Here is a 72,089-nt window from a genome sequence, read left to right as displayed (position 1 = left end):
TACCTGGGCATCCTCCACACCATCGAGTTGTGGGGAGCGTTCTTCTACACCAAACTGGGCACCTCCGGCAAGGAGAAGGCGGCCCAGTGCGGCGTCTTGGTCGCGGTGCACCGTTCGTCTTTGAAGAATGCCTTCCCCTCCATCAAGCTATCACAGTTGGTCAAACTGTGGTAGAAATCATATTTTTACATGAAGAACGTCGACCCGGCTATTGACTTCATCAACCTGCCGCCCTACGAAGCCGGCCCTCCAGCTGAGCCTCTGGCCAACTAGGGCTACAAGCCGAAGCCCATGTCGGCCGACGGCACGGCCGCCATCAACCGGCTCTGGGTGCTGACGGAAGCAGAAGGCCTCAAGGCGTCCGACCTGCTGGTCGCCTTCGTCATGCGCCGGGTTCTCCCGCTCCAAGGCCGGCCTCATCTGATCTCCCGGATGAGCGGGCACCGTGACCCAAGCCGGATGTGCACTAGGGACATGCCTACTGCTAAGGTTGCCCGTGTGGTGAACGAGATCTTCGACCTCAAGTTGTCAGAAGGGTCTTGGCAATTCGGCAAGCGGCCATACTCCCACGCCAACTCGCCGCCGCCTGTAAGCTTCTCTAGTCCTTTCTTTTCAGTACCTCGTCTTGGTCTTGGTCTTGCTGTCTTTGAATGGTTTGTTTTCGGAACGCAGATCTTCATGTCTCCGGCGACGGCCGCCATCGTAGTGCCGGGTGGAGACTACCTGCCGGACCGGGAGGTGAGCGAGGTGGACGACCCCTACTTGGGGGCGGCCGCCCTGGAGGACGACGCCATAGGCGGTGGCGACGGAGCAGGCGGCTCCGAAGAGGTAGGCGGCCTCGAGACCTGGCTTGATGACGATGAGGATGAGGATGAGCCGCGTCATGCGCGAGGTGCCAACAGTGCGGACGTGGGCCCTTCCATCGAGCCGGCTGCTCAAGGCGGCACGTGTAAGCGCAAACAAGGCACCGTCTTGTTTGGCAGTGCGCCGAAGAAGACCAAGAACCCGACCGCCGCGACCAAGCGGAAGGAGGCCGCCGCGAAGGCGATCAAGTTCCAGATGCTTCCGAAGGTGCCTCCTATGGTGTCAGCGTAAGTGTCTTTTTCTTGTGCTTTCCTTTCTTGCCGATTCTATCTGAGCTTCTTCTCTTCTTTCTTTTTCTAGACTTAGGGCCCTGCTCTCTCTTGAGAAGTCGGCCGCCACCTCCGTCATTGGGTCGGCGGAGACCTCCACCACCACCCGACGAATCGACCCTGCAGCCAACCTCCGAGAGACACTGGAACGAAACACGCGGGAGGCGCGGGAGGAGCGGGAAGCCGCCCGTAAGGAGAGGGCGTAGGCGGACAAGGCGGAGGCCGCTGCATTAAAGAAGCTGGCGGAGGCTGAGGCCGATGCCGTGGCGAAGAAGCTGGCGGAGGAAGCCGCGCGTCGTCAGGCACCGCTGTTCGTCGTCCCCCTGAAATCCGCGCCGCCACCACCAGAGTTCACGGCACTGACTGGGGGAGCCGGTGATGAACAGCCGGTCATGGAGAGGGGAAGCGGCGACGTCGTCACGCCGGAGGTAGCCGTGCCTCCGCCATCGCCGTCCGAAGGAGCGCGGGACAAATAGTCGGCTGCCCCGCCGTCGCCGACAGCCGGAAACGAGGTAGTGACGGGTCCGACTCTTGAGGCCCGCACACCATCGCGCCACCGAGGTGTAAAGGCGACTTTGGTGCCACGACCGCTGGAAGTCGGCGCTTCTAGCTCGTCCGTCCCGGATGCCGAAGCAACCAGCACCGCGCCCCCTGAGTTGGTGCGTGGAGGCGGAATGGGTGCTTTAAACCAAGCGATCCTGGACGTCCAGGCCAAACTCCAAGCTGATGCCACCGCTCTTCAGCAGTGCAACAGGGCGTTCTTGGATTCGCGAGCGGCCATCAGGGTAATTTCTTACTTCTTCGTCTTTGGTTCTTGTATTTCTCTATGGGGGCGCGCCAGCGCACCCATTGGGTGTAGCCCCCGAGTTCCGGGCCGGCTGCTAAGCAGGCGGCTCGGAACTTTAATTGGCAAGCTTCGTGTGCTAACTTTTTCTGCTATCTTCATTGTAGGATTATGATAACCTTCGCGCGATCACCTTCAACTCCAACATTCGACATCTAGATCGACGGACCGCTGACTTGTCGGAAAGCCGGAGTAAGTCTTTATTTTCTTTCTCTGCGGGGGCACGATAGCGCACCCGCGGGCTGTAGTCCCCGAGATTCGGGCCGACTGCTGAGCAGTCGGGCTGGATCTCCCCAGCAACCGCACTTCTTCTTTGTTGATTGTTGACGTCTTTTTCTTTCTCTATTCTTGCAGAGGCCAATGCTGCCATGCAGCAGCAGCTGGGTGAAGCCGACACCGCGCTGCACACTAAGGAGGCAGAGTGCAACGAGCTGGCCCAGGAGCGTGGCCGACTGGCCAAGCAACTGGTGGAGCAGGCGGAGCTTCTCGAATGGCCCGGAGGGAGGCCGAGGTGAAAGAGTCTAGTATTCTCGCCGAGTTCGAGACCGAACGCTCCACCTGGTTCGATAAGGAGGCACTGCTGAAATCCGGCTTCGGCAGGATTGAAGACATGGTTGATGGTAAGGTTTCTTCTTTTTCTTTCTTTGGGCTGTTGGCTGCCGATCGAGCCGGCTTCTAGCTTCTGACTTCTGATTTCTTTGCTTTCTGCCTGAGTAGACTTCTTTCCTGGCCATTCTGACGCTGCTAACCAGGCTATTGAGGCTTATCGTGAAGAACAGAGGGTGGAAGGTGTGCAGATCGCTACCGACGCCCCCCGGACCCTTAGCGAACAGCTTCTCAGCATCCAAGCCCGCCTTCGGCCGGCTCATCAGATGTTGTGCCGTCTTCAGCGTGTCGGCGCCCAAGCGATCGCCGCCCTTTGGCCAGACATGCCGGCTCCACGCACTCCCAGTCAGACTGCCGACTGGCTGGAGGTGGCGGCCGGCTGACTCGAGGCTTGGAAGGGCTCCTCGGCCCGAGCTAGAGCGCGTCGGGCCTTGGAGTTCATCAGGGCGTGGTATCCTGGGCTAAATCTAGCCCAGTTGACCATGTTTCTGCAGGAGGCCCAAGACGAGCTGGTGGCGGTGGAGCGCGATCTTGTCAGACGGGCAGTGGCGATTGCCGAGTACACCGACACCACCATCTTCATTTCTGAGCTAGCTGAGAACGGGGCCGAGGGGCCACTGCAGTGGTTCGGGCTGAACCCGGATGACGATGAAGACTCGGCCGAGATGAGCGACTCCAGTGACGAGGGAGAAGATGAGGAGGACGAGGAAGGCGAAGAAGATGTGCCAGAAGTCGGAGCGGACGGCCAGCCTCAGCTTGATCGTGCCTCGAACAACGAGCCGCACTCGAGTGCGTCGACTGCTGCTGGAGGCGACCAAGCGGAGATTGATCAGCCGTCCACTCCACCAACCGGCACTACCGACTCCGCCAACCGGCCGGACCCCTCTGCTGCTCCCTAGGCCGCCGACTTATATTTATTTTTCCTGCTTTATCAGTCTCGACAAACTTTGTTAAATTTGCACAATTCCACCCGCGGGGTGTATTTCAAACTTTTTTGAATGCCAGCCAAGGGCCTTTTGACATGTAAATATTCTTCCACACAAGTTGTGTCTTCGTCGAGTTCTGACTTTTCTTGCTTTCTGCTCCTTGGCTTTTTTCCTTTGCCACCCTCCCTTAGCTGCCTTCTTGCCAGCCAGACAGCCACTCTGCAGACTGTGGCTGAGTCGAGTACTTAGCTACTTTTGGGAGGGCAAGTACTTAGCCGACTAGAGTTTTAGCAAGTTAAGTAGAAGCCAGCAGGCCGGCTGCTCAGCAGCTGGTCGATGAAGCGGGAAGCCGGCTTGAAATATGTGCATGCTTTGGGTCCTTAGCCATTTTTCATGTGGACACCCTTTTCTGTCTTTAACTCCTTCCCACCAGACAATCGCTCTGCAAGCTGTGGCTTGTGGCAGGAGAAGGTTTAGGTGCCAACACACTACTTGTCCGACTGCAGGAAACACCACATAGTACAAGGCGGCGAGCCCCCGGGCCGACTAGTCAAACCCGGTGCCAGGCGGAATAATGAAATAACACATTCATAGGCATAATAATGATCATATAGATAAAAGAGGGTAGCCCCCGAGCTCTTCTCGGGGGACCCGGAGTCTTCGTACTTAATACAAAAGGTAGCGTGGTACATACTGCATCAACTGTAAAATCTTCGGAGGAGGTTGGCATTCCATGGCCGCTTTGTCTCCTTGCCGGAATCGTCTCTCTTGTATGCTCTGGGCTTCTGAGCATCGATCAAGTAGTAGGAGTCATTGCCCAAAACTTTGCTGATGATGAAGGGGCCTTCCCAGGGTGCCGAGAGCTTGTGCTGGCCGGCTGTCCGCTGGATCAGCGGAGCACAAGGTCTCCCTCCTGGAAGGATCTTGGCTTGACCTTCCGATTGTAGTATCAGCGTAGACTATGTTGGTAGATGGTGGACCTGCTGAGTGCCAACAGCCGGCCTTCTTCCAGCAGATCGACGCCGTCTTCTCATGGTTCTTTTGCTTCCTCCTCGATGTACATGGTGACTCGAGGGGAGTCGAATTCTATGTCTGTCGGGATGACGGCTTCGGCACTGTAGACGAGGAAGAAAGGCGTGAAGCCAGTTGACTTGTTTGGAGTTGTGCGCAGGCTCCAGAGGACGGCCAGCAGCTCATCGAGCCAACAGTCGGTCGAACATTCTAAAGGCTCGACCAGTCGAGGCTTGATGCCTGACAAAATGAGGCCATTTGCTCGCTCCACCTGGCCATTTGACTACGGATGGGAAACGAACGCTAAGTCTAGTCAGATGCCTTGCGTCGCGCAGAAACGAGCCAAGGCGCCTTTGGCGAAGTTTGTGTCGTTGTCGGTGATGATGTTGTGTGGTATGCCATACCGAATGGTGATGTCAGCGACGAAAGTCACAGCAGTCGGACCATTCAACTTCTTGATTGGTTTTGCTTCTATCCACTTGGTGAACTTGTCCACGGTGACAAGCAGATGAGTCATGCCGCCGCGTGTTGTCTTGAATGGTCCCACCATGTCCAGCCCCCAAACGGCAAAGGGCCAGGCAATGGGGATGGTCTTAAGTGCATAAGCCGGCAAATGTGGCTTGGAGCGGAACTTCTGGCACCCCTTACATTTCTGGACCAAGTCTTTGGCATCTTCTAGAGCAGTTTGCCAGAAAAAACCATGGCGAAAAGCTTTGGCAACGAGTGATCTTGAAGCCACGTGGTGACCACACTCGCCCTGGTGGATATCTTTGAGGATTTCTTGGCCTTTCTCCAGCTCCACGCAACGTTGGTACACATCAGTGACGCTGCGCCTCACAAGTTCTCTGTTAACAATGGTGTACGCTGCTGCCCAACGTTGCACTTGCCAGGCCGAGATCTCATCAGCCGGCAATTCCTTGTTCACCAGAAAGTTGAGGATGGGCTGCGCCCATGACGGTGCTGCCATTTCTTCGACTATCAGGGTTGCTACTTGTACGAGGGTGGTTGGGCCAGGAAGCGTCGGGTTGGAGTCGGCTGCCTCTTGCTGTGTCGATGAAGTCCCCGGGCTGACTGTTGCAGCCCCCGAGCCACCTGCCGAAGTCCCCGAGCCGGCTGCTGGGGTCCCCATGTCGGATCCGACTGCTTCGGGGGGAGCCAGTACGAAGATGGAGTCTGATTCTGGTGATGGCTTGACAGATGGCTTGAGGAGGCGTTGCAGGGTGACACCGACTGGTATTGCTTGCCGGGTGGAGCCGATTCATGCCAAAGCATCAGCTTGTTCATTGTCGTTTCGTGGCATATGGAGGAACTCGCACCCTTCAAAGTATCCGCTGAGTTGCTAGACGAGGAAGCGGTAGCTTGCCATGTTTGCATCCTTGACGTCCCAGTCGCCTGACGACTGTTGTACCACCAAGTCGGAGTCACCATAGCATAGGATCCGACGAATGTCGAGTTCCTTGGCAAGCCGGAGCCCGTGTATGAGTGCTTCGTATTCAGCTCCGTTGTTGGAGGCAGCAAAATGAATTTGCAACACATATCTGAGCTTGTCGCCTTTGGGAGATGTAAGGATGATGTCGGCTCCCAAACCGGTGCGCATCTTGGAACCATCAAAATGCATCCGCCAATGGGTGGAGTCCGATGCTGGCGGCAGGTACTGGGTCTCGGTCCAGTCAACGAGGAAGTCGGCCAGTGCTTGGGACTTGATGGCGGTGAGAGGCTTGTAGTAGATGGTGTAGGGGGACAAATCTATGGCCCATTTGGCCAACCGGCCTGAAGCATCTCGGCTTCCAATGATCTCGGCAAGTGGAGCACTACAGATAACAGTGATTGGGTGCTCTTGAAAGTATGGCTTCAGCCTCTTGGCGGTGAAGTGCACGCTGTAGCACATCTTTTGATAGTGGGGGTAGTTCTGCTTGGAGGCAGACAACACTTCGCTCAGGTAATACACCGGCCTCTAGACTGGTAGTGCTTTGTCGTCTTCTTTGCGCTCCACAACTATGACTGTGCTGACCACCCGGCTGGTGGCAGCGATGTAGAGAAGCATGGGCTCCTTAGCAGTCGGAGCCGCCAGGACAGGAAGAGTGGTCAACATCTTCTTGAGCTGGAGAAAAGATTCATCCGCCTTGTTATTCCACTCAAAAATAGTGGTCTTTTTCATGAGTTCATACAGGGGAAGAGCCTTCTCACCCAGCCGGCTGATGAAACGGCTGATGGATGCCAAACAACCGGTGAATTTTTGCACATCTAGCAGTCAGGTGGGTACCTCCATCCTCTCGATGGCCTTGATCTTGACAGGGTTGCACTCTATGCCGCGCTCTGAGACCAGAAAGCCAAGAAGCTGGCCGGCTGGTACTCCAAAGACGCATTTCTCCGGGTTGAGCTTGATTTGAAAGTGGCGCAAGTTTTCAAAGGTTTCCTTAACATCTTCTAGCAGAGTGCCACACTTCTCCGTCTTCACCATAATGTCATCTACGTAGACGTGAGCATTTCTACCAAGTTGCTTGAGGAGGCACTTCTGCATGCAACGCTGAAAGGTGGCACCGCATTTCTCAGGCCGAATGTCATGGTTAGGTAGCAGAAGGATCCGAATGGTGTGATGAAGGCGGTCTTCAGGCGGTCTATCGGGTCCAACTTGATCTGGTGGTATCCTAAGTAGGCATCCAAAAAACTCAACAGCTCGCATCCGGCTGTGGAGTCTATCACTTGGTCGATTCTTGGCAAGGCACTCTTTGGGGCAAGCTTTGTTGAGGCTGGTGTAATTGATAAACATGCGCCACTGCTTATTCTTCTTCAGTACAAGGACTCGGTTGGCTAACCACTCTGGGAAGAACATTTCCATAATGAAGCCGCCTGCCAACAGACAGGCGATCTCTTCTCCAACGATTCTTCTCTTCTCTTCCAACAGTCGGCGGAGCGGTTGCTTGACCGTCTTGGCATCTCCTCTGACATGTAGCTTGTGCTCCGCAAAATCCTTCGGGACGCCCGGCATGTCCTTGGGAGACCATGCAAAAATGTCCCGATTCTCACGGAGGAAATCGACGAGCTCACTTTCCTATTTGGTGTCAAGGTTTGCACCTATGACAGCGTACCTCTCCGGGTGCTCTGGGTCCAACGATATCTTCTTTGTCTCCTTGGCCAGCTTGAAGGATCCTTCGGCTTCCGACTCCTTGGGATCGTGGGACATGTCCGGCTGTTTGCCGGCCATGGCCACAACCCAGTTTAGGAGACGCTTCTCGACAGCGATCACAAGGGACGCCGGCTGGCGGCCGTGCAGTCGGGCGACTTCTGATAATCTCCGGAGATGGTAATGATTCCCTTGGCGCTTGGCATATTCATCTTGAGGTAGGCATAGTGTGGTACTACCATGGACTTGGCCAAGGCAGGTCGGCCAAGCAGGGCATGGTACGGGCTCTCCAAGTCAACTACCTCAAACCAGATGGGCTCCCGGCGGAAATGGTCTTTGTCTCCGAAGAGGACATCTATCTTGATCTTGCCGATTGGTTAGTGAGAAAGGCCAGGAACTATGCCATGGAAGACAGTCCGACTGGGCAGAAAGTGCTTGGTTTTGATCTTCAATTTCTCCAAGGTGTCACGATACATCATGTTGATGCTACTGCCGCCATCTATCAAGATTCGGGAGAAACGAGGAGCTCGCCTCTCCATAGAAAAGGTTGCTTCCAAGACCAAAGCATAAGAACCCGGAGAAGGCATTACTTCTGGGTGGTCAGCTCGGCACCAACTGATTGGCTTCTCCGACCAGTGCATTCTGGGGCTTCAATGGCTACAACATTCACTTCTCGGGACTGTTGGCACCAGCTGCTCCTGTCATCAAACACACTGGTGAAAACAACATATGCTCCGTCTTCTTCAGGGAATTTGTCTTGAACAGCGTCGACTGCTGGGCGGGCCACCGGCTACTAAGGAGGTGGGAGAGGCTGGCCAGCTGGCAGCGGGGGTACCAACCCTTCGCCTTTGGAGATTCGCGTGAGCTAGTGACACTTTCGGGTGGTGTGGTTGGACGGCTTCACGCCGCTGTGGAATTTGCAGGGAGCATCGAGGGTCTGCTCATAGGAGAAGGCGGGCAGCCAATTCAACTTGCCGCCTTTATGACGCTTGGGCTGGGGCTGCCCTTCTGGCTGCTGATCTTCAACTGTGGCCACTTGCCGGCTGGTGGAAGCCGGCATCGGGGCTTTGTGCTTGTTGTCGTTCTGCTGTTGGCACCGACTGGTATGACCAGCCGGAGTCCGAGGAGCCTAAGGAGCCACCTTGCCAGATGCGTCAACTTGAATCTCCATCTTCATGGAGGAGTCGGTCGTGGTGTACTTGTCTGCTATGATCAGCAGCTCGTCAAGGGTCGTCGGTTCGTCGCAGAAAAGCATGTGCTTGAGCAGAGTGCCTTCTCTGCACCCGGCTGTAAAGTACTCAATAGCCTGCACCTCGTGCACGCCCTCGCAAGAGTTGCACAGCTCGGCCCAGCGCGTGAGGTAGTCGCGAGTCGACTCGTTGGGACCTTGGACGCACAAGGAGAGCTGGTGAGGCTTGGGCAGCCGCTTGTAAATGCTGGTGAAGTTGCGGACGAAGGCTTCAGTGAAATATACCCAGCTGTTGATGTTGCGGGGCTTCAGGTTGTTCAGCAATGTCCGGGCAGTGCCCTCGAGCATGAGTGGAACATACTTCACGGCAACGCGCTTGTTGTCGTTCGCAATGCTGACGGCGGTGGAGTAGTCAACCAGCCAGTCTTCCGTCTTCACGGAGCCGGTGTACTTCGGCGTATCTCTTGGGAGCGTGAACCCTTTGGGGAAGGACTCGTCACGGATGTGGGGGTCGAAACAGGGCGGGCCCAGCGCGTCTTCTTCTTCTAGCGCCAGGGATCGGTTGAGGCGGTCGATCCGGTGGCAGGCATCATTCTCTCCGGTTCCTTCTCGGGGGCCTAGCCGGTCGCCGAGACTCGGATGATCAACAGGCGGTGGGGAGACGCGTCTTTCTCTGCGCGGGGGTGGCCGGTAGTCGCCTAGTCGTTCCACTGCTCGTGGGCAGCCATCTTGGTCGCGCTCGACGGTGATGTGCGTCCGACTGCGACTGGCAGCCGGGTCCTTGTCTCATCGTCCGCGGTCGCCACCAGTCGGCGTCTGAGACATCGCGCCATGCTCCTGGCAGGGAGGCGGGTCGTTGTTCCGCCGATTGAGTTCCTCGTCGCGGCAGCCGGCTTCTTGCTGCTCGGCAGCCGCATCAATGAGCTGCTGGACGCACTCCGTCATGTGGCGACGCTCGTCGCCTTCGAGGTTGTCCAGCTTGTCTGCTGCCGCTTGGGCAGCTCGTATGTTCTCTCTGGGTATGGCGTAGACGGGGTGATCAGCCCCGAACATGCTGGCAACGGCCGCGCCGCGCTACCGGACCGTGTCGATGCGGCTGGGTCTGCCAGGAGCCGGTGTGCCGCCAACGGCATGGTCCATCTCACGCTGGTAAGCCTCCGAAAGGCGTCTCATGCTGGCTAGCTTCTTGGGCTTCCAGCGTCTCGGCGTCGGCGTCTTCTGCGATGGGTGGAGATAGGTCTTGCAGTGCTGCCTCGAGCGGGTCTCGGGCACCATTACCGGGAACTCCGTCGTGGATGATGACGAGCACCTCCGTGACGGTGCTACCGCCGCTGTCAGCGCGGGGGAGAGGATCATCAATGACCACCACATTGGTAGGGAACGCGTCGAGCGACGCCATGTCGGAGTCGACGAGCATCGGGTCGGTGGAGCCAACCGACTCCAAGTCAACGGCCGGCTCGTTGGCGACGTGGAGCTGGTCGACGAAGCTGACGAGGCCGCTCTTGGGGCTGTCAACGCATGCGTCGGATGCAGGCCCGTCGGAGAGGCGGATTTCACCAACAAGGTCAGCAAGGCAGCTTGCCGCCCAGGCGACCTCCGCGCCAAGCAACGCGTCGGTGCAAATGCCATCCGACGCGCCTGGCTGGCTGTGATGACCCACAAGTATAGGGGATCTATCATAGTCCTTTCGACAAGTAAGAGTGTCGAACCCAACGAGGAGCGGAAGGAAATGATAAACGGTTTTCAGCAAGGTATTCTCTGCAAGTACTGAAATAAGTGGTAACAGATAGTTTTGTGACGGGATAAATTGTAACGAGCAACAAGTAATAAAAGTAAATAAAGTGCAGCAAGGTGGCCCAGTCCTTTTGTAGCAAAGGACAAGCCGGAACAAACTCTTATAATAGGAAAAGCGCTCCCGAGGACACATGGGAATATCGTCAAGCTAGTTTTCATCATGTTCATATGATTCGCGTTCGATACTTTGATAATTTGATATGTGGGTGGACCGGTGCTTGGGTGATGTTCTTACTTGAACAAGCATCCCACTTATGATTAACCTCTATTGCAAGCATCCGCAACTACAACAAAAGTATTAAGGTAAACCTAAGCATAGCATGAAACATATGGATCCAAATCAGCCCCTTACGAAGCAACGCATAAACTAGGGTTTAAGCTTCTGTCACTCTAGCAACCCATCATCTACTTATTACTTCCCAATGCCTTCCTCTAGGCCCAAATAATGGTGAAGTGTTATGTAGTCGATGTTCACATAACACCACTAGAGGCTAGACAACATACATCTTATCAAAATATCAAACGAATACCAAATTCACATGACTACTAATAGCAAGACTTCTCCCTTGTCCTCGGGAACAAACATAATTACTCACAAAGCATATTCATGTTCATAATCAGAGGGGTAATAATATGCATATAGGATCTGAACATATGATCTTCCACCAAATAAACCAACTAGCATCAACTACAAGGAGTAATCAACACTACTAGCAACCTACTAGCACCAATCCCAGACTTTGAGACAAGAATTGGATACAAGAGATGAACTAGGGTTTGAAGATGAGATGGTGCTGGTGAAGATGTTGATGGAGATTGCCCTCTCCCTATGAGAGGAGCGTTGGTGATGACGATGGTGATGATTTCCCCCTTCCGGAGGGAAGTATCCCCGGCAGAACAGCTCTGCCGGAGCTCTAGATTGGATCCGCCAAGGTTGTACCTTGTGGCGGCGGAGTCTCATCCCGAAAAGTTCCCTCTGATTTTTTTCTCATAGAAAGACTTCATATAGGAGAAGATGGACGTCGGAGAGTGAAAATGCGTTATATCGACTAGAGGGGGGTGAATAGGCGATTTTTATGAAAGTCTTCAGAACATGGGAGTTTTGAAGACAAACGATAAAATTAAACTTATTACCATGCAGCGGAAGGTAGGCTACACTAGGCAAACCATAGTCAAGTATTCAGTGAAGTGAAAGCACAAAGACTAATAGCAGCTAGGTAGTAAGGATCAGGTAGGAAGATATTGTGAAGCCAAACAGAACACGCAGTCACTCAGTGAAGACAAATGATAGAGCAAACATACAATGACTTCACAAGGAGTAACAGTAAGTAAAGTGAAGTGAAGATGAAACCAGTGACTCGTTGAAGACAATGATTTGTTGGACCAGTTCCAGTTGCTGTGACAACTGTACGTCTGGTTGGAGCGGCTAGGTATTTAAACCTTAGGACACACAGTCCCGGACACCCAGTCCTGAACACGCAGCTCAGGACACCCAGTCCTCACCGTATTCTCCTTGAGCTAAGGTCACATAGACCTCGCCCAATCACTCTGGTAAGTCTTCAAGGTAGACTCCCAAACCTTCACAGACTTCGTTCACCGGCAATCCACAATGTCTCTTGGATGCTCAGAACGCGACGCCTAACCGGCTGGAGGATGCACAGTCCTCAAGTGTAATAAGTCTTCAGATCACACAGACAAGAAGACTTAAGTGATGCCCAATTCTCTCTGGCTCTGGTGGTTAGGGCTTTATCCTCGCAAGGAATTCTCTCTCAAAGGCTTCGAGGTGGGTTGCTCTCAAACGACAAAAGCCGTACTTTCAATCTGAGCAGCCAACCGTTTATGGTTGTAGGGGGTGGGCTATTTATAGCCACTTGGCAACCCGACCTGATTTGTCCGAAATGACCCTGGGTCACTAAGGAACTGACACGTGTTCCAACGGTCAGATTTCAAACTCACACGGCAACTTTACTTGGGCTACAAGCAAAGCTGACTTGTCCGACTCTGGACAAGATTCGCTCTCATAGTCTTCACTCGAAGACATAGGTTTTTGGTTTAGGCATCACTTCAGTCATTCTGACTGGTTCTCTTGGACCCCACTTAACAGTACGGTGGTTCCTATGACTCAACACAAAAGAAAAAGAACTACGAAAGATCTAAGTCTTCGAGCTCCATAGGCTTCATATCGTGTCTTCTCTTGTCATAGTCTTCAATGTGAATATCTTCATATACCACCTTTGACTTCAATGTCTTCATAAAGTTTTAGGGGTCATCTCTGGTAGTAAAACCGAATCAATGAGGGACTTCTACCTGTGTTATCCTGCAATTCTCACAAACACATTAGTCCCTCAACTAGGTTTGTCGTCAATACTCCAAAACCAACTAGGGGTGGCACTAGATGCACTTACAATCTCCCCCTTTTTGGTGATTGATGACAAACTAGTTGAAGTTTTCAACGGGGAATATAATCTGTGAAATTGTAAAGAATAAGGAATTGTCTTCATAAGTTGCAAGGGCTCCCCCTGAAGATGTGCATATAAGTTAATTTGCTTTTGGAATGCAAATGCACATGGCAGGTGGTACTTGTGGAGATCCACTTCAACTTATGATGACAATCCACTATGCATGTGAAAGTATATGAAGATAATGCCATGCATAATGGAAAATGGACGTCTGCAGAATGAGCTAAGTGCGGAATTTATCGTCGCACATGCGGAATTTATCTTCGCAAAACAAGGTGGCAAATAAGTAGCAGACGACCATCTAGTTTAAGTGTTACAACTCATAAGAACCAAATGTAGCAAAAAACGAGAGTTGTAAGCACGAAGCAAAATATAAGGCACCCGCCCATATGAACCCGCTTGAAGACTATCAATCTCATATGCTTCTCCCCCTTTTGTCAGTAATGACCAAAAAGGTTTGAAGACATAGAGCCTCTACTCGTTCCCATGAGGAGTAGGTGAAGTAGCAGGGTTGTTGGTGTTGTTTGGCGGTGCAGAAGAGCTTGGAGGTGCTGAAGGAGGTGGCGGTGAAGTAGCATCGTCTTCTTCCTCAATAATTCTGGCAGTGACTGTGGCAGCAGAGGAAGAGAACTCAGAGTCTTCAAGGGATGGAGTTCCCAGCAGCACAGCCCTTCGAGGAGGTGTGGAGTCAAACTTGAATCTCTCAGTGAAGCCATCCTCTTGAAGATCAGCTTCAGAAAGCATCATCGTTAGCCCTTTCCATGTGCGGCGACAGGTTTCATGGGCAACGAAAGCATTCTTGGTGGCAAGATTTCGAGTGCGATTAACATCCACCAAGAGGCTTTTCATCTGACGCTTCAGCCAGTCATGATGCCTATCCTGTTTCTGATGTAGAGCCACAAGAAGCTCTCGGTCGTTGAGAACACGAGTGCGCTTCTTGGGTCTTGGAGCAGTGGCACTGTCAGTGGCTTCAGTTGAAGCAGGGTGTGGTGCACGTGTAGTGCCAGCCAAAGGATACACCCGAGAAACTGCTTCAACGCCTTCAACGTTCTGAGTAAAACTCTGATGTTCTGCATTCTGAAGACTTAGAGGTTGCTTGGCAGGCTCAGAATATATGGCTTCAGTAGACATGTCCACGTCAGGCAAGAAGATCCGATGGTTGCGGGCTGAGGGCTGATACGAGATGGCGGAGTGTAGCTTGATCAGCCGCATGACCCAAGGGGCGTAGAACTTCAAACCAAACAGATCAATGCCTGATGCAGCAAGTTGGCGTATGAAGAAGTCCTGTGCATTGAAGCATTTGCCATGAAGTATATAGAAGACCAAAGTCTTCATTGCACCCTGAAGCTTGGCATTTGGAGAGTGCCCTTTGATAGGCCAGAGAGTTCGCCTGATGATGTGATAGATGGTTCTGGGCAGGTACTCAAGGTCTTCAACGAAGAACTCTGTGGGATAAGCAGCATCTTGGGGCAATGGCTTCATCATGCTGAGCATTTGACTCATATTAGGTTCTGGCCGCTGAAAGATGCTCTCAATAGCTTCAGCATGCAGCTGACAGCCTTGCTCGAAGAGATCGCCAGGAGTGGGCAAGCCAGTGAGCTCAATGATGTCAAATGCATTGGCTTCATGATGAACGTTGCCAGTCATCCACTCCAGGACCCAAGTCTTCGGATCTCTGCTATACCCTTTGATGTGAAGTGTGGCATAGAATTGTAGCAGCAGCTCTTCATTCCAATGCTCTTCATCAGTAACAAACTGCAGCAGACCCACTTGCTTGAAGCAATCCAACGCTTCTTCTAGACAGGGCAGACCAGCTATAGCTTCAACATCAAGGCGCTTGTGTGGGAAGATGCGACCTTGGTTGTAAAGAATGCAAGAGTAATAGCTTCGCTGAGGATAGCTCCAGAACCGATCAGATGATATCCTTTCCCTTGAGTAGGGGTTCCTGGAGCTATTGAAGAACGTGTTGTCTGCCCTGAAGCCATTGATGTTGAAGGAGCCAGGTGCTGATGCAGGACCTGGAAACCTTGGCAGTCTTGGGATTGGCTTCTGGACCTGAGGCCTGTGCTCAACATGATAGTTGAATTGGGGACCGGCAGCAGACTCAGGAACAGAAGTGGCGGGATCAGTGGCTTCGCTGTCTTCTGAAGCTTTTGCTGGGGAGGGCTCCACATTAGCTTCATTGTTGGTTGTGGCAGCCTCAAGATTTTCATCCTCCACTTGACTAGCTGGAGGGTCGGTCACAGGCACGTTCTCCTGGAGAACTGCTTCTTGGTGGAACAGGGGAGTGGGATCTTGTGGTACTTCTTCTTCTGCGGCTGATGCAGCCGGAATGTCTTCAGCAGAGACTTGAGGCCTTGGACCTTTGCGAAGCCTGCGGAACGCAGACGACGCCTGTGGAGTTGGAGTGGGCTGGGCCTCATAGTCTTCTTCCTCTTGTGGGCGATCCGCCCATGAAGCATCCTGTGCAATTGGCGTCAGTGGACGACCAATGCTGATGAGTTCGCTGTTTTCAAACTGAGGAAGGACTGCATCATCTTCTACATTGTCATGATGACCAATGTCTTCAGCAGCGATGGGATCAGCTGCTGGAATGTCTTCAGCTTCAGGAGCCTCTGTGGAAGCAGGCTCATGAACTGTCAGTTGACGTTCTGCGTCAGGATGAACCATAGAAATGGGTTCAACTATCAAGGGCTCTGTGGGAGCAGCCCGAGCTTTCTTGGTCTTTCTCTTTTTCTTGGTGGGGGCAGTAGGAGAGGCTTCAGAGTGTTTCCTCTTCCTGGCTTCAGCCTCAGCAGTTCTTGTCTTCTTGAGCTCTGAAGCTGTTGACCGGCTCTTTGGCTTCGAGCCAGTCATTCTTGTTGGGAAGACAATCGGAACTGCTTCTTGCCTTGGTGCATCAGATTCAGCCGTAGCAGGCTTCTTCTTCTTCTTTGCGGCCATCCTGGGGTCGATGCCAGGACGCCCAAGTGCTTTGCGCTTCTCAGCCTCATTATAGGCTTGCACACATCTGTCAGCCAGAGTCTTCATGCGCTCACGCGAACCCTGAGCTTCTGCACGCTTCTTCACAAAGGCTTCCTTGAGCTCGTGCATCATTGTCTTGAAGTTCTTCACTTCTTGCACGCTGAGCTTGGCCATATGCTTCTTGAACTGAGCCTTTTCATAGTCAATCTTCTGCTTCAGTTCAACAATGCGCTGGGCAATAGCAAGTTCTGAAGCAATGGCGCCTTGGAAGGCGACACTGAGGCCAATAGGTAGCTGCAGATCTTCAAAGCTGATGTTTGGCGTGTCAAACCACTCGTCAATGAAGTTGTGGATGATGGTGACATCAAAGAGAGGCAGATCATTGAAGATTTCTGCTTCTTCTTTGCTCTTGATGAGTTGCTCAAGAGCGTCATCTGCAAGATCTTCATCACTTGACAGATCAATGTCGTCATTGCGCAGGATGGCAGCAGCTGTTAGCTCTTTGCCAGTGTGAGACAGAGGCATCTTGGCCTTCTGGGGCTTGGAGACGCGTGATAAATCTTCAGACTGCACACTGTCTTCAGGAGGTGCAGTTGCCAATGGCTTCGCCCTTGAGATTTTTGGTGAAGGGGCTGGCTTTGAAGCTTTTGGCTTCTTCAACTGCTTTGGCTTCGGCACTGCAGGCGCGTCATCAGACTCAGTGTCAGCTGCAGGCTCATTCACTGCAGTCCCTTGAACCAAGATGTAGGTGATGAGGCCTTCAAGGTTGGCGAAAGGACCGATGACATTGGGTTCTGCATGTCGTGTGCCATCTGCCCTTGGAGATGAGGGACCAGGGTTGAAGTCTAACCCAAAAGTCTTCTTGTTCTGCTTCGCAGAGTTTTGAGCAAACTGGAAGTTGCGCTTGAACAGATTGTCGTCACGACACCATAGCAGTGACGACGAGTGTGCATCAGCAGGCTGTGGTCCACGGACCATGCATGGATAGAAGCCTTGAGCAATGGCTTCATCTCTGGACCTGGGTAGAAGATTCTTGAATAGGATGTCTCCCCACGGTCTCTTGATGGCGTTTTTCTCAGCATACTCCTGGGTCACAAATCTGTATTTGAACCATTGTTCTGCCCAATATCTTCGAATCCATTGGATTCGGGTCTTGCGCTGACTGTAATCCTCTTCAGGATCTGTCTTGTACATTTCTGAGAGTTCATCTGGCAGATCTCTGGAGGTCTCACCACGACGCTTTCTGCCACCCTTCCTTGCTGCCTTTTCTGAAGCCATAAACTTTAACTTGAAAGGCTTCAAGACGTTCAAAGGCTTCAAAGGTTTTCGTTTGCTGGACCAACAGGAACTGGCTTCGGGAGAATTTATGTGATGCTGTAAGAATTCTGCAAATGAATGCAGACTATGAGAACCAAAGGATTCTCCCACGGACATGTACCTGTGACAGCATTAAGGTGCGAGGGAAGGGGAAGAGGTCATATGCATTCTCAGAAGATTTTGAAGATAAATCAGTTTAGAAGACATTGACCTCATCGTGCGAAGACATTCACTCATAGATAAGAAGTTGGTTCCAGATTTGTACGAATCCACAGATCAGTACAAGTGAGGAATCTAACTACTTTGTGAAGCACAAGTGAATATACTAGGCATGTTATGAGATGCAGTATGAGAGAGATCTAGCTTGTGTGAACAGAAACTGCTTGTGGTAGAAAGTGACAGATCAATAGGATCAACGGTGCTGTAAAAAGGGAGTTTTATTTACCACACTGAGAACTGCTAGACGGAGTGGGAGATGAGGCCGAGCAGTTCACTCTTCCGTGCCCTAACTTGGCGACGGAGGACACCTACGGCGACGGCGGAGAGGACGATGTCCGCGGTCGGCGTGAAGACGGCGTCGGAGAGGTTGCGGCAGCGAAGCGCTTCGTCGCCGGCGTCGTCGAGAGCTAGCGGTGGCGCTAGGGTTCGTGCGAGGGTGGAAGAAGAGATAATGACCGCTGTGAGTGTGTATTTATAGGCACAGGGGCGGCACTGTGCTATTACACAGGTGCCCCTGGCGATTCGCATCTGAGGAACACGTGGCCAGTATGCGGAATTTTGGGGTTTGTTCCACGTCCCACGCACGCCTGGATTGTCGGGTGGTCGTTCCTACTTCTCCGGATTTCATGTGGAGGAATGAGCATTGAAAACGGACTTAATGGTTGTCTCTGTATCTTCTGCTGACAAGGACGCAGAGAAGACATTCGACAGTTTCAATAGAATGCATATGACTTGGAGAGATAGAGTTTGAGATAGAAAGCATAGAGAAGTTGGGGTCCGATCACATTCACTTAGTTCAAAAGATTCAACACGAAGACATAGCTATAAGTGAATGCTGTAGAGGACAGAACACTAGCATATATATATATATATATATATATATATATATATATATATATATAATCAACATAGTGAAGATAATCATGAAAATATGTTGAGTTCGAAGCCAAACCAAATGTGAAGACATTGCAAGGTAATGCCATGAGTGAAACACTTCAAAATAGAACGTTTGGTGGTGGCGTTACCCACCGTATAGGAAGTATTAGACCCAGACACGGCGCACAATTATCGTGGCGCTCCGAAGTCAAATTCCACATTAATGTATTCACACTTAGAATGTATGTCTTCATTGATTGAAGATATACTTCACTTCGTGTGTTGCACATCTAAGTCATCAATATGCATAAGGGTTAGGATGTGTGCCTGATCACAGGACATTTGAGGATTCCAGGATATTTAGCTCACACCGTAACTTGCAAAACCTCTTCTCATCCAAGGGCTTGGTGAAGATATCTGCCAATTGCTCTTCAGTGTTGACGTGTATGATATCAATGTCTTCCTTCACAACATGATCTCTGAGAAAGTGATGACGAATTTCAATGTGCTTTGTCTTCGAGTGCTGAACTGGGTTGTTAGCAATCTTGATGGCGCTTTCGTTGTCGCAGTAAAGTGGCACTTGCTTCAGATGAATGCCATAGTCCTTGAGTGTTTGCTTCATCCACAGAAGCTGAGCGCAGCAAGATCCAGCAGCAATGTATTCAGATTCAGCAGTGGAGAGAGATACACAGTTCTGCTTCTTTGAAGACCAACATACAAGTGATCGTCCCAGAAAGTGACATGTGCCTGATGTAGACTTGCGATCAACTTTGTCACCAGCATAATCAGCATCCGAGAATCCAACCAGATCAAACTCTGAGCCCTTTGGATACCATAATCCTAGAGTTGGGGTGTGAGCCAAATATCGAAGAATTCGCTTCACAGCTAAGTGATGCGACTCCTTTGGTGCCGCTTGAAATCGAGCACACATGCAAACACTAAGCATAATATCTGGCCTAGATGCACATAGATAAAGTAAAGAACCAATCATGGAGCGGTATACCTTTTGATCGAACTCTTTACCATTGTCGTCAGGACCCAGATGATGTTTGGCTGGCATTGGTGTTGTGAAGCCTTTGCAGTCTTGCATACCGAACTTCTTCAGGCAATCTTTGAGATACTTCTCTTGAGATATGAAGATGCCATTGCGTTGTTGTCGTATTTGAAGACCAAGGAAGAACTTCAGCTCCCCCATCATGGACATCTGATATTGCTCTTGCATCATATATCCAAACTCTTCACTGTACTTCTGATTGGTGCAGCCGAAGATAATGTCATCCACATATATTTGGCACACAAACAGTTCACCATCATATGTCTTCGTGAAAAGAGTGGGATCTAGGGAACCAGGTATGAAGCCTTTGCTCTTCAGGAAGTATTTGAGTGTGTCATACCAGGCCCTAGGGGCTTGTTTGAGGCCATACAGTGCCTTGTTGAGCTTGTATACCATGTCAGGATGTTTTGGATTTTCAAAGCCAGGCGGTTGTGCAACATACACTTCTTCTTCAATCTTGCCATTGAGAAAGGCACTCTTCACATCCATTTGATATAGAAGTATGTTATGATGATTTGCATAGGCCAGCAGTATGCGTATGGCTTCAAGTCTAGCCACAGGAGCAAATGTTTCATCGAAGTCAATGCCTTCCACTTGAGTATATCCTTGAGCAACGAGACGAGCTTTGTTTCTGACAACTTGACCATGCTCATCTTGCTTGTTGCGGTATATCCATTTGGTGCCTATTATATTGTGCTTCCGTGGATCAGGACGCTTAACCAGTTCCCATACATTATTCAGCTCAAACTGTTGAAGCTCTTCTTGCATAGCTTGAATCCATTCAGGTTCCATGAAGGCTTCTTCAACTTTCTTGGGTTCTGATATTGAGACGAATGCGAAGTGCCCACAGAAATTTGCTAGCTGAGTTGCCCTTGAACGAGTGAGTGGACCAGGTGCATTGATGCTATCAATTATTCTTTCAATCTGCACTTCATTGGCAACGCGAGGATGTACAGGGCGAAGACTTTGCTCTTGCTGTTCATTGTCGTTGTTGGAAGGAATGTCTTCAGGCTGAGCATTGTCTTCATGTTGATCAGGTGCTGAAATGATAAGTTCTTCTTCAGGATGAGCTTCAGAAGGTATAATTTCTCCAGTTCCCATTAGCTTGATTGATTCACTGGATGGAACTTCATCTAGCACACTTGGCAGCTGCTCTCTTTGTGAACCGTTGGTCTCATCGAACCGCACATCCACTGTTTCAACCACTTTGTAATGAAAGAGATTGAAGACTCTGTAGGAGTGCGAATCCTTTCCATATCCAAGCATAAAACCCTCATGTGCTTTTGGTGCAAATTTTGAGGTGTGATGTGGGTCCTTGATCCAGCACCTTGCGCCAAATACTCTGAAGTAACTGACATTTGGCTTTTTGCCAGTAAGGAGCTCATAAGATGTCTTGTTCAGTAGCTTGTGAAGATAAACACGATTGATTGTATGGCATGCAGTATCAATGGCTTCGGGCCAGAATTTTCTTGGGGTCTTGTATTCATCTAGCATCGTTCTGGCCATCTCAATTAGTGTTCTGTTCTTGCGTTCGACGACGCCATTCTGCTGTGGCGTGTACGGGGCTGAGAATTCATGTGTGATGCCCAAGGTATCAAGATATGTATCAAGGCCAGTGTTCTTGAATTCAGTGCCATTGTCACTTCTGATGTGCTTTATCTTGGCGCCAAAATTGTTCATAGCTCGATTGGCGAAGCGTCTGAAGACATCCTGCACTTCAGTCTTGTAAAGGATTATGTGCACCCAAGTATATCTAGAATAATCATCAACAATAACGAAGCCATAGAGGCAAGCAGTAGTAGTTAGAGTTGAGTAATGAGTGGGACCGAAAAGATCCATGTGAAGCAGTTCGAAGGGTTGAGTAGTAGTCATGATTGTCTTCGAGGGATGTTTGGCCCTCGTCATCTTCCCTGCTTCACAGGCACCGCATAAGTGGTCTTTCTTGAACTTGACGCCCTCGATGCCTATGACATGCTTCTTCTTCGCAAGGGTGTGGAGGTTCCTCATGCCAGCATGTCCAAGCCTCCGATGCCAGAGCCAGCATTCTGAAGCCTTTGCTAGAAGACATACTGCAAGCTGTGGCCCTGCTGAGAAATCTACCACGTACAAATCATCTTTTCGATACCCTTCAAACACTAGAGACTTGTCAGATTCCATTAGTACAAGGCAACGATATTTTCCAAACATTACGATCATGTTCAAATCGCAAAGCATTGAGACAGACATTAAGTTGAAGCCAAGGGATTCAACAAGCATGACTTTATCCATGTGTTGATCCCTTGAGATTGCAACTCTACCTAGACCCAATACCTTACTTTTACCAGTGTCAGCAAATGTGATGTGGCTCTTGTCGGATGGACGTAAGGTTGAGTCCATAAGAAGACTTCTTTTGCCAGTCATGTGATTTGTACACCCACTGTCAATAATCCATTCTGAAGACGCTGGTGTCGTACCCTACAGTGCAGTTAGGGGGATAGGCTTCACCAAGAGCATTGTGAAGCAAAAACATTTGACGAACCAGTGGGTTATGAAAGCTTAGATCCAAGTTAGGACTAATAGGGAGAGTAGCAAGCGATTCAGGTACGAAGTACATAGTAAGACCATTTGGGCATTTGATCTTGCGCCCTACAAGATGTTTAAGGTCCCCAGCAATAGCGTCAGACGATTTTGGTTTTCTGCTGGAGACCTTTCCCTGCAAAAGAGAGTTAAGCTTCTTAGCCACCCACATCTTCAAGGGTGGCTTAGAAGCAATAAGTCTAAGTGCAGCATCTGAGAATTTTGGCTTTGAAGCCTTAGCAAACAGTCTTGCAGGCGGACAATAGTACTCATAAGAATAAGCAGAATAGTTCTTGGTCTTATGAACATGGCGGTTTGATGAACCGCTCTCATATTCATATGCCTGAGTATGATTTTCCTGCAAAACATTTGCGTTAGTGCGACTCAGGTGAGTCCTCTGTCTGTATGAAGCCTTTGGACCGTATGAAGCCTTTGGTCTGAGGTTTGTCTTCTTCACGTGAGGTGTCATGATGACATTCACAGGAAGACTCTCCAGACACCTTTTCGGAACCCAGATCTTCTTCATAGGCGGTCCATTCCTGCAGTTAGTACCAATGTACCTGGCAAACACTTCACCATTCTGATTCTTAAACAGTATATAGTTTGCATCAAAGGATTCATCAATGATAATGGGGTTAGCACAAGTGAAGCCAGATAGATTGGATGGATCTGCTGAAGGTTCCTTTGCAGCAACCCACATGGTTTTGGGGTACTGCTCAGGTTTCCAGTAAGAGCCATCTGCATTCATTTTCCTTACGAACCCTACACCCTCTTTCCTAGGGTTTCGGTTCAGAATCTGCTTTTTCAGGACATCACATAGCGTCTGATGCCCTTTAAGACTTTTGTACATCCCTGTTTCAAGCAATGTCTTCAACCTAGCATTCTCATCAGCAATAGTGGTGGTATCCTCAGCAGAGGGGTTAGTTACCGCATCAACAGTTGAAGATATTGCAACAGCAGTAGCAGTAGGACATTCAGCAACAGAAGTAGCATTATCACGCTCAATGCATTTAAGACATGGTGGTTCAAATCCTTCCTGAGCGGGACTGATCTGTTTGGCGCGAAGTGACTCGTTTTCCGTTTGAAGATCTTCATGAACCGCTCTCAATTTCTCAAGATCTTGCTTTCTTTGAAGATAATCATAGGAAAGATTTTCATGAGTTGTTGAGAGAGTTTCATGACGACTTTCAAGTTCCTGATACTTAAAGTGAAGATTTTTTATGTCTTCAATTAAGGATTCATATCGAGTCATTTCAGCACCTAACAGATCATCGCTTCTGTCTAACAGTTTTTGAATATGTTCCATAGCTTTCTGTTGTTCAGTTGCGATTTTAGCAAGAGTTTTGTAGCTAGGTTTTGAACCACAATCAGAGTCATCGTCACTAGATGTTTGATAGTGAGTAGTGCGTGTGTTTACCTTGGCACCGCGTGCCATGAAGCAGTAGGTAGAAGTGGAGTAGTCCTTGTCATTTGCATCGGTGTCGGTGATGAAGTCATTGTCTTCAGTGTTGAAGATGGACTTGGCAACGTATGCGGTAGCCAGACTTGCAACGCCTGAGTCGGATTCCTCCTCAGACTCCACCTCCGCCTCCTCAGAAGCAGACTCCTCCTCTGAATCCATTTCCTTGCCAACAAACGCACGTGCCTTGCCAGATGAGCTCTTCTTGTGTGATGAAGACTTTGAGGAAGACTAGAGGGGGGGTGAATAGGCGATTTTTATGAAAGTCTTCAGAACATGGGAGTTTTGAAGACAAACAATAAAATTAAACTTATTACCATGCAGCGGAAGGTAGGCTACACTAGGAAAACCATAGTCAAGTATTCAATGAAGTGAAAGCACAAAGACTAATAGCAGCTAGGTAGTAAGGATCAGGTAGGAAGATATTGTGAAGCCAAACAGAACACGCAGTCGCTCAGTGAAGACAAATGATATAACAAACATACAATGACTTCACAAGGAGTAACAGTAAGTAAAGTGAAGTGAAGATGAAACCAGTGACTCGTTGAAGACAATGATTTGTTGGACCAGTTCCAGTTGCTGTGACAACTGTACGTCTGGTTGGAGCGGCTAGGTATTTAAACCTTAGGACACACAGTCCCGGACACCCAGTCCTGAACACGCAGCTCAGGACACCCAGTCCTCACCGTATTCTCCTTGAGCTAAGGTCACATAGACCTCGCCCAATCACTCTGGTAAGTCTTCAAGGTAGACTCCCAAACCTTCACAGACTTCGTTCACCGGCAATCCACAATGTCTCTTGGATGCTCAGAACGCGACGCCTAACCGGCTGAAGGTTGCACAGTCCTCAAGTGTAATAAGTCTTCAGATCACACAGATAAGAAGACTTAAGTGATGACCAATTCTCTCTGGCTCTGGTGGTTAGGGCTTTAGCCTCGCAGGGAATTCTCTCTCAAAGGCTTCGAGGTGGGTTGCTCTCAAACGACAAAAGCCGTACTTTCAATTTGAGCAGCCAACCGTTTATGGTTGTAGGGGGTGGGCTATTTATAGCCACTTGGCAACCCGACCTGATTTGTCCGAAATGACTCTGGGTCACTAAGGAACTGACACGTGTCCCAACGGTCATATTTCAAACTCACACGGCAACTTTACTTGGGCAACAAGCAAAGCTGACTTGTCCGACTCTGGACAAGATTCGCTCTCATCGTCTTCACTCGAAGACATAGGTTTTTGGTTTATGCATCACTTCAGTCATTCTGACTGGTTCTCTTGGACCCCACTTAACAGTACGGTGGTTCCTATGACTCAACACAAAAGAAAAAGAACTACGAAAGATCTAAGTCTTCGAGCTCCATAGGCTTCATATCGTGTCTTCTCTTGTCATAGTCTTCAATGTGAATATCTTCATATACCACCTTTGACTTCAATGTCTTCATAAAGTTTTAGGGGTCATCTCTGGTAGTAAAACCGAATCAATGAGGGACTTCTACCTGTGTTATCCTACAATTCTCACAAACACATTAGTCCCTCAACTAGGTTTGTCGTCAATACTCCAAAACCAACTAGGGGTGGCACTAGATGCACTTACAGAGAGCCACCAGGGGGGCCCACGAGGTAGGGGGGCGCGCCCCCACCCTCGTGAGTAGGGTGTGGGCCCCCTGGCCTTCATCTTTGGCGTGGATTTTTCTTTATTTATTTTAAGATGTTCCGTGGAGTTTCAGGACTTTTGGGGTTGCGCAGAATAGGTCTCTAATATTTGCTCCTTTTCCAGCCCAGAATTCCAGCTGCCGGCATTCTCCCTCCTTATGTAAACCTTGTAAAATAAGAGAGAATAGCCATAAGTATTGTGACATAAAGTGAAATAACAGTCCATAATGCAATAAATATCGATATAAAAGCATGATGCAAAATGGACGTATCAACTCCCCCAAGCTTAGACCTCTCTTGTCCTCAAGCGAAAAGCCGATAACAATAAATATGTCGTCATGTTTATAGGTAGAGGCGGTGATAAAAATAAAATACGGACATGAGGGCATCTTGATTATTCTCATAACAGCAACATATATAGATTTTGTCATATGATTGCTTATGTTCAAGTGATGATCTATTCACAATGCAAAAGTATAAATCATAAATCTTATTGGGCTCCGACAAACTATAATCTCAGTCACTGAAGCAATTGCAATTTATCATAACATCGAAAAGAGTCTATGTCAGAGCTAAAAAGCAAGTCCACATACTCAACTATCATTTAGTCCTTCATAATTGCTAACACTCACGCGATACTTGTGGTTACGGAGTTTTAATCGGACACAGAGAAAGATAGGGGCTTATAGTTTTGCCCCACAACCTTTTACCTCAAGGGTAATGTCAACAATAATGGTTCATGCTCCCCTACATCCAATTAGATATATATATATATATATATATATATATATATATATATATATCATGTTATTTCCAACATGCTGAGCTTGCCAAAGGATAAAATGAAAAAGAAAAGGTGAAAATCACCATGACTCTTGCATAAGGTAGAAGATAATAATAAAGGATAGGCCCTTCGCAGAGGGAAGCAGAGGTTTCCATGCGCTTTTATGGTTGGATGCATAAAATCTCAATGCGAAAGAACGTCACTTTATATTGCCCCTTGTGATATGAACCTTTATTATGCAGTCTGTCGCTTTTATTACTTCCACATCACAAGATCGTATAAAGATTATTTCTCCCACACCAATCAATCATACATATTTAGAGCAATTTTTATTGCTTTGCACCGATGACAACTTACTTGAAGGATCTTACTCAATTCATAGGTAGATATGGTGGACTCTCATGGCAAAACTAGTTTAAGGGTGTTTGGAAGCACAAGTAGTATTTCTACTTGGTCCTGAGAATTTGGCTAGCATGAGGGGGAAAGGCAATCTCAACAAGGTAGAGGATCCATGACAACATACTTTATCTCAGATATAAGGAAGACATAACTCATTACGTTGTCTTCCTTGTCCAACATCAACTCTTTAGCATGTCATATTTTAATGAGTGCTCCCAATCATAAAAGATGTCAATGATAATATATCTATATGTGAGACCTCTCTTTCCTTATTACTTCCTATTAATTGCAACAATGAACAAAGCTATATCTGCCAACTCCCAACAACTTTTAATCATCATACTCTTTCTATGTGAAGTCATTACTCTCAATAAGATCAATATGAACTCTTTGTTAATTTTTATTCTTTTTCTCTTTCTTTTATTCACCCAAGATTATGGCAAAATAGTCAAGCCCTTGACTCAACACTAATCTTTATCATATATAGCTCACGGACTCGATTACAAAGAGAGATCATAAAGCAAAACTCAAAACTAGATCATGCCATAAACTTTATTCTACTAGATCAAGATACTACTAATAGGATCGAACTAAGAAAAACGATAAAGATAGGAGTTGTGATAGTGATACGATACCGGGGCACCTCCCCCAAGCTTGGCAGTTGCCAAGGGGAGTGCCCATACCCATGTGATTATATCTCCTTTGTCAGTGAAGAAGGTGGTGGTGATGTTGGCTTAGTTGATGGCTTAGGCTTCTCCCTTAATTTGCACTTGAGGACGGCATTTTGATCCCTCAAATCATCAATCTCCCACTCCAGGGTTAATATCTTTTTGCATAAGTCCTGCTTATTTTCCTCCAAGAGACGAAAAGGGATAAACTCGAACTTGGGTTTCTTTACCCTATCAGGGAGACTTGACTTTTTGAACTCCATGTGCATGTCCCCAAGTTGAGGTAATGGTGCTTCATCTTCATCTGAGCTTGTCTCCTCCTTCCCCTTGGGTTCATAGTCCTCTTCTTCCTCCGTGGTCCACCCATCATGTTCCACATCTCCATAGACCTTTGGATTTGCTAAGTAATCATCCACATAGCTTTATCCTTCTGAATCCTGGGAAGACATGTTGATTTAATCTGCAACAGGACAGCTCGAAACGAAAACAGAGGATATTTGCGTGATATGGGAGTCAAAACCTTCGGGAGAATATATAATGATTTTTTACCAATAGAATACGTATCGTGCAAGAAAACAAGGTCCGGAGGGCACACGAGGTGCTCACGAGGTAGGGGGCGCGCCTAGGGGGGTATGGCACGCCCACCACCCTCGTGGGGCCCTCGTGTCCTTCCCGGGCTGCTACTTATTTTTCTATTTTTCTAAATATTCTAAAGCGGAGAAATATTGCCTTAAAAAAAATTTTGGAGTCGGTTTACTTACCGTACCACATACCTATTCCTTTTCGGAGTCTGAAACGTTCCGGAAAGTGTCCCTTATGTATTCCTCCAGTGTTACGGTTTCAATAATATTGGTTTCAACATTTATGGAATTACCTGAGATATAATGTTTAATTCTTTGGCTGTTTACCACCTTCGGATTTGTGCCCTCGAAGTTGTTGATTTTTATGGCACCGGAATGATAGGCCTCTTCGATAACATAGGGGCCTTCCCATTTAGAGAGAATTTTTCCTACAAAAAATCTTAAATGAGAATTGTATAGCAATACATAATCACCTACATTAAACTCACGCTTTTGTATCCTTTTGTCATGCCATCTTTTAACTTTTTCTTTAAACAACTTGGCATTTTCATAAGCTTGGGTTCTCCATTCATCAAGTGAGCTAATATCAAATAACCTCTTCTCACCGGCAAGTTTAAAATCATAGTTGAGCTCTTTAATAGCCCAATACGCCTTATGTTCTAGTTCGAGAGGTAAGTGACATGCTTTTCCATAAACCATTTTATACGGAGACATACCCATAGGATTTTTATATGCAGTTCTATAAGCCCATAATGCATCATCAAGTTTCTTGGACCAATTCTTTCTAGACCTATTAACAGTCTTTTGCAAAATTAATTTGAGCTCTCTATTGCTCAACTCTACTTGACCACTAGATTGTGGGTGATAAGGAGATGCAATTCTATGATTAACATCATATTTAGCAAGCATTTTATGGAAAGCACCATGAATAAAGTGTGAACCACCATCAGTCATTAAATATCTAGGGACTCCAAACCTCAGGAAAATAACTTCTTTAAGCATTTTAATAGAAGTGTTATGATCAACACTACTAGTTGGAATAGCTTCTACCCACTTAGTAATGTAATCAACACCAACTAAAATATGTGTGTATCTATTAGAGGAAGGAAAAGGTCCCATACAATCAAAGCCCCAAACATCAAATGGTTCAGTAACAAGAGAATAATTCATAGGCATTTCTTGACGTCTACTAATATTACCAATTCTTTGACATTCATCACAAGACAATACAAATTACGGGCATCCTTGAAGAGAGTAGGCCAATAAAAACCAGATTGCAATACCTTATGTGCAGTTCTATCTCCAGCGTGGTGTCCTTCCTAAGACTCGGAATGACACTTGTGTAGGATCTGTTCCTGTTCATGCTCAGGTACACAATGTCTAATAACACCATCTACTCCTTCTTTATAAAGATGTGGGTCATCCCAAAAGTAATGTCTCAAATCATAGAAGGACTTTTTCTTTTGTTGGTATGTGAAGCTAGGTGGTATAAACTTAGCAACAATATAATTAGCATAATCAGCATACCATGGAGTACTACGAGAAGTACTTATAACATTTAATTGTTCATCAGGAAAGCTATCATTAATAGGTAGTGGGTCATCAAGAATATTTTCTAACCTAGACAAGTTGTCTGCAATGGGGTTGTCAGCTCCCTTTCTATCAACAATATGCAAATCAAATTCTTGTAGCAAGAGAACCCATCTAATAAGTCTAGGTTTAGCATCTTTGTTTTCCATAAGATATTTAATAGCAGCATGATCAGTTTGAATAGTTACTTTAGAATCAATAATATAAGATCTGAACTTATCACAAGCAAATACAACTGCTAAAAGCTCTTTTTAGTAGTAGCATAATTTCTTTGAGCATTGTCTAGAGTCTTACCGGCATAATGAATAACATTTAATTTCTTATCAACTCTTTGCCCTAGAACAACACCTACAGCATAATCACTAGCATCACACATAATTTCAAAGGGTAAATTCCAATCAGGTGGCTGAACAACAGGTGCAGAGACTAATGCTTTCTTAAGTATTTTAAATGCTTCTACACAATCATCATGAAAGACAAATGGTACATCTTTTTGCAATAAATTAGTCAGAGGCCGAGAAATTTTTGAGAAGTCCTTAATGAACCTCCTGTAAAATCCGGCGTGACCAAGGAAACTTCTTATACCTTTGATGTCCTTGGGACATGGCATCTTTTCAATAGCATCAACCTTGGCTTTATCAACTTCAATACCTCTTTCAGAAACTTTGTGCCCCAAGACAATACCTTTATTAACCATAAAGTGGCACTTTTCCCAATTCAAGACAAGATTAGTTTCTTCACATCTCTGTAAAACTCGGTCAAGATTGCTCAAGCAATCATCAAAAGAGGAACCATAGACGGAAAAATCTTCCATGAAAACCTCACAAATCTTTTCACAAAAGTCAGAGAATATAGCCATCATGCATCTTTGAAAGGTAGCAGGTGCATTACATAAACCAAAAGGCATACGTACCAAAAGGGCATGTAAAAGTAGTCTTTGATTGATCTCTAGCCGACACCGGTATTTGAGAGAAACTAGAATAACCATCTAGAAAGCAATAGTGTGTATGCTTGCATAATCTTTCTAGCATTTGATCAATAAAAGGTAAGGGGTAATGATCTTTCTTAGTAGCCTTATTTAATTTACGGAAATCAATTACCATCCTATAACCTGTGATAATTCTTTGTGGAATCAATTCATCTTTATCATTAGGAACAACAGTAATACCTCCCTTCTTAGGGACACAATGGACAGGACTTACCCACTCACTATCAGCAACGGGATAGATTATACATGCCTCCAGAAGCTTTAGTATTTCTTTTCTTACCACTTCTTTCATCTTAGGATTCAGACGTCGTTGAGGATCACGAACTGGTTTGGCACCTGCTTCCAAATTTATTTTATGTTGACATAGAGTGGGACTAATGCCCTTAAGATCATCAAGAGTATATCCAATAGCAGCACGATGCTTCTTCAGAGTTTTCAATAATCTTTCTTCTTCATGCTCTGAAAGGTTAGCACTAATAATAACAGGATATATCTTCTTTTCATCAAGATAAGCATATTTAAGATTGTCAGGCAATGGTTTTAGCTCAAACACGGGATCACCCTTGGGTGGAGGTCGATACCCTAAAATTTCAACAGGCAAATTGTGCTGCAGAATAGGTTCCTGTTTAAAGAATACTTCATCTATTTCCCTTCTTTCATTCATGAACATATCATTTTCATGGTCTAGCAAATAGTGTTCTAAACGATCACTAGGAGGCACGGCAATAGAAGCAAGACAAATAATTTCATCCTTACTAGGTAATTCTTCCTCACAATGTTGTTTACTAAATTTAGAGAAATTAAACTCATGAACCATACCATCCAAACCAATAGTAACAACATTCTTTATGCAACCTATGGTAGCATTGACAGTATTTAAGAAGGGTCTACCAAATATAACGGGACAAAAGCTATCTTGTGGGGAACCAAGAACAAGAAAATCAGCAGGATATTTAGTTTTCCCACACAAGACTTCAACATCTCTAACAATTCCAATTGGTGAAATAGTATCTCTATTGGCAAGTTTAATTGTGACATCAATATCTTCTAAATCAGCAGGTGCAATTTCATTCTTAATTTCTTCGTATAAGTCAATAGGTATTACACTAGCACTCGCACCCATATCACATAAGCCATGATAACAATGATCTCCTATTTTAACAGAAATAACAGGCAACCTACCACAGGTCTATGTTTATCTTTATCACAAGGTTTAGCAATTCTAGCAATTTCACCTTCGAACTGAATAACATGCCCATCAATATTATCAGATAAGAGATATTTAACAATAGCAATATTAGGTTCTACTTTAACTTGCTCAGGAGGTGTATAAGTTCTAATATTGCTTTTACGAACAACAGTTGAAGCTTTAGCATGATCCTTTATTCTAACAGGGAAAGGTGGTTTCTCAATATAAGAAGTAGGAACAATAGGATCATTATAAGTGACAGTCTTTTCTTCAACTTTCATAGGTGTAGCTACTTTTACTTCTATGGGAGGATTATATTTAAACCACTTCTCCTTAGGGAGATCAACATAAGTAGCAAAAGATTCACAAAAATAAGCTACTATCTCAGAGTCAAGTCCATATTTAGTGCTAAACTTACGGAAAATATCGGTATCCATAAAAGATTTAACACAATCAAACTTAGGTGGCATACCTGACTCCTTACCTTTGTCAAGGTCCCAATCTTCAGAGTTGCGTTTAATTCTATCCAATAAATTCCATCGAAATTTAATAGTCTTCATCATAAAAGAGCCAGCACAAGAAGTATCGAGCATGGTGCGATTTTTTTCAGAAAGCCGAGCATATAAATTTTGAATAATCATTTCTCTTGAGAGCTCATGATTGGGGCATGAATATAACATTGATTTAAGCCTCCCCCAAGCTTGAGCGATGCTTTCTCTTTCGTGAGGCCAGAAATTATATATATAATTGCGATCACGATGAACAAGATGCATAGGGTAATACTTTTGATGAAATTCCAACTTCAATCTTTTATAGTCCCATGATCTCATATCATCACATAGCCTATACCATATAAATGTGTCTCCCTTCAAAGATAAAGGGAAGACCTTCTTCTTAGCAACATCATCGGGTATACCTGCAAGCTTAAATAATCCACAAACTTCATCCACATATATTAAGTGCTCATCAGGATGCTTTGTTCCATCTCCTGTAAAAGGGTTAGCTAGCAGTTTTTCCATCATACCCGAAGGAAATTCAAAAGGAGTTTCATTTTCAATAGGTTAAGTAGGTTGAGGAGCAACTCTTTTCTCTACTGGACGGGGTGAAGATACCCCGAACAAGCCCCTCAGAGAATTACTTTCCATAGTAACAAGTGGCAGTAAATTTCAGCATACTATATAAAATTTTCCTTAGCAAATTCCACCTACCAAAGGCGCTACACTACCCGGCAACGGGGCCAGAAAAGAGTCTTGATGACCCACAAGTATAGGGGATCTATCGTAGTCCTTTCTATAAGTAAGAGTGTCGAACCCAACGAGGAGCAGAAGGAAATGATAAGCGGTTTTCAGCAAGGTATTCTCTGCAAGTACTGAAATAAGTGGTAACAGATAGTTTTGTGACGGGATAAATTGTAACGAGCAACAAGTAACAAAAATAAACAAAGTGCAGCAAGGTGGCCCAATCCTTTTGTAGCAAAGGACAAACCGGAACAAACTCTTTAATAGGAAAAGCGCTCCCGAGGACACATGGGAATATCGTCAAGCTAGTTTTCATCACGTTCATATGATTCGCGTTCGATACTTTGATAATTTGATATGTGGGTGGAACGGTGCTTGGGTGCTGTTCCTACTTGAACAAGCATCCCACTTATGATTAACCTCTATTGCAAGCATCCGCAACTACAACAAAAGTATTAAGGTAAACCTAACCATAGCATGAAACATATGGATCCAAATCAGCCCCTTAGGAAGCAACGCATAAACTAGGGTTTAAGCTTCTGCCACTCTAGCAACCCATCATCTACTTATTACTTCCCAATGCCTTCCTCTAGGCCCAAATAATGGTGAAGTGTTATGTAGTCGACGTTCACATAACACCACTAGAGGCTAGACAACATACATCTTATCAAAATATCAAACAAATACCAAATTCACATGACTACTAATAGCAAGACTTCTCCCTTGTCCTCGGGAACAAACGTAATTACTCACAAAGCATATTCATGTTCATAATCTGAGGGGTAATAATATGCATATAGGATCTGAACATATGATCTTCCACCAAATAAACCAACTAGCATCAACTACAAGGAGTAATCAACACTACTAGCAACCTACTAGCACCAATCCCGGACTTTGAGACAAGAATTGGATACAAGAGATGAACTAGGGTTTGGAGATGAGATGGTGCTGGTGAAGATGTTGATGGAGATTGCCCTCTCCCGATGAGAGGAGCGTTGTGATGACGATGGTGATGATTTCCCCCTTCCGGAGGGAAGTATCCCCGGCAGAACAGTTCTGCCGGAGCTCTAGATTGGATCCGCCAAGGTTCCGCCTCGTGGCGGCGGAGTCTCGTCCAGAAAAGTTCCCTCTGATTTTTTTCTCATCGAAAGACTTCATATAGGAGAAGATGGACGTCAGAGAGCCACCAGGGGGCCCACGAGGTAGGGGGCGCGCCCTAGGGGGGCGCGCCCCCACCCTCGTGAGCAGGGTGTGGGCCCCCTGGCCTTCATCTTTGGCATGGATTTTTCTTTATTTATTTTAAGATGTTCCATGGAGTTTCAGGACTTTTGGGGTTGCGTAGAATAGGTCTCTAATATTTGCTCCTTTTCCAGCCCAGAATTCCAGCTGCCGGCAATCTCCCTCCTTATGTAAACCTTGTAAAATAAGAGAGAATAGCCATAACTATTGTGACATAAAGTGAAATAACAGTCCATAATGCAATAAATATCGATATAAAAGCATGATGCAAAATGGACGTATCAGGCTGCACTCGGCAGGGAGGAAGAGGGTTCCCGTCCAGAACAGATCTCCGTACGATGGTGCACCTTGCCCCACGGTGGGCGCCAAATGTCGGGGGTTGGGTGCGACATATGCCAAAGGATGGCTTATGATGGTGGGAGCGAGTAGAACGTCGCCGGTGCACGGAAGCGGGATGAGGCGTAGACAAGAAGACCGGCGTACTTTACCTAGGTTCGGGGCTCTCCTAGGAGATAATACCCCTAGCCCTGCTCTGCGGGGCCTCCGCATGATCACTAAAGCACTAGTGAGTAAAATGGTGCTCCTCGAGTTGTATGCTAGAGGTAGGAGAAAGCAGGGCCAACTCTCTCCTCTCTCTATGTGTGTGTCTAGGTCTAATAGGTTGGGAACCTTTGCATGGGTGCCCTGGGGGGCTTATATAGGCCTACCCCTAGGGGTACAATGGTAATCCAGCCGGGTGTAGGATCCGGCTGTCAGTGTCTCTGGTCGCCGACTTCTCCGCCGGCAGCTGGGGCCTGCCGCCTGGTGGTACTCGCCGACCGGTCTGGTACGGGGCCGATAGGCCACTCCCGCCGCTCGCGGGTCCTGTCAGCTGCTTGTTACTGTAGTCGTAATGCTAATGGCGCACGCTTTGTCGGGGAGGCATGGCCACAGTCCCGCCGCCTGGTGGGAGATCACTGTAGCCACTCCGTGTCTCATCTGGTCAATGGTGCATGGACTCCAAGGGAGGAGTGGCCCGTCTGCTAGAGGCCGGAATCCCTCTGGTCCGACTAGTCAGGCTCCGCCGTCTTCAAGGCTCTTGCTGCCTGGTAGGGCCCGCCGCCTACAGGCCGTACCTACAGGCCGTCGTGGGAGCAAGGCTCCGCCTGACAGGGGCGACGTCAAGGGTGGAGTGGCAACAGTGTCGCACCGTGCGGAGATCTCCGCCTGTACGGGGCATTGTGGCTGCATCGTGCCCTGGATATGGGGATGATGGGCTACACTGTAGCCACATCCTGTCTTGTCTTCTTAATGGGGGCACAGACTTTGTGGGCGTCGTGGGCCTCCTGCTAGGAGCCGGCCTCTCTAGAGGCCTCCTGATAGGAGTCGCCCTGTCTTGGGGCCATCTTCAGGTACGTGGCCGTCTTCTGGCAGTCGGGCTCTTGATCCAGCCGGCCACCAGAAGACGGTGCTTCATCCTGGATGTTTGAGGGGCGGAGCCGGCCCCGATGTCTTGAAATGCTCGAGGACTCGGGTTTGGCTACCCGTGGCCCATTACTCCGACACCAGGCCAGCCGTGGCCATAGACCAACTTAGGCCAAAAGCCTAACTTAGGGGAGTATGTATTCCCCACCGACATTACATTCATGTTCAGACACACATGCCAGTTGTTGGTTCTCATACTTTTTCATTGTATTATCCATGCTAGTTTATTTTATTTTAAGCATTCTTCTTGTGTGTTTGATAAATCTTAAGAAAAACCAAAAAAATAGTTGTAGCTTTTAGCTAGTTTATTTTCATTGCTTGTAGTAGTAATAATTAAAAGAAAACCTAGTTTTGTTTCTTTTCTTTTTCTTTGGGGTCGAGAGGAGAAGACCATGATGAAAATGTTGAGAGGATCTTATTTGAATTATTATTGATCTAACAAAGAGCCCATATTACCTTGACTTCTCCCTTGAATTGAATGCTTGTAGATTCCAATTAGTCCAATGCACGTGCACTATCATTATTATCCACACTATTCAGTTGTGCAAGTGAAAGGCAATAATGACGATATATGATGGAGTGATTGAGATGAGAGAAGCTGGTATGAACTCGACCTCTCTTGTTTTTGTAAATATGATTAGTTCATCATTCCTGATTCAGGCTATTATGAATGAAACATGTTTGCAATGACAATTAGAGATTATAGTTGTTCATGCCATACTTAATTTTCTACGAGTTTATAATGATTTACCTTGCGTGCCAACATGCTATTAAAATGGTTGTGATGTGGTATGATAGGGTGGTATCCTCCTTTGAACGATTTGAGTGGCTTGACTTGGCACATGTTCACGCATGTAGTTGAAACAAAATCAACATAGCCTCCACGATATTTATGTTCATGGTGAATTATATCCTACTCATGCTTGCATTCAGTGTTGATTAATTTTAATGCATGTTCATGATTGTTGTCGCTCTCTAGTTGGTCGCTTCCCAGTCTCTTTCTAGCCTTCACTTGTACTAAGCGGGAATACTGCTTGTGCATCCAACTCCATAAACCCCAAAAGTTTTTCCATATGAGTCCACCATACCTTCCTATATGTGGTATCTACCTGACATTCCAAGTAAATTTGTATGTGCCAAACTGATAACCCACAAGTATAGGGGATCGCAACAGTTTTCGATAAGTAAGAGTGTCGAACCCAACGAGGAGCTAAAGGTAGAACAAATATTCCCTCGAGTTCTATCGACCACCGATACAACTCTACGCCCGCTTGACGTTCGCTTTACCTAGAACAAGTATGAAACTAGAAGTACTTTGTAGGTGTTGTTGGATAGGTTTGCAAGAAAGTAAAGAGCACGGAAATAAAACTAGGGGCTGTTAAGGTAAATAAGCAACTAAAGTAAATATAGCGAGTGTGGAAAAGTGGTGGTAGGAGTTGCGAAATTGTCCCTAAGCAATTGACTACTTTACTAGACCGATAGCAAGTATTATGTGGGAGAGGCCACTGCTAGCATGTCATCCCTGACTTGGAATTCTATGCACGTATGATTGGAACTATTAGCAAGCATCCGCAACTACTAATGTTCATTAAGGTAAAACCCAACCATAGCATTAAGATATATTGGTCCCCCTTCTATCCCGTATGCATCAATTTCTATGCTAGGTTGAAGCTTCTGTCACTCTTGCCCTCCAATACATAGTCCTATCAACATACAACTAACTCTATGGTGTGATCCACGCGCGCGCTCATATGATGGGCACCAAAGGATAGCAACATAACCACAAGCAAATTAAATCAATCATAGCAATTCATCAACCACCGATAGGACAACGAAAATCTACTCAAACATCATAGGATGGCAACACATCATTGGATAATAATATGAAGCATAAAGCACCATGTTCAAGTAGAGGGTACAGCGGGTTGCGGGAGAGTGGACCGTTGTAGATAGAGGGGGGAAGGTGATGGAGATGTTGGTGAAGATGGCGGTGGTGTTGGTGTAGATCGCAGTGATGATGATGGCCCCCGGTGGCACTCTGGTGCCACCGGAAGCGAGGGGGAGAGAGCCCCCCTCCTTCTTCTTCTTCCTTGACCTCCTCCCTAGATGGGAGAAGGGTTTCCCCTCTGGTCCATGGCCTCGATGGCACGGGAGGGGCGAGAGCCCCTCCGAGATTGGATCTGTCTCTCTGTATCTCTCTGTTTCTGCGTTCTCAGATTCTTCCCTTTCACCATTTCTTATATTCCCGGAGATCCGTAACTCCGATTAGGCTGAAATTTTGACACAATCTCTATCCGGAAATTAGCTTTCTTTCGGCAAAAGAAGGGCTCCAACCGCCTTACGGGGTGGCCACGAGGGTCAGGGGCGCGCCTGCCTCCCTGGGGCGCGCCCCTACCTTGTGGGCCCCTCGAGCATCGTCTCGCGTGGATTTTTCTTCCCAAAAATCATATATATTCAAAAAAAATCTCCGTCAGTTTTTATTCCGTTTGGACTCCGTTTGATATGGATATTCTGCGAAACAAAAAACATGCAACAAACTGGCACTGGGCACTGGATCAATATGTTAGTCCCAAAATAGTATAAAAAGTTGTCAAAAGTATATGAAAGTTGAATAATATTGGCATGGAACAATCAAAAATTATAGATACGACGCAGACGTATCAGCATCCCCAAGCTTAATTCCTGCTCGCCCTCGATTAGGTAAATGATAAAAAAGATAATTTTTGATGTGGAATGCTACCTAGCATAATCTTGATCACATATCTAATCATGGCATGAATATTAAGACACGAGTGATTCAAAGCAATAGTCTATCATTTGACATAAAAACAATAATACTTCAAGCCTACTAATAAAGCAATCATGTCTTTTCAAAATAACATGGCCAAAGAAAGCTATCCCTAAAAAATCATATAGTCTGGCTATGCTCCATCTTCACCACACAAAATATTCACATCATGCACAACCCCGATGAAAAGCCAAGCAATTGTTTCATACTTTTGACGTTCTCAAACCTTTTCAACTTTCACGCAATACATGAGCGTGAGCCATGGACATAGCACTATAGGTGGAATAGAATGGTGGTTGTGGAGAAGACAAAAAGGAGAAGATAGTCTCACATCAACTAGGCGTATCAATGGGCTATGGAGATGCCCATCAATAGATATCAATGTGAGTGAGTAGGGATTGCCATGCAACAGATGCACTAGAGCTATAAGTGTATGAACGCTCAAACTGAAACTAAGTGGGTGTGCATCCAACTTGCTTGCTCATGAAGACCTCGGGCATTTGAGGAAGCCCATCATTGGAATATACAAGCCAAGTTCTATAATGAAAATTCCCACTAGTATATGAAAGTGATAACTCAAGAGGCTCTCTATATGAAGAACATGGTGCTATTTTGAAGCACAAGTGTGGAAAAAGGATAGTAGCACTGCCCCTTCTCTCTTTTTCTCTCATTTTTTTATTTTTTATTTTTTTATTTGTTGGTGGGCTTCTTTGGCATCTCTCTTTTTTTGGGCTTCTTTGGCCTCTTTTATTTTTTTGTAAAGTCCTAAGTCTCATCCCGACTTATGGGGGAATCATAATCTCCATCATCCTTCCCTCACTAGGGAAATGCTCTAATAATGATGATCATCACACTTTTATTACTTACAACTCGATATTACAACTCGATACTAGAACAAAGATATGACTCTATATGGATGCCTCCGGCGGTGTACCGGGATGTGCAATGATCTAGCATAGCAATGATATCAAAAAACGGACAAGCCATGAAATCATCATGCTAGCTATCTTACGATCATGCAAAGCAATATGACAATGAATGCTCAAGTCATGTATATGATGATGATGGAAGTTGCATGGCAATATATCTCGGAATGGCTATGGAAATGCCATGATAGGTAGGTATGGTGGCTGTTTTAAGGAAGCTATATGGTGGGTTTAAGGTACCGGCGAAAGTTGCACGGTACTAGAGAGGCTAGCAATGGTGGAAGGGTGAGAGTGCGTATAATCCATGGACTCAACATTAGTCATAAAGAACTCACATACTTATTGCAAAAATTTATTAGTCATCGAAACAAAGTACTACGCGCATGCTCCTAGGGGGATAGATTGGTAGGAAAAGACCATCGCTCGTCCCCGACCGCCACTCATAAGGAAGACAATCAATAAATAAATCATGCTCCGACTTCATCACATAACGGTTCACCATACGTGCATGCTACGGGAATCACAAACTTCAACACAAGTATTTCTACAATCCACAGCTACTCACTATCTTGACTCTAATATCACCACCTTTATATCACAAAACTATTGCAAGGAATCAAACATATCATATTCAGCGATCTACAAGTTTTATGTAGGATTTTATGACTAACCATGTGAATGACCAGTTCCTGTCATCTCTCTAAATAGATATAAGTGAAGCAAGAGAGTTTAATTATTTCTACAAAAGATATGCCCATGCTCTAACAAATATAAGTGAAGCAAAAGAGCATTCTGCACATCGCGGTTGTCTAAGTAAAGAGAAACAGGCGATCCAAACTTCAAATGATATAAGTGAAGCACATGAAGCATCCTATAAAGCCATACTCAAAAAATATAAGTGAAATGCAAAGAGCATTCTATAAATCTACCAAGGACTATCTCATACCAGCATGGTGCATAAAAATAAAAATAAAAACCTAAATGCAAAATACGCTCCAAGACTTGCACATATCGCATGAACGAAACGAATCCGAAAACATACTGATATTTGTTGAAGAAAGAGGGGATGCCTCCCCAGCATCCCCAAGCTTAGACGCTTGAGTCTCCTTGAATATTTACTTGGGGTGCCTCGGGCATCCCCAAGCTTGAGCTCTTGCTTCTCTTCCTTCTTCTCACATCGAGACCTTCTCAATCATCGAACACTTCATCCACACAAAACTTCAACAGAAAACTCGGTAAGATCCGTTAGTATAATAAAGCAAATCACTACTCTAAGTACTGTTGCAAACCAATTCATATTTTGTTTTTTCATTGTGTCTACTGTAATATAACTTTTTCATGGCTTAATCCACTGATATGAATTGATAGTTTCATCAAAACAAGCAAACTATGCATCAAAAAAAGAATCTGTCTAAAACAGAACAGTCTGTAGAAATCTGAACATTCACCATACTTCTGATACTTGAAAAATTCTACCAAAATTAGGAAAAAATAAACAATCTGTATAGGAAGACAGTTGAAAAAGAATCAGAACCATTTGACGTTCCAGCTAAAAATGTAAAATAGCGCACTACAGCCAAAGTTTCTGTCCTACACCGTACAAACCATCAAGCAAATGTAAACATCCTAAAGGCAAACCTTGGCACATTATTTTTATAATACAATGGAATTGTACAAGGGGATAATTATTTTTATTGAAAAGTTTCTGTAATCAAGATTCACAAAGTTGCCGTGAGCATGAACAAAGTTCAAGGAGCTCTCCCACTTCAACAATGCTTGTCTTTCTCACTTTCGCTTTCCTTTTTGAAAAAGTTTTGGGTTCCCCTCTTTATTTTTGTTGTTTTTAAACTATATGAAAGCACTCAACAGAAATAAATGACTCTCTAAAACTTCCTGGTTGTCACCCTGGCAGCGCTTTCTTTAAAGCCATTAAGCTAGGCATATAGTGCTCAAGTAATGGATCCACCCGGATCCCAAGGTATATCAAAGCCAATTTTAATTAACAATGATTTGTAATTTAGTAGTGAGCACAAAGTAACATATATCATGCAACAATGAAGTCTAACTCTCTTCATATGCATCGGCATGTCATAAAAGAACAATTCATGCACACAAAGTAAAGGCCAATGCATAGTATAAACAGTTTCTTGCAATTTTATCATGTGGGAAGCATAGAGAGGTGGAGATATAGTTCCTCTCTCATAATAATTGCAAGTAGGAGCAGCAATCACATGCATATTATATCTATCAAAATCATCATGTGTAGTAGTAAAACGCAACCCATCAATGTAATCCTTAATAAGGGCAAACTTCTCCGATATAGTGTAGTCGGGAGAATTCAAAAAGATAATAGGACTATCATGTGTGGGTGCAATAGCAACAATTTCATGTTTAACATAAGGAACTATAGCAAGTTCATCTCCATAAGCATAATTCATATTGGCATCTTGGCCACAAGCATAGCAAGCATCATCAAAAAGGGATATTTCAAGAGAATCAACGGGATCATAACAATCATCATAGCAATCATCCTCCGGTAAGCACGAAGGGAAATTAAACAATGTATGAGTTGAAGAGTTACTCTCATTAGAAGGTGGGCACGGGTAGCTAATCCTCTCTTCCTCCTTTTGTTTTTCGCTCTCCTCATCATCTTTTTCATCCAATGAGCTCACAGTTTCATCAATTTCTTCTTCCATAGACTCCTGTGAAATATTAATCTCTTCTTGGACAGCTGAGTAGTACTCAATATATGGTTCAACATAGGCATTAGAAGCATAATTATCATAGCAATATTTAAGTATGGCAAAATTTTCAGATTTGTAAAGAGTAGCATCATACTTTTCAATCAAAGAAGCAATTTCGTAAGCACCCTTAAAAGCAACAAATTCTTCAATTTGTTGAACATCATAGTAACTATAAACACCCTTAGCATAAGAGGATACGATTCCATTATCACTAAACAAACATTGGTAGGGAAGGTGTTTCTTAGGGTTTTCAGAACAACAAGTATAGTATATATTTCACATAAATTCCAAGCATAGCATTGCAAACGATGAATTTGACCCAATAGAGTTTTCCCTTTCAGATATTCGGTGTCGCACATAACAAGCATGCTCATCTAAAGATTTGCCCTCAACCAAGCTAGTTGGGGTTTCAGCACGAGCACAAAGGGATCGAAGATGATGCAAGTAAAAAGCTTTAGGAGTGTGATAGATTTTGAGTGGTTCTTCAACCATTGGTTCAGTAGGTACAACTAATTTTTTTGGTATTTTGCGTTTTCTACCCATAACTAAAGATAGAAAACAACTAAGAACAACAAATAAAAATTACTTAGTGATAAAGCAAACAAGCACACACGAGAATATTCACCCCACGCTATTGCTCCCCGGCAACGACACCACAAAAAGGTCTTGATAACCCACAAATATAGGGGATCGCAACAGTTTTCGATAAGTAAGAGTGTCGAACCCAACGAGGAGCTAAAGGTAGAACAAATATTCCCTCAAGTTCTATCGACCACCGATACAACTCTACGCCCGCTTGACGTTCGCTTTACCTAGAACAAGTATGAAACTAGAAGTACTTTGTAGGTGTTGTTGGATAGGTTTGCAAGAAAGTAAAGGGCACAAAAATAAAACTAGGGGCTGTTAAGGTAAAGAAGCAACTAAAGTAAATATAGCGAGTGTGGAAAAGTGGTGGTAGGAGTTGCGAAATTGTCCATAAGAAATTGGCTACTTTACTAGACCGATAGCAAGTATTATGTGGGAGAGGCCACTGCTAGCATGTCATCCCTGACTTGGAATTCTATGCACTTATGATTGGAACTATTAGCAAGCATCCGCAACTACTAATGTTCATTAAGGTAAAACCCAACCATAGCATTAAGATATATTGGTCCCCCTTCAATCCCGTATGCATCAATTTCTATGCTAGGTTGAAGCTTCTGTCACTCTTGCCCTCCAATACATAGTCCTATCAACATACAACTAACCCTATGGTGTGATCCACGCGCGCGCTCATAGGATGGGCACCAAAGGACAGCAACATAACCACAAGAAAATTAAATCAATCATAGCAATTCATCAACCACCGATAGGACAACGAAAATCTACTCAAACATCATAGGATGGCAACACATCATTGGATAATAATATGAAGCATAAAGCACCATGTTCAAGTAGAGGGTACAACGGGTTGCGGGAGAGTGGACCGCTGTAGATAGAGGGGGGAAGGTGAAGGAGACGTTGGTGAAGATGGCGGTGGTGTTAGTGTAGATCGCGGTGGTGATGATGGCCCCCAGTGGCACTCCGGTGCCACCGGAAGCGAGGGGGAGAGAGCCCCCCTCCTTCTTCTTCTTCCTTGACCTCCTCCCTAGATGGGAGAAGGGTTTACCCTCTGGTCCATGGCCTCGATGACACGGGAGGGGCGAGAGCCCCTCCAAGATTGGATCTGTCTCTCTGTCTCTCTCTGTTTCTGCGTTCTCGGATTTTTTCCCTTTCACCCTTACTTATATTCCCAGAGATCCATAACTCCGATTGGGCTGAAATTTTGACACGACCTCTATCCGGAAATTAGCTTTCTTGCGGCGAAAGAAGGGCTCTAACCGCCTTACGGGGTGGCCACGAGGGTCAGGGGCGCGCCTGCCTCCCTGGGGCGCGCCCCCTACCTCGTGGGCCCCTCGAGCATCGTCTTGCGTGGATTTTTCTTCCCAAAAATCATATATATTCAAAAAAAATCTCCGTGAGTTTTTATTCCGTTTGGACTCCGTTTGATATTGATATTCTGCGAAACAAAAAACATGCAACAAACAGGAACTGGCACTGGGCACTGGATCAATATGTTAGTCCCAAAAATAGTATAAAAAGTTGCCAAAAGTATATGAAAGTTAAATAATATTGGCATGGAACAATCAAAAATTATAGATACGATGGAGACGTATCACAAACTCTAATCCTTCAAATGAAATTATGTTTTGTATGCTCGAATTGTTGGGGAACGTAGTAATTTCAAAATTTTCCTACGCACACACAGGATCATGGGGATGCATAGCAACGAGAGGGGAGAGTGTGTCTACGTACCCTCGTAGACTGAAAGTGGAAGCGTTAGCACAACGCGGTTGATGTAGTCGTACGTCTTCACGATCCAACCGATCTAAGTACTGAACGCACAACACCTCCGAGTTCAGCACACGTTCAGCTCGATGACGTCCCACGAACTCCGATCCAGCAGAGCTTCACGGGAGAGTTTCGTCAGCACGACGGCGTGATGACAGTGATGATGATGCTACCGACTCAGGGCTTTGCCTAAGCACCACTATGATATAATCGAGGTGGATTATGGTGGAGGGGGCACCGCACATGGCTGGAATAGATCAATAGATCAACTTGTGTGTCTAGAGGTGCCCCCTGTCCCCGTTTATAAAGGAGCAAGGGGGAGATCGGCCGGCCCTAGAGGGCGTGCCAGGAGGAGGAATCCTCCTCCTAGTAGGAGTAGGATTTCCCTCTTTCCTACTCCTACTAGGAGGGGGAAAGGAAGGGGGAGAGGGAGAAGGAAAGGGGGCTCCGCCTCCCTCTCCTAGTCCAATTCGGACCAGAGGGGGAGGGGCGCGCGGCCTGCCCTAGGAGAGCCCCCTCTCTCTCTCCACTAAGGCCCATAAGGCCCACTATTTCTCCCGGGGGGTTTCGGTAACCCTCCGGCACTCCGGTTTTCTCCAAAACCACCCAGAACACTTCCGGTGTCCGAATATAGTCGTCCAATATATCGGTCTTTACGTCTCGACCATTTCAAGACTCCTCGTCATGTCCGTGATCATATCCGGGACTCCGAACTGCCATCGGTACATCAAAACACAAAAACTCATAATACCGATTGTCACCAAACTTTAAGCGTGCGGACCCTACGGGTTCGAGAACTATGTAGACATGACCGAGACACGTCTTCGGTCAATAACCAATAGCGGAACCTGTATGTTCATATTGGCTCCCACATATTCTACGAAGATCTTTATCGGTCAAACCGTATAACAACATACGTTGTTCCCTTTGTCATCGGTATGTTACTTCCCCGAGATTCGATCGTCGGTATCTCAATACCTAGTTCAATCTCGTTACCGGCTAGTCTCTTTACTCATTCCATAATACATCATCCTGCAACTAACTCATTAGTTACAATACTTGCAAGGCTTATAGTGATGTGCGTTACCGAGTGGGCCCAGAGACACCTCTCCGAAAATCGGAGTGACAAATCCTAATCTTGATTTATGCCAACTCAACAAGTACCATCAGAGACACCTGTAGAGCACCTTTATAATCACCCAGTTACGTTGTGATGTTTGGTAGCACACAAAGTGTTCCTCCGGTAATCGGGAGTTGCATAATCTCATAGTCATAGCAACATGTATAAGTCATGAAGAAAGCAATAGCAGAAAACTAAATGATCAAGTGCTAAGCTAACGGAATGGGTCAAGTCAATCACATCATTCTCCTAATGATGTGATCCCATTAATCAAATGACAACTCATGTCTATGGTTAGGAAACATAACCATCTTTGATTAACGAGCTAGTCAAGTAGAGGCATACTAGTGACACTCTGTTTTTCTATGTATTCACACATGTACTAAGTTTTCGGTTAATATAATTCTAGCATGAATAATAAACATTTATCATGACATGAGGAAATAAATAATAACTTTATTATTGCCTCTAGGACATATTTCCGTCAGTCTCCCACTTGCACTAGAGTCAATAATCTAGATTACACAGTAATGATTCTAACACCCATGGAGTCTTGGTGATGATCATGTTTTGCTCATGGAAGAGGCTTAGTCAAAGGGTCTGCAACGTTCAGGTCCTTATGTATCTTGCAAATCTCTATGTCTCCCACCTGGACTTGATCCCGGATGGAGTTGAAGCGTCTCTTGATGTGCTTGGTTCTCTTGTGAAATCTAGATTCCTTTGCCAAGGCAATTGCACCAATATTGTCACAAAAGATTTTCATTGGACCCGATGCACTAGGTATGACACCTAGATCAGATATGAACTCCTTCATCCAGACTCCTTGATTCGCTGCTTCCGAAGCAGCAATGTACTCCACTTCACACGTAGATCCCGCCACGACGCTTCGTTTAGAACTGCTCCAACTGACAGCTCCACCATTCAATATAAATATGTATCCGGTTTGCGATTTAGAATCGTCTGGAGCAGTGTTAAAGCTTGCATCAATGTAACCATTTACGATGAGCTCTTTGTCACCTCCATAAACGAGAAACATATCCTTAGTCATTTTTAGGTATTTCAGGATGTTCTTGACCACTGTCCAGTGATCCACTCCTGGATTACTTTGGTACCTCCCTGCTAAACTAATAGCAAGGCACACATCAGGTCTGGTACACAGCATTGCATACATGATAGAGCCTATGGCTGAAGCATAGGGAACATCTTTCATTTTCTCTCTATCTTCTGCTGTGGTTGGGCATTGAGTCTTACTCAACTTCACACCTTGTAACACAGGTAAGAACCCTTTCTTTGCCTGATCCATTTTGAACTTCTTCAAAACTTTGTCAAGGTATGTGCTTTGTGAAAGTCCAATTAAGTGTCTTGATCTATCTCTATAGATCCTGATGCCCAATATGTAAGCAGCTTCACCGAGGTCTTTCATTGAAAAACTCTTATTCAAATATCCTTTTATGCTATCCAGAAATGCTATATCATTTCCAATCAACAACATGTCATCCACATATAATATTAGAAATGCTACAGAGCTCCCACTCACTTTCTTGTAAATAGAGGCTTCTCCAAAAGTCTGTATAAAAACATATGCTTTGATCACACTATCAAAATGTTTATTCCAACTCCGAGAGGCTTGCACCAGTCCATAAATGGATCGCTGGTGCTTGCACACTTTGTTAGCACCCTTTGGATCAATAAAACCTTCAAGTTGCATCATATACAACTCTTCTTCCAGAAATCCATTCAGGAATGCAGTCTTTACATCCATTTGCCAAATTTCATAATCATAAAATGCGGCAATAGCTAACATGATTCTGATGGACTTAAGCATCACTACGGTTGAGAAGGTCTCATCGTAATCAACTCCTTGAACTTGTCAAAAACCCTTCGCAACAAGTCGAGCTTTGTAGACAGTAACATTACCATCAGCGTCTGTCTTCTTCTTGAAGATCCATTTATTCTCGATGGCTTGCCGATGATCGGGAAAGTCAACCGAAGTCCATACTTTGTTCTCATACATGGATCCCATCTCAGATTTCATGGCCTCAAGCCATTTTGCGGAATCTGGGCTCATCATCGCTTCCTCATAGTTCGTAGGTTCGTCATGGTCTAGTAACATGACCTCCAGAACAGGATTACCGTACCACTCTGGTGCAGATCTTACCCTGGTTGACCTACGAGCTTCGGTAGTAACTTGATTTGAAGTTTCATGATCATTATCATTAGCTTCCTCACTAATTGGTGTCGGTGTCACAGGAACTAGTTTCTGTGATGAACTACTTTCCAATAAGGGAGCAGGTACCGTTACCTCATCAAGCTCTACTTTCCTCCCACTCACTTCTTTCGAGAGAAACTCCTTCTCTAGAAAGGATCCATTTTTAGCAACAAAAGTCTTGCCTTTGGATCTATGATAGAAGGTGTACCCAACTGTTTCTTTTGGGTATCCTATGAAGACACATTTCTTCGATTTGGGTTCGAGCTTACCGGGTTGAAGCTTTTTCGCATAAGCGTCGCAGCCCCAAACTTTAAGAAACGACAACTTTGGTTTCTTGCCAAACCACGGTTCATAAGGAGTCATCTCAATGGATTTAGATGGTGCCCTATTTAATGTGAATGCAGCCATCTCTAAAGCATAACCCCAAAATGATAGCGGTAAATCAGTAAGAGACGTCATAGATTGCACCATATCTAGTAAAGTACGATTACAACGTTCGGACACACCATTACGCTGTGGTGTTCCGGGTGGCGTTAGTTGCGAAACTATTCTGCATTGTTTCAAATGAAGACTAAACTCGTAACTCAAATATTCTCCTCCACGATCAGATCGTAGAAACTTTATTTTTGTTGTTACGATGATTATCCACTTCACTCTAAAATTCTTTGAACTTTTCAAATGTTTCAGACTTATGTTTCATCAAGTAGATATACCCATATCTTCTCAAATCATCCATGAAGGTGAGAAAATAACGATATCCGCTGTGAGCCTCAATATTCATCGGGCCACATACATCAGTATGTATGATTTCCAACAATTCTGTTACTCGCTCCATAGTTTCGGAGAACGGCGTTTTAGTCATCTTGCCCATGAGGAGGCACGGTTCGCAAGTACCAAGTGATTCATAATCAAGTGATTCCAAAAGTCCATCAGAATGGAGTTTCTTCATGCGCTTTTTACCAATATGACCTAAATAGCATTGCCACAAATAAGTTGCACTATCATTATCAACTCTGCATCTTTTAGCTTCAATACTATGAATATGTGTATCTCCACTATCGAGATTCAAAAATAATAGACCACTCTTAAAGGGTGGATGACCATAAAAGATATTACTCATATAAATAGAACAACCTTTATTCTCTGATTTAAGTGAATAACCGTCTCGCATCAAACAAGATCCAGATATAATGTTCATGCTCAACGCTGGCACCAAATAACAATTATTCGGGTCTAATACTAATCCTGAAGGTAGATGTAGAGGTAGCGTGCCGACTGCGATCACATCGACTTTGGAACCATTTCCCACGTACATCGTCACCTCGTCCTTTGCCAATCTTCACTTAATCCGTTGTCCCTGTTCCGAGTTGCAAATATTAGCAACAGAACCAGTATCAAATACCCATGCACTACTATGAGAATTAGTAAGGTACACATTAATAACATGTATATCACATATACCTTTGTTCACCTTGCCATCCTTCTTATCCGCCAAATACTTAGGGCAGTTCCGCTTCCAGTGACCAGTCTATTTGCAGTAGAAGCACTCAGTCTCAGGCTTAGGTCCAGACTTGGGTTTCTTCTCTTGAGCAGAAAATTGTTTGCCGTTCTTCTTGAAGTTCCCTTTCTTCTTCCCTTTACCTTTTTCTTGAAACTGGTGGTCTTGTTAACCATCAACACTTGATGCTCCTTCTTGATTTCTACCTCCGCAGCCTTTAGCATTGCGAAGAGCTCAGGAATTGTCTTATCCATCCCTTGCATGTTATAGTTCATCACGAAGATATTGTAGCTTGGTGGCAGTGATTGAAGAACTCTGTCAATGACATTGTCAACAGGAAGATTAACTCCCAGTTGAGTCAAGTGGTTATGGTACCCAGACATTCTAAGTATATGTTCACTAACAGAACTATTCTCCTCCATCTTGCAGCTGTAGAACTTATTGGAGACTTCATATCTCTCAATCTGGGTATTTGCTTGAAATATTAACTTCAACTCCTGGAACATCTCATATGCTCCATGACGTTCAAAACATCGCTGAAGTCCAGGTTCTAAGCCGTAAAGCATGGCACACTGAACTATCGAGTAGTCATCAGCTTTGCTCTGCCTGACGTTCATAACATCTGGTGTTGCTCCTGCAACAGGTTTGGCACCTAGTGGTGCTTCCAGGACATAATTCTTCTGTGTAGTAATGAGCATAATCTTCAAGTTATGGACCCAGTCTGTGTAATTGCTACCATCATCTTTCAATTTTGCTTTCTCAAGGAACGCATTAAAATTCAACGGAACAACATCACCTTCCATCTATCTACAATAACATAAACATGCAAAATACTATCAGGTACTAAGTTCATGATAAATTAAAGTTTAGTTAATCTTATTAAAGAACTCCCACTTAGATAGACATCCCTCTAATCATCTAAGTGATCATGTGATCCATATCAACTAAAACATGTCCGATCATCACGTGAGATGGAGTAGTTTTCAATGGTGAACATCACTATGTTGATCATATCTTCTATATGATTCACGCTCGACCTTTTGGTCTCCAGTGTTTCGAGGCCATATCTGCATATCCAAGGCTCGTCAAGTTTAACCCGAGCATTCTGCATTTGCAAAACTGGCTTGCACCCGTTGTATGTGAACTTAGAACTTATCACACCCGATCATCATGTGGTGGTCTCAGCACGATGAACTTTCGCAACGGTGCATACTCAGGGAGAACACTTTGTATTGAAATTAGTGAGAGATCATCTTATAATGCTACCCGTTGATCTAAGCAAAATAAGATGCATAAAAGATAAACATCACATGCAATCAATAAGTGATATGTTATGGCATCATCATCCTGTTGCTTGTGATCTCCAATCTCTGAAGCACCGTCATGATCACCATTGTCACCGGCGCGACACCTTGATCTCCATCGTAGCATCGTTGTCGTCTTGCCAACTATTGCTTCTACGACTATAGCTACCGTTTAGTGATAAAGTAAAGTAATTACAGGGTGATTGCATTGCATACAATAAAGCAACGACCATATGGCTCCTACCAGTTGCCGATAACTCGGTTACAAAACATGATCATCTCATACAACAAAATATAGCATCATGTCTTGACCATATCACATCACAACATGCCCTGCAAAAACAAGTTAGACGTCCTCTACTTTGTTGTTGCAAGTTTTACGTGACTGCTACAGGCTGAGCAAGAACCGTTCTTACCTACGCATCAAAACCACAACGATAGTTTGTCAAGTTGGTGCTGTTTTAACCTTCTCAAGGACCGGGCGTAGCCACACTTGATTCAACTAAAGTTGGAGAAACTGACACCCGCCAGCCACCTGTGTGCAAAGCACGTCGGTAGAACCAGCCTCGCGTAAGCGTACGCGTAATGTCGGTCCGGGCCGCTTCACCCAACAATCCCGCTGAACCAAAGTGTGACATGCTGGTAAGCAGTATGACTTGTATCATCCACAACTCACTTGTGTTCGACTCGTGCATATAACATCTACGCATAAACCAGGCTCGGATGCCACTATTGGGGAACGTAGTAATTTCAAAATTTTCCTACGCACACACAGGATCATGGTGATGCATAGCAACAAGAGGGGAGAGTGTGTCTACGTACCCTCGTAGACCGAAAGCGGGAGCGTTAGCACAACGCGGTTGATGTAGTCATGCGTCTTCATGATCCGACTGATCTAAGTACCGAACACACGGCACCTCCGAGTTCAGCACATGTTCAGCTCGATGACATCCCACGAACTTCAATCCAGCAGAGCTTCATGGGAGATTTTTGTCAGCACGATGGCGTGATGACGGTGATGATGATGCTACCGATGCAGGGCTTCGCCTAAGCACTGTTATAATATAATCAAGGTGGATTATGGTGGAGGGGGGCACCGCACATCGCTGGAATAGATCAATAGATCAACTTGTGTTTCTAGAGGTGCCCCCATGCCCCCGTATATAAAGGAGAAAGGGGGAGGTCGGCCGGCCCTAGAGGGCGCGCCAGGAGGAGGAATACTCCTCCTAGTAGGAGTAGGATTCCCCTCTTTCCTACTCCTACTAGGAGGGGGAAAGGAAGGGGAGAGGGAGAAGGAAAGGGGGGCTGTCAGTGTCAAAACCGGCGGATCTCGGGTAGGGGGTCCCGAACTGTGCGTCTAGGCGGATGGTAACAGGAGACAAGGGACATGATGTTTTTACCCAGGTTCGGGCCCTCTCGATGGAGGTAAAACCCTACTGATGAAGCTATGTACCTAGGGTAGGGTCACGGACCTGTCCTAACTGCCCTACCCAAGGACACCTCTAGAATAAATCACCTTTCAATCGACTTGGAGGTGTTCCACTCGACAGACTCGAAGACATTCGACCAAGAAGCAATTACTCGACCAAGATCCAACCACTCGACGGCCAGGAGACCTAAAGTCACTCCGCACACTAATGGTCGGTCATTAAGTAGCTTTTATGGTCATCATAGCACTTTATTACTAGCGTTATCAGTAACGCCCTACCTTAATGTACATTGAACCCTTCGTAACGTGGGCTGGCCGGGGTCCTGGCGCACTCTATATAAGCCACCCCCTCCTCCGAGACAAGGGTTCGCACCTCTGTAACTCATACACACATAATCCAGTCGACCGCCTCCGGGCTCCGAGACGTAGGGCTTTTACTTCTTCCGAGAAGGGCCTGAACTCGTAAACCTTGCGTCCTTACAACCTCTCCATAGCTAAGACCTCGCCTCTCCATACTTACCCCCCTACATCACTGTCAGAGTTAGAACCACGACAGTTGGCGCCCACCTTGGGGCTAGGAGTCTTAGCGCCTAGTTTGAGAAGTTGCGATTTTTTCCGATCTCCTTGATCATGGTTTCGAGCGGAGCTTTGGTGGAGGGCCGCGAGATCCGTCTCGGCGCGCTCACGTTCATCGCCGACGACTCCGCTTGGCTTCAGGAGGCTCCACTCGACGTCGACGCGCTCCCCGTCCGCGGGGCGACGCACTTTCGCGCATGCGTCCGTGGTGTCCTCCTGCGGCAGCCGTCGACCCAGTATCGGTCGGCTCCCGTGGCATCTCCCCGCCCTGTTTCTCGCCGGCGCAAGCGCTCCGGTCGGTCGAGGCTTCAGAGGTGGGTGAGGCATGCGGTGGCCCGCCAGTCGGCCACCCCACAAGTCGCGGCAATCGAGCCCGACGAATCCCTCTACGGCCTGTTCGACCTGTCGACTGCTCCGCAGAGACCGCATCCGAATGCGACAGCAGTGACCCAGCTGCAGAGGTTCTGGTGATCGATGGGCCACACAGTCCTCCCGGTTTCCCCCGCGCTGACGGAGGCGCGGATGGGGGCGACCCGTCGCGTCCTCACGAGGAGTATCTCCCCGAGCCTCTCACGTCGTTGCAGCGGGAGGAACTTCGCCGCCGGAACATGGATGCACTCCACACTCCTATCGTTGGAGAAACCCCCGAGGCCCGAGCCTTGGAGGACGCGCGCTTGGCTAACTTGGCCGAGCACACTCGACTGGAGAATCTCCAGCGAATACTCGACGGGCGAGCGCGTCAACGGGCTCCAGAATCCAGTCGACGTCAACTCTTTCCGCCCCCGCAGGTATATCGTACTCCGATTCAGAATTTGGCGGCTGCGGCCCGTATAGCAGAGTCGATTCAGCCCTCCCAGTCAGAGGCTGGCAGAGGCTTGTTGCAAATCAGAGCGTTGCTCCGGGCAGCGGGAGACCAGAATTCCGCTGTTTCTCAGTCGCGGAACAGGATCCACAGTCGATCCGTTGCAGCGGATACAGTCCAGTCGGCTCACAGCCCAAGATCGCCTCCGAGGCGTGAGGGACGTGGAGACCGGCGTGATCAGTACAGAAGGAATGAGCAGTATGATCACCGATTCGATCGTGATGATCGACGTCGAGTGCCAACCCCTCCCCCGAGGAGTGGATCATATGTGCCTCGACAGCAGGTGGACAGACGCCCTCATAGTGTTGGGCGGAGAATTCCAGTCGACCCCAGGGAACCAGGCTTTGATGCGAGATCCATTCTCGTTCAAGGTTTGGTCGACAGGAATAGAGCTCACCGAGAAGGCCACGACAGAGATGCGCCTACCAGTAGCAGAGTACATGTTTCAGGGCCGGAGTGTTTCAGTCGAGCCATCAGAGCCGCTGTAATTCCTCCCAACTTCAGGTTGGCGACTGGAGTTAGTAAGTTCACCGGTGAGTCCAAGCCCGATACTTGGCTCGAAGATTACCGAGTGGCTGTCCAGATTGGCGGTGGGAACGATGAGGTAGCCATGAAGCACCTGCCTCTCATGTTAGAAGGCTCGGCCAGAGCGTGGCTGAATCAGTTAGCACCCAGCAGCATTTACACTTGGGAGGATCTCTCCCGAGTGTTTGTCACCACATTTGAAGGAACATGCAAGCGACCTGCAGGCCTTACGGAATTGCGGTCTTGCGTGCAGAAACCGAATGAAACTCTGAGGGATTACATCCAGAGGTGGATCACATTGCATCACACAGTTGAAAATGTACCAGATCATCAAGCAGTTTGTGCCTTTAAAGAAGGCGTTAAGTACAGAGAATTGAATCTGAAGTTCGGTCGAACCGGAGAGATGTCTCTGAATCGGATGATGGAGATTGCCACCAAATACGCTAATGGTGAAGATGAGGATCGACTCCGGAGTGGCAAGCATAAAGCAGTCGCCCAGGAAACCGGAGGAAATTCCAGTCGGAAACAGAAGCGGAAAGCCGAGCCAGCCGCTCCTGGGGAGGCCCTGGCCGTAACCCAGGGAAAATTTAAGGGAAAACCCAAAGGACCTTGGAACCCCAAGAAAGTTAAAGACCAAGATGGAAATGATGTTTTGGATCTACCGTGTCACATCCACACCAAGAAAGATGAAGAGGGTAAACTCATTTACCCAAAGCATACCACTCGACAGTGTCGGCTTCTGATCCAGCAGTTTCAGGGCAAGCAGTCCAAAGATAAGGAAAAGGAGTCGGACAAAGTTGAGGACAAGGAAGATAGTGACGATGGGTACCCCCAGGTCAATTCCACCCTGATGATTTTTGCTGATGTTGAGAGCAAAAGTCGACTGAAGGTTATTAACCGTGAGGTAAATATGGTTGCTCCGGCAACACCCAATTATCTGAAGTGGTCCCAGACTGCCATCACATTCGACCAGTCTGATCACCCTACGCACATTGCCACCCCTGGGAGGCAAGCTCTGGTGGTCGACCCAGTTGTCGAAGGCACTCGACTGACCAAAGTCCTGATGGATGGAGGCAGCGGTTTGAACATACTGTATGCAGAAACATTGAAAGGGATGGGCATTCCGATGTCCAGGCTCAGCACCAGTAACATGAGTTTCCATGGAGTCATTCCTGGGAAGAAAGCCGAGTCACTCGGCCAAATTGCTCTTGATGTGGTTTTCGGTGATTCCAAGAATTACCGCAAGGAAAAGTTGACATTCGAAGTTGTGGATTTCCAAAGTGCTTATCACGCTATTTTGGGCAGGCCAGCTTATGCACGCTTCATGGCTCGACCATGTTATGTGTATCTCAAATTGAAGATGCCTGGTCCCAAAGGTGTGATCACTGTTACAGGCAATCGGAAGAAAGCAGAAGAGTGTTTTCAGAAAGGCTCAAAGATTGCTGACGCTCAGATGGCGGTGGTCGAGCTGCAAGAGTATCAGAAGACTGCAGATCCGAGTGAGTTGCTACGAGCTAAGAAGCCTGCTTCAGAATCAGCTTTTCAGTCGTCCGGTGAAACGAAGGCAGTTCACATTCACCCGACCGATCCAAACGCTGCTCCGACTCACATCTCAATGACGGTCGACTCCAAATAGGAAGAAGCGCTCATCCAGTTCCTCCGTGAGAACTGGGACATCTTCGCATGGAAGCCTGCTGACATGCCTGGAGTTCCCAGGGGGCTGGCTGAGCACCGTCTACGAGTCGACCCAAAATTTAAACCTGTGAAAGAACATCTTCGACGGTCCGCCGTCCAGAAGAGGAAGGCCATTGGCGAGGAGGTGGCTCGGCTCTTAGCAGCGGAGTTCATCCGAGAAATTTACCACTCCGAGTGGCTCGCCAATGTTGTCATGGTCCCCAAGAAGGACAAGTCACTTCGCATGTGCATTGATTTCAAGCATGTCAATCGGGCCTGCCCGAAAGATCATTTTCCTCTCCCCCGCATCGACCAGATAGTCGACTCGACTGCGGGATGTGAGCGTTTGTCTTTCCTAGACGCCTATTCCGGGTACCATCAGATCCGTCTGTACGGGCCCGACGAGATCAAAACAGCTTTCATCACTCCATTCGGGTGCTTCTGTTATGTCACCATGCCGTTCGGCCTCAAGAATGCCGGAGCCACGTTCATGAGGATGATTCAGAAGTGTTTGCTCACTCAAATCAGTCGGAATGTGGAGGCATACATGGATGATATTGTGGTCAAGTCACGGAAGGGTTCCGACCTGCTGACTGACCTTGCTGAAACCTTTGCCAACCTCAGGAGGTATGATATCAAGCTCAATCCGTCAAAGTGCACGTTCGGAGTTCCAGGTGGGAAGTTACTCGGTTTTCTCGTTTCCGAACGGGGAATCGACGCCAATCCTGAAAAAATTGGTACTATACTCCGGATGAAACGTCCTGTGCGTGTGCATGACGTCCAGAAGCTTACAGGATGCTTGGCCGCTTTAAGTCGATTCATCTCTCGCCTCGGTGAAAAGGCATTGCCTCTTTACCGACTGATGAAGAAGTCCGACAAGTTCGAGTGGACTCCAGAAGCTGATGCAGCGTTTACAGAGCTCAAAGCTCTGCTCTCCACCCAGCCGGTGCTTGCTGCCCCAATCAGCAAGGAGCCTTTGCTGATTTACATTGCAGCCACAGGACAAGTTGTCAGTACAGTACTTACGGTCGAGCGGGAAGAAGAAGGAAAGGCCTTCAAAGTTCAGCGCCCAGTATATTATGTTTCTGAAGTTTTGACTCCTTCAAAGCAAAGATATCCTCATTACCAGAAGCTTGTATATGGGATTTATATGACCACGAAGAAGGTTGCACATTACTTCTCTGATCATTCCATTACAGTCGTCAGCGACGCTCCACTATCAGAGATTTTGCACAACAGAGATGCAACTGGTCGAGTGGCCAAATGGGCGATTGAACTTCTTCCCCTAGATATCAAGTTTGAGGCAAAGAAAGCTATCAAGTCCCAAGCAATTGCAGATTTCGTCGCCGAGTGGATCGAACAGCAACTTCCGACTCAAGTTCACTCGGAGCACTGGACCATGTTCTTCGATGGATCTAAGATGCTGAATGGTTCCGGTGCTGGGGTAGTATTGGTTTCCCCCCGAGGAGATAAGCTCAGATATGTTCTCCAGATTCACTTCGATTCCTCCAATAACGAAGCAGAATATGAAGCACTTTTGTATGGGTTGCGCATGGCCATTTCACTCGGCGTCCGTCGCCTCATGGTCTATGGCGACTCAGATTTGGTGGTTAATCAGGTGATGAAAGAATGGGACGTCAGAAGTCCAGCTATGACTGGTTATTGCAATGCAGTGAGAAAGTTAGAGAAGAAATTCGAGGGGTTAGAGCTTCATCACATCCCCCGACTGAAAAATCAAGCGGCTGATGATTTGGCAAAGATAGGCTCCAAGAGAGAAGCCATCCCCAGCAATGTGTTTTTGGAACACATCCACTCGCCATCAGTCCAAGAAGATCCTTTTACAGATGAAGCCCCGCAGCCAAAGAGTGCCACAGATCCGACTGAAGTTGAAATTCCGGCAGTGGTCGACCTAATCATGGAAGTTTTGGCAATCACCCCTGACTGGACGATACCGTACATCGCGTATATCCTGAGAAAGGAACTCCCGGAGGACGAAGAAGAGGCTCGACAGATCGTCCGTCGATCCAAGGCCTTTACAGTCATAAAGGGACAGTTGTATAGAGAAAGCGCGACTGGAGTCGGTCAGAAGTGTATAACACCAGAAGAAGGTCAGATAATCCTTGATGATATCCACTCGGGGACCTGTGGTCATCATGCGTCCTCTCGGACCATTGTGGCTAAAGCATACCGAGCGGGATTTTACTGGCCAAGAGCGAATGAAATGGCAAAAGAGATAGTCGACAAGTGTGAAGGGTGCCAGTTCTACTCCAACATGTCGCACAAGCCTGCATCAGCCCTGAAGACCATTCCACTCGTCTGGCCCTTCGCTGTTTGGGGACTGGACATGGTTGGCCCATTGAGAACAGGCAGGAGCGGTTTCACACATGTGCTTGTGGCAGTCGACAAGTTTACCAAATGGATTGAAGCTAAGCCTATCAAGAATCTTGATGCTTGCACTGCTATCAGTTTCGTCAGAGAGTTAACATTCAGATATGGAGTCCCGCATAGCATCATCACCGACAATGGGTCAAACTTTGATTCAGACAAGTTCAGAGCTTTTTGCGCCTCTCAAGGCACACGAGTCGACTACGCATCGGTCGCCCACCCCCAGTCGAATGGACAAGCAGAAAGGGCAAATGGTCTGATTCTCAAAGGACTAAAGCCTCGGCTGATGCGTGATCTCAAGCACGCAGCAGGCGCTTGGGTCGACGAGCTTCCGTCGGTTCTGTGGGGATTGAGGACTACCCCGAATCGGTCGACTGGAAGAACTCCGTTCTTTCTGGTTTACGGAGCGGAAGCAGTCCTGCCGAGTGATCTACTTCACAATGCACCCCGAGTCGAGCTTTATACCGAAGATGAAGCAGAACAAGCCCGGCAAGACGCAGTCGACCTCCTGGAAGAAGAAAGAGAAATGGCTATGATCCGATCGACCATTTATCAGCAAGACTTGCGTCGATTCCATGCCAGAAATGTGAAGAGTCGAGCCTTCCAAGAAGGAGATTTGGTCCTCCGAGTGGATCAACAGAAACCACACAAGCTCGCTCCTACTTGGGAAGGTCCCTTCATCGTCACCAGAGTCCTCCACAATGGAGCGTATCACCTTTACAATGTCGATCGCCAGATCGATGAGCCACGAGCTTGGAATGCAGAACTGCTCCGCCCCTTTCACACTTGAATTCTCACTCGGATGAGATGTAATAAGAAAAACTTCTGTAGTCTATTTATCAAAGACAAGAGTGTTACAAATTTTCCTATAATTGTTGTTGCTTTTGTTTGCGTGTGAAATCCCCCAGTGGGTGGCTTAGCTGCGAATCCATTTCGCCTAAGTTTGTAAAAAAAATCCTACCAAGTGGCGAGCCAGACTCCCACTCGGAGGCTTAGCTGCAGCTCAGTGCTCGCCTAAGTGTTTAAAAATCCTACCGAGTGGTGAGCCAGACTCCCACTCGGAGGCTTAGCTGCAGCCCAGTGCTCGCCTAAGTGTTTAAAAATCCTACCGAGTGGTGAGCCAGACTCCCACTCGGAGGCTTAGCTGCAGCCCAGTGCTCGCCTAAGTGTTTAAAAATCCTACCGAGTGGTGAGCCAGACTCCCACTCGGAGGCTTAGCTGCAGCCCAGTGCTCGCCTAAGTGTTTAAAAATCCTACCGAGTGGCGAGCCGGACTCCCACTCGGAGGCTTAGCTGCAGCCCAGTGCTCGCCTAAGTGTTTAAAAATCCTACCGAGTGGTGAGCCAGACTCCCACTCGGAGGCTTAGCTGCAGCCCAGTGCTCGCCTAAGTGTTTAAAAATCCTACCGAGTGGTGAGCCAAACTCCCACTCGGAGGCTTAGCTGCAGCCCAGTGCTCGCCTAAGTGTTTAAAAATCCTACCGAGTGGTGAGCCAGACTCCCACTCGGAGGCTTAGCTGCAGCCCAGTGCTCGCCTAAGTGTTTAAAAATCCTACCGAGTGGAGAGCAAACCTCCCACTCGGAGGCTTAGCTGCAGTCCAGTACTCGCCTAAGTTTGAAAAATCCTACCGAGTGGAGAGCAGACCTCCCACTCGGGGCTTAGCTGCAGTCCAGTACTCGCCTAAGTTTGAAAAAATCCTACCGAGTGGAGAGCAGACCTCCCACTCGGGGGCTTAGCTGCAGTCCAGTACTCGCCTAAGTTTGAAAAAATCCTACCGAGTGGAGAGCAGACCTCCCACTCGGGGGCTTAGCTGCAGTCCAGTACTCGCCTAAGTTTGAAAAAATCCTACCAAGTGGAGAGCAGACCTCCCACTCGGGGGCTTAGCTGCAGTCCAGTACTCGCCTAAGTTTGAAAAAATCCTACCGAGTGGAGAGCAGACCTCCCACTCGGGGGCTTAGCTGCAGTCCAGTACTCGCCTAAGTTTTTAAAATCCTACCGAGTGGAGAGCAGACCTTCCACTCGGAGGCTTAGCTGCAGCCCAGTGCTCGCCTAAGTACGGAACACATCCCAATCCGCAAGGACGACGAGGTGCAAATCGACTGCTACCTTCTCCTTCGGAGCTACACCACAAATACAAAGTTATTTCGAGTGAAGAACAAGTTCCACTCGACAGATAATTCATGAAGATATTCAACGATAAATCAAGTTCAGATAAGATCCAAAGGTTCTAGACCGCAGATCAAAGTACTCGAGCCTCCAGCTCGACAAAGTTTAACGGTTACAAAAACCACTCGGCATTCCGAGGCAAATTTAAGGTGGGACATAAGAGTTTGTTCACTCCGCGGGAGGAGGGCTGGCAGGCTCGACGAACTCATCCAGGTCGACGCCGTCGGCTATCCGAGTGGCTGCAGCGATGAAAGTCTCCATAAAGGTTCGGAAGTCATGCTTCTGGGTGTTGGCGACCTTGATTGCTGCCAGCTTGTCTTGTCGCACCTCCTTGCAGTGGACACGAACCAAGGACAGAGCCACATCAGCGCCACACCGAGCAGAAGACTTCTTCCACTCCTGCACTCGGTCAGGGATTCCGTTAAGTCGAGTCATCAGAGACTCGAGATCGTTTTGGAGCGTAGCCTCTGGCCAAAGTGCCGGGTCGATCCGTGACATGGCGACCTTCAGTCGAGCCAAGTAGTCCACGGCACCGTCGATGCGAGATTCCAGTCGGAGCAGATTCATGGCAGTTTCATCTTTCACGGGAGAGTTGATTGGATCCAAACCTGGTTCGATCCGCCCAGTCTCCTCTTCAAAGTTCTGGCAAAACTCTGCATTCACGATCCAAGGATAAGTCAATTTTCATACACTGAGTCGACACAAAAAAAACACCAGTCGGAACTGAATGTGCACCTTCAAGCTTGATGTACAACTTCTTGGCGAGGCTCCTCAAGTAGCTCTCCAGATCGTCCCTCCTGCGAGCGATGCCTTCCATCTTTTCGTTCAGGTTGAGGTTATCCTTCTTCCAACGTGTACACTCCCTGTTGGCTTCATTCAGAGCGGTCTTCATCCTGGTATTCTCTTCTTCTAACTGGCCGACCGAAGCCAGCTTCTGTTCGGCCAGAGCAGTCTTGTCGTTAGCCTCCTTACGGGCAGCAGCCAAGTCCTGATCCTTCTTCGCCAGAGCTTCTCTCAATTTTTCTGCAAAGAAATGATGATTGATTCGGAAATAGCAGAAGGGTACTCAAGCCTAAAAACTAACCAGTCGACAAAATCGTCTTACCTGCGGCGCCGTCTCTGACCTTTTGCAGCTCTGTCCTGGCCAGCTCCAGATCAAGGTTCAGTTGAATATGCTGCTTCTCCAAGTCAGCAAAGCGAGCTCCAAGATCGCAAGAGTTCTGAAATCAAAGGGGACAAGTTATCGTTACAGCAAAAGAACAACAAAGGCAATAAATACTAAGACTACGGTCGACTGCCAGCAGTCCACCATAGTCTCGGGGACTACACCCAGTGGGTGCACTTAGCGTGCCCCCACCGGTTCTGATCCCACTCGACCGGCCCGCCGAAGTCGAGTTAAAAGAAAAAGAGAGAAAGAAAGTAGAACTCAGACTACAGTCGACTGCCAGCAGTCCACCATAGTCTCGGGGACTACACCCAGTGGGTGCACTTAGCGTGCCCCCACCGGTTCTGATCCCACTCGACCGGCCCGCCGAAGTCGAGTGGAAGAGACAAACTACCAGTTTGGTTTATACATTCGGCAAAATACAAAGACTACAGTCGACTGCCAGCAGTCCACCGTAGTCTCCACTAGTCCAAAACTTCAATCGACGCACCCAGTGGGTGTACAGACGCAAAGATTTTCGGAAAGAATCTTCAGATAGCCGACTAACCTGAATGTTGCTCTGGAGAGCCGAGCTGGCATCATAGGCGGCTTGGCTGGCGTCCCGCACCATCTTCATCTTCTCCATCATAATGCCCGCCTGGCGTATGGCTTCCCTAGCAGCATTCACCTCGTCCTCTGGGACATGATGGGTCGCAAAAACTGAAGGCGGGTCGACAGGGGCCTGAGCAGTCGAAGAAGAAGGCAAGGCACTCGACAGGGGCTCCGCGAAGGTAACAGAACCCCGATTGACGTCACCAGTGTCCTGAACGACTGGTTCCGCCCTCGGCGTCGACTGTAGCGCCTCACTTGCAGGAGCTCGCCTACTCTTCCTCGTCAAAGACCTCTCGGGCTCTTCATCATCATCAGGGAGGTCAATAATGTTGGGAGCTGTGCAAAGTTCAAATTGCCAAAATCACGTCACCCAATGATGCACGATGTAGTTGAATCGACCAAAGAAAGATAGTATGGCGGAAATCATACCTGGATTAGAAGTGACCGCATCCTCCATCACCTCATCATCATCCCTGTAAGCTGAGGTCCCGGAAGTGGCAGCGCTAACAATTCCAAAGTTCGTCCAGTTAAAACAAGAAAAACAAACAGCGCGGAGCGTCGAGTGAATACAAGGAGAGACACTCACGCGGAGGCGACAGGGATATCGATCTTGATCTTTGGCAGCGCCTTCCGAGTCTTCGGCTCTGCAACTTTGGGGTGTTTTGGCGCCTTCTCAGTCGGGGTTGGTGAAGAGACCCGAGGACGCTTCGAAGACTGGCCAGCCTGAGCAGTTGCCTTGTCGCGGGCACTCGGCCGTTCTTGGTCAAGCTTGGATCGTCTCTCTATGCGAGGAGGCGACTCGACTTCTTCCCCATCACTTGAGTCGTCACTTCCACCATCCCCTTCACCATCAGAAGTCCACTCGCCACTTTCGCCACCACTCGCCTCGCCTTCCAGAGCTTGCTCTTGCTCCCCGTTGGGCATCGAATACATTTCAGTAATGGCCTGAAAGAAAGCAGGGAGAACAAAGTCAGTCGACGCAATACAGACAGCTGCGCGAGTGAATTCGGATTACAAGCAAAAACTCAGAATCAGACCTGCTCTGGTGCACGCGACTGGTCGAATGGGAGAACTCTCCTGGCTCCTCTGGGATTGTCCTTGTTCCCGGTAATGCTCGACAGCCACTTCTCCAGCGTGTCGTCATCGACCTCCTCCGGGTAGATCCGAGTGGAGTCTTCTAGACCCGAATACATCCACATCGGGTGGTCTCGGGCTTGGAGAGGCTGGATGCGCCGCTGAAGGAAGACCTCCAAGAGATCCATACCAGTGACCCCGTCACGAATGAGCTGGACCACTCGGTTGACCAACACCTTCACGTGCGCCTTCTCCTCCGGGAGCACCTTCAAAGGGGAGGGTTTTTCCACTCGGTCCATGGTAAAGGGAGGGAGGCCAGTCGATTGCCCTGGCGTCGACTGGTCTTTGCAGTAGAACCAGGTCGACTGCCATCCGCGAACTGAATCGGGAAGAATCATGGCCGGAAAGGAGCTTTTTCCCCTCGTCTGGATGCCAAGACCCCCACACATCTGGATCACTTGGGTCCTCTCGTCACTCGGATTAGCCTTTTTCACTGTCTGGGAGCGACAAGTGAAAATATGCTTGAAAAGACCCCAGTGAGGTCGACAACCCAAGAAGTTCTCACACAAGGAAATGAACGCGGCAAGATAAACGATTGAGTTGGGGGTAAAATGGTGGAGTTGAGCCCCAAAGAAGTTCAGAAACCCTCGGAAGAAAGGATGAGGAGGCAAGGAAAACCCACGGTCGACGTGGGTGGCAAGAAGAACGCGCTCACCCTCCCGGGGTTGCGGCTCGAATTCCTTCCCCGGAAGCCGCGCCGAGTCGTAGGGGATCAGCCCTCCCTCGGCCAGGTCGTCGAGGTCTTCTTGGGAGATCCTCGAGTGGATCCAGTCGCCCTGGATCCAACCCTTCGGCAGGCCAGTCCGCGAGGAAGATCCGCCCCGGCTCGTCGCCTTCCCCTTTGACCTCGCCGTCGCCTTCTTTGCCCGCTCCAGAGCCGCTGTCTTCTCCTTCACCATTGTCGCCGACGAGACGCGTGTGGCGCGGTGGCGCTGGAGCGAGAGCGAGCGCAGAGAAGAGGCGTGAGGAGGAAAAGAGATAATGGGGCGCACTATTCGGGAGACTCCGGTCCAACGCCTTATATGAGGCCGCTTCCGAGTGGCTGACAGGTAGGCCCAGATGGCTCTGTCAAAACCCGTAACGACCGCACGAGCGATACGTGGCGAAAAAGGTGGCGCGGGGATCGGGGCGGCTCCGCTCTATCTCGTCCGATTACTGCGGCCTCCCCCGTCCCGCGCGCTTCCCAAAATTCGGATCCCACTAAATCCGCGGGCAGCAAATAACTTGTCAGACCAAAGATCTCCTCCGCACCGTCACTCGGAGCCTTACAAGTAAAGAAACTCACTCGGCGAAGAATTAAGAATGGATCAAGGCGACTGAAAAGGGAGTTGCTGTCATCACTCAGGTCCGTTGATCCGAAACAAGATATGCTCACGGCATAGAAAACGAGTCGGAGAAGTCCTCAACTCCTTCCCCACTCAAACCTCGATCCATTCGGGGGCTAATGATGAAGCTATGTACCTAGGGTAGGGTCACGGACCTGTCCTAACTGCCCTACCCAAGGACACCTCTAGAATAAATCACCTTTCAATCGACTTGGAGGTGTTCCACTCGACAGACTCGAAGACATTCGACCAAGAAGCAATTACTCGACCAAGATCCAACCACTCGACGGCCAGGAGACCTAAAGTCACTCCGCACGCTAACGGTCGGTCATTAAGTAGCTTTTATGGTCATCATAGCACTTTATTACTAGCGTTATCAGTAACGCCCTACCTTAATGTACATTGAACCCTTCGTAACGTGGGCTGGCCGGGGTCCTGGCGCACTCTATATAAGCCACCCCCCCTCCTCCGAGACAAGGGTTCGGACCTCTGTAACTCATACACACATAATCCAGTCGACCGCCTCCGGGCTCCGAGACGTAGGGCTTTTACTTCTTTCGAGAAGGGCCTGAACTCGTAAACCTTGCGTCCTTACAACCTCTCCATAGCTAAGACTTCGCCTCTCCATACTTACCCCCCTACATCACTGTCAGAGTTAGAACCACGACACCTACTCCTGCTTGATTAATATTGATGATATGGGTAGTACGAGAGTAGATCTACCACGAGATCAAGGAGGCTAAACCCTAGAAGCTAGCCTATGGTATGATTGTTGTCTGTCCTACGGACTAAAACTCTCCGGTTTATATAGACACCGGAGAGGGCTAGGGTTACACAGAGTCGGTTACAATGGTAGGAGATCTACATATCCGTATCACCAAGCTTGCCTTCCATGCCAAGGAAAGTCCCTTCCGGACACGGGACGAAGTCTTCAATCTTGTATCTTCATAGTCTAGGAGTCCGGCCGAAGGTATAGTCCGGCTATCCGGACACCCCCTAATCCAGGACTCCCTCATTAGCCCCTGAACCAGGCTTCAATGACGGCGAGTCTGGCGCGCAGATTGTCTTCGGCATTGCAAGGCGGGTGTTGGGGAACGTAGTAATTTCAAAAATTTCCTATGCACACACAAGATCATGGTGATGCATAGCAACGAGAGGGGAGAGTGTGATCTACGTACCCTTGTAGACCGATAGCGGAAGCGTTATGACAACGCGGTTGATGTAGTCGTACGTCTTCACGGCCCGACCGATCAAGCACCGAAACTACGGCACCTCCGAGTTCTAGCACATGTTCAGCTCGATGACGATCCCCGGACCCGATCCAGCAAAGTGTCGGGGAAGAGTTCCGTTAGCACGACGGCGTGGTGACGATCTTGATGTACTACCGTCGCAGGGCTTCGCCTAAGCACCGCTACAATATTATCGAGAATTATGGTGGAAGGGGCCACCACACACGGCTAAGAATATGATCACGTGGATCAACTTGTGTGTCTAGGGGTGCCCCCTGCCCCCGTATATAAAGGAGCAAGGGGAGGAGGCCGGCCGGCCCCTATTGGCGCGCCAGGAGGAGTCCTCCTCCTAGTAGGAGTAGGACTCCTACTAGGAGGGGGAAGGAAGTGTGGAGGGAGAAGGAAAGGGGGGCGCCGCCCCCCTCTCCTAGTACAATTCGGACCAGGAGGGAGGAGGCGCGCGGCCCACCCTGGCTGCCCCTCTCTCTCCACTAAGGCCCATATGGCCCATTACTTCTCCCGGTAGGGTTCCGGTAAGCCTCCGGCTCTCCGGTTTTCTCCGAAATCACCCGGAACACTTCCGGTGTCCGAATATAGCCGTCTAATATATCAATCTTTATGTCTCGACCATTTCGAGACTCCTCGTTATGTCCGTGATCACATCTGGGACTCCGAACTAACTTTAGTACATCAAAACTCATAAACTCATAATATAACTATCATCGAAACCTTAAGCGTGCGGACCCTACGGGTTCGAGAACAATGTAGACATGACTGGGACACGTCTCCGGTCAATACCCAATAGCGGAACCTGGATGCTCATATTGGCTCCTACATATTCTACGAAGATCTTTATCGGTCAGACCGCATAACAACATACGTTGTTCCCTTTGTCATCGGTATGTTACTTGCCCGAGATTCGATTGTCGGTATCTCAATACCTAGTTCAATCTCGTTACCGACAAGTATCTTTACTCGTTTCATAATACATCATCTCGCAACTAACTCATTAGTTGCAATGCTTGCAAGGCTTAGGTGATGTGCATTACCGAGAGGGCCCAGAGATACCTCTCCGACAATCGGAGTGACAAATCCTAATCGCCAACCCAACATGTACCTTTGGAGACACCTATAGAGCTCCTTTATAATCACCCAGTTACGTTGTGACGTTTGGTAGCACACAAAGTGTTCCTCCGGTAAACGGGAGTTGCATAATCTCATAGTCATAGGAACATGTATAAGTCATGAAGAAAGCAATAGCAACATACTAAACGATCGAGTGCTAAGCTACCGGAATGGGTCAAGTCAATCACATCATTCTCCTAATGATGTGATCCCGTTAATCAAATAACAACTCTTTGTCTATGGTTAGGAAACATAACCATCTTTGATTAACGAGCTAGTCAAGTAGAGGCATACTAGTGACACTCTATTTGTCTATGTATTCACACATGTATTATGTTTCCGGTTAATACAATTCTAGCATGAATAATAAACATTTATCATGAAATAAGGAAATAAATAATAACTTTATTATTGCCTCTAGGGCATATTTCCTTCAGTCTCCCACTTGCACTAGAGTCAATAATCTAGTTCACATTGCCATGTGATTTAACACCAATAGTTCACATCATTATGTGACCAACACTCAAAGGGTTTACTAGAGTCAATAATCTAGTTCACATCGCTATGTGATTAACACCCAAAGAGTACTAAGGTGTGATCATGTTTTGCCTGTGAGAGAAGTTTAGTCAACGGGTCTGCCATATTCAGATCCGTATGTATCTTGCAAATTTCTATGTCAACAATGCTCTGCACGGAGCTACTATAGCTAATTGCTCCCACTTTCAATATGCATCCATATTGAGACTAAGAGTCATCTGGATCAGTGCCAAAACTTGTATCGACGTAACCCTTTTACGACGAACCTTTTGTCACCTCCATAATCGAGAAACATATCCTTATTCCACTAAGGATAATTTTGACCGTTGTCCAGTGATCTACTCCTAGATCACTATTGTACTCCCTTGCTTAACATAGTGTAGGGTATACAATAGATCTGGTACACAGCATGGCATACTTTATAGAACCTATGCCTGAGGCATAGGGAATGACTTTCATTCTCTTTCTATCTTCTGCCATGGTCGGGCTTTGAGTCTTACTCAATTTCACACCTTGTAACACAGCCAAGAACTCTTTTCTTTGACTGTTCCATTTTGAACTACTTCAAAATATTGTCAAGGTATGTACTTATTGAAAAAACTTATCAAGCGTCTTGATCTATCTCTATAGATCTTGATGCTTAATATGTAAGCAGCTTCACCGAGGTCTTTCTTTGAAAAACTTCCTTCAAACACTCCTTTATGCTTTGCAGAATAATTCTACATTATTTCCGATCAATAATATGTCATTCACATATACTTGTCAGAAATGTTGTAGTGCTCCCACTCACTTTCTTGTAAATACAGGCTTCACCACAAGTCTGTATAAAACTATATACTTTGATCATCTCATCAAAGCGCATATTCCAACTCCGAGATGCTTGCACTAGTCCATAGATGGATCGCTGGAGATTGCATATTTTGTTAACATTTTTAGGATTGACAAAACCTTCTGGTTGCATCATATACAACTCTTCTTTAAGACATCCATTAAGGAACGCAACTTTGTTTATCCATTTGCCAGATTTCATAAAATGTGGCAATTGCTAACATGATTCAGACAGACTTAAGCATAGATACGAGTGAGAAACTCTCATCGTAGTCAACATCTTGAACTTGTCGAAAACCTTTTTGCAACAATTCTAGCTTTGTAGATAGTAACACTACTATCAGCGTCCGTCTTCCTCTTGAAGATCCATTTATTTTCAATTGCTTGCCAATCATTGGGCAAGTCAACCAAAGTCCATACTTTGTTTTCATACATGGATCCCATCTCAGATTTCATGGCTTCAAGCCATTTTGCGGAATCTGGGCTCACCATCGCTTCTCCATAGTTCGTAGGTTCATCATGATCTAGTAGCATGACTTCCAGAACAGGATTACCGTACCACTCTGGTGCGGATCTTACTCTGGTTGATCTACGAGGTTCAGTAGTATCTTGTTCTGAAGCTTCATGATCATCATCATTAGCTTCCTCACTAATTAGTGTAGGTGTCACAGAAACTAGTTTCTGTGATGTACTACTTTCCAATAATGGAGCAGGTACAGTTACCTCATCAAGTTCTACTTTCCTCCCACTCACTTCTTTCGAGAGAAACTCCTTCTCTAGAAAGTTTCCGAATTTAGCAACAAAAGTTTTTGCCTTCAGATCTGTGATAGAAGGTGTATCCAATAGTTTCCTTTGGATATCCTATGAAGACATATTTCTCTGATTTGGGTTTGAGCTTATCAGGATGAAACTTTTTTTTATAAGCATTGCAACCCCAAACTTTAAGAAACGACAACTTTGGTTTCTTGCTAAACCACAGTTCATACAGTGTCGTCTCAAAGGATTTAGATGGTGCCCCTTTTTTCGTGAATGCAGCTGTCTCTAATGCATGATCCCAAAACGATATTAGTAAATCGGTAAGAAACATCATAGATTGTACTATATCCAATAAAGTACGGTTATGACGTTCGGACACACCATTATGTTGCGGTGTTCCAGGTGGCATGAGTTTGTGAAACTATTCCACATTGTTTTAATTGAAGACCAAACTCGTAACTCAAATATTCGTCTCTGCGATCAGATCGTAGAAACTTTATTTTCTTGTCACGATGATTTTCCACTTCACTCTGAAATACTTTGAACTTTTCAGACTTATGTTTCATCAAGTAGATATACTCATACCTGCTTAAATCATCTGTGAAGGTCAGAAAATAATGATACCTGTCGCGAGCCTCAATATTCATCGGACCACATACATCAGTATGTATGATTTCCAACAAATCTGTTGCTTGCTCCATTGTTCCGAAAAACGGAGTCTTAGTCATCTTGCCCATGAGGCATGGTTCGCAAGCATCAACTAATTCATAATCAAGTGATTCCAAAAGCCCATCAGTATGGAGTTTCTTCATGCGCTTTACACCGATATGACCTAAACGGCAGTGCCACAAATAAGTTGCACTATCATTATTAACTTTGCATCTTTTGGCTTCAATATTATGAATATGTGTAACACTACAATCGAGATCCAATGAACTATTTTCATTGGGTGTATGACCATTGAAGGTTTTATTCATGTAAACAGAACAACAATTATTCTCTGACTTTAATGAATAACCGTATTGCAATAAACATGATCAAATCATATTCATGCTCAACGCAAACACCAGATAACACTTATTTAGTTTCAACACTAATCCCGAAAGTATAGGGAGTGTGCGATGATGATCATATCAATCTTGGAACTACTTCCAACACACATCGTCACCTCACCCTTTACTAGTTTCTGTTTATTCTGCAACTCCCGTTTTGAGTTACTACTCTTAGCAACTGAACCAGTATCAAATGCCTAGGGGTTGCTATAAACACTAGTAAAGTACACATCAATAACATGTATATCCAATATACCTTTGTTTACCTTGCCATCCTTCTTATCCGCCAAATACTTGGGGCAGTTCCACTTCCACTGACCAGTCCCTTTGCAATAGAAGCACTTAGTCTCAGGCTTAGGATCAGACTTGGGCTTCTTCACTTGAGCAGCAACTTGCTTGCCGTTCTTCTTGAAGTTCCCCTTCTTCCCTTTGCCCTTTTCTTGAAACTAGTGGTCTTGTTAACCATCAACACTTGATGTTTTTCTTGATTTCTACCTTCGTCGATTTCAGCATCACGAAGAGCTTGGGAATTACTTTCGTCATCCCTTGCATATTATAGTTCATCACGAAGTTCTACTAACTTGGTGATGGTGACTAGAGAATTCTGTCAATCACTATTTTATCTGGAAGATTAACTCCCACTTGATTCAAGCGATTGTAGTACCCAGACAATCTGAGCACATGCTCACTGCTTGAGCGATTCTCCTCCATCTTTTAGCTATAGAACTTGTTGGAGACTTCATATCTCTCAACTCGGGTATTTGCTTGAAATATTAACTTCAACTTCTTGGAACATCTCATATGGTCCATGACGTTTAAAAAGTCTTTGAAGTCCCGATTCTAAGCCGTTAAGCATGGTGCACTAAACTATCAAGTAGTCATCATATTGAGCTAGCCAAACGTTCATAATGTCTGCATCTGCTCCTGCAATAGGTCTGTCACCTAGCGGTGCATCAAGGACATAATTCTTCTGTGCAGCAATGAGGATAAACCTCAGATCACGGATCCAATCCGCATCATTGCTACTAACATCTTTCAACACAATTTTCTCTAGGAACATATCAAAATAAACACAGGGAAGCAAGAACGCGAGCTATTGATCTATAACATAATATGCAAAATACTACCAGGACTAAGTTCATGATAAATTTAAGTTCAATTAATCATATTACTTAAGAACTCCCACTTAGATAGACATCCCTCTAATCCTCTAAGTGATCACGTGATCCAAATCAACTAAACCATGTCCGATCATCACGTGAGATGGAGCAGTTTCATTGGTGAACGGCACTATGTTGATCATATCTACTATATGATTCACGCTCGACCTTTCGGTCTCCGTGTTCCGAGGCCATATCTGTATATGCTTGGATCGTCAAGTATAACCTGAGTATTCCGCGTGTGCAACTGTTTTGCACCCGTTGTATTTGAACATAGAGCCTATCACACCCGATCATCACGTGGTGTCTCAGCACGAAGAACTTTCGCAACGGTGCATACTTAGGGAGAACACTTCTTGATAATTAGTGAGAGATCATCTTAAAATGCTACCTTCAAACAAAGCAAGATAAGATGCATAAAAGATAAACATCACATGCAATCAATATAAGTGATATGATATGGCCATCATCATCTTGTGATTGTGATCTCCATCTTCGAAGCATCGTCATGATCACCATCGTCACCGGCGCGACACCTTGATCACCATCGTAGCATCGTTGTCGTCTCACCAATCTTATGCTTCCACAACTATCGCTACCGCTTAGTGATAAAGTAAAGCATTACAGCGCGATTGCATTGCATACAATAAAGCGACAACCATATGGCTCCTGCTAGTTGCCAATAACTTGGTTACAAAACATGATCATCTCATACAATAAAATTTAGCATCATGTCTTGACCATATCACATCACAACATGCCCTGCAAAAACAAGTTAGACGCCTTCTACTTTGTTGTTGCAAGTTTTACGTGGCTGCTACGGGCTTAAGTAAGAACCAATCTTACCTACGCATCAAAACCACAACGATAGTTTGTCAAGTTGGTGCTGTTTTAACCTTCGCAAGGACCGGGCGTAGCCACACTCGGTTCAACTAAAGTTGGAGAAACTGACACCCGCTAGCCACATTTGTGCAAAGCACGTCGGGAGAACCGGTCTCGTGTAAGCGTACGCGTAATGTCGGTCCGGGCCGCTTCGTCCAACAATACCGCCGAACCAAAGTATGACATGCTGGTAAGCAGTATGACTTATATCGCCCACAACTCACTTGTGTTCTACTCGTGCATATAACATCAACACATAAAACCTAGGCTCTGATACCACTGTTGGAGAACGTAGTAATTTCAAAAATTTCCTACGCACACACAAGATCATGGTGATGCATAGCAACGAGAGGGGAGAGTGTGATCTATGTACCCTTGTAGACCGACAGCGGAAGCGTTATGACAACGCG

Source organism: Triticum aestivum, chromosome 4A (genome assembly GCF_018294505.1).
Source record: "Triticum aestivum cultivar Chinese Spring chromosome 4A, IWGSC CS RefSeq v2.1, whole genome shotgun sequence".
NCBI lineage: Eukaryota > Viridiplantae > Streptophyta > Magnoliopsida > Poales > Poaceae > Triticum > Triticum aestivum.
Note: the sequence above shows the minus strand (reverse complement) of the source record.